The 72,089-nt window shown below is 35.0% G+C and overlaps 1 protein-coding gene across 1 annotated transcript; it reads left to right on the forward strand.

The window, feature by feature from the left end:
* Nucleotides 1–23,640: 23,640 nt before the first annotated feature.
* LOC133327477 (gastrin/cholecystokinin type B receptor-like) lies at nt 23,641–54,546 on the forward strand (the record flags this gene model as incomplete). Its single annotated transcript, XM_061535995.1, has 4 exons — nt 23,641–24,186; nt 50,630–50,830; nt 53,674–54,464; nt 54,538–54,546. Coding segments are annotated over 4 exons (1,547 nt in total), but the record flags the coding sequence as incomplete, so codon positions are not given.
* Nucleotides 54,547–72,089: the final 17,543 nt, after the last annotated feature.

The following is a 72,089-nucleotide window of genomic DNA, read 5'->3' on the forward strand; positions in this document are numbered from 1 at the left end:
CTTATTCATGTTAATTGTTCACCAAGTAAGCAATGGGTGTCTGATTGAGATTATATTTTAAACAGTGCAGCATACCGAATAGCGTGTGTCAAGTTCGCTTTAAATCGATTTACAAAATTTAGCATAGGTTGCAGAATGACATGTGTAGGGATTGATGTTAGTCGGTTTAAATATAGATAAAAATCATATATTTAAGTTCGTTCAATTTCATGTCAAGTTTCCTTCGAAAAGTTTACGTCTTTTAAAATACATATTTAAAATGTACCCAACGTAGTGAAGGGTATCATATAGTCGGCCCAGTCCGACTTTACTACTTTCCTTACTGGTTTTCGAATGAAGTTTTTCTGTTCCAGAACTCTTAAACCCTACACAATTATGTTGTCTGGGTTTTATAGCTTTGTGCAGCCCCAAGAGTTTGTAACGCCGCGAAATATTGGTCCTAGGCCCACCTTTAAGTATACTGATCGTCATATCTTGACTAGCTGAGTCGATCTAGACAGGTTTTATATTATATAGCGTATACATTCACACCTGAACAACATAGACCCGTGAAGTTGATAGTATATCCAATTGATACCAATTATATTGTCGTAAATACTCGAATGTGGGAGTTGCATTTAAATATTTACAGGTGCTTACGTATTGATAAATTATTTAGTAAACCATACCACTCTAGAGGGCGAAAATATAGCGCTGATCGCTTTGAAATTTTCCATGAGGATCCAGGTATGATCAATGACAACGCCTTTAATTTTCGGTGATGATCAGATAATAGTATTGGGATGAGGTGGACCGAAAACTTAATTTTTTGTGTTGTTTTTTCGAGTTGATCTATAGACCAAAATTAAAAGCCGAACATCACAACACAACCCACTGTGAAGGGAATCTGGAAAAGTAATTATAAGGGCTGTACTGAATATTAGTAATATTTATTGAACTCTAGTTGACCAAGAGGGTGCAAATATCGCTAAATATTGCCCAAGCTCATAAAATAGAATTACAGAAAGTTACATTTTCGTGGAAGATGTGTAGGTTATAATATGGTCGGCCCCGTCCGACTATACTGCTCCGCTCACTGGTTTAATAGTAAAGCTGCTAAAGGGGACAAAATGTCAAAATCTCTCTCAGAGTACAAAATAATTGAAAATTTCCGGAAAACTGTTAAAAATTTCAAAATTAAATGACAATACTTCATAAGCAACACAACAGCCAATCAGAAGATGGCATTCCCGGTTACTATTTTTAATCGGCCAAGTTTCTGGAGTAAAAAGTTTACAATGAGAACCCTATTTTGGTTCGAGTTCTCTAAAATTTAGTGGTTGTAGGTTGTAATGTTCCAAATTATAACCTGTACACTCGGGATGGAAAACTGGGTGTACAGGTTGTAATTTGGAACCAATGGAATCTACTGAAGTTGTCGATTATAAACGTGGAGTGAACCTTTAAAATTCGTTGAGTATAAAAACTCAATGTTATTAATTTTATATTCATTAATATATCTATTACAAAGTATAAAGGAAACTATTTTTTCGTTTTTTTTTTCTCTTCGAATAATCTAACAGATATTATTTAATAATAAATATGAATATGGAATATTCCTATAAATCACATGTATATTTGTAGATTTGTTGAATTATTTATTGCTTACACGTTTTCTGTGATTATGTATTCATATGAATGTGCATAAGTACATATATTACATGAAATATGCGCATTTTATTTTTTGCAACCTATTCTTCATGCTCATCGCTTACAGCATTGAATTTGACAAAATAAATGAGTTATTTATTTATTTATTAATTGTTTTTTTTTTTTTGAATTCTTTCTCCACTTTCAGAACAATGGTAACACACATACAAAGGTAGCTGCTGTAATATAAAGCGTAATCAAATATACATTCGTTGTTCAAATCGTTTGGAATTTTATTGAATATGAAAAATAATGTCTTTGAGGCATGCAAAAATGCTTCCCAAATAAATTGTTTTACTACTAGATTTTTTTGTAGATTCTACTGAAGTTACTTTAGACATAAAACGGATTTAATTATACCCTACACAACTATGTTGTCAGGGTATTATAGCTTTGTGCAGCCCCAAAAGTTTGTAACGCCGCGAAATATTGGTCCTAGACCCACCTTTAAGTATACCGATCGTCATATCTCGACTAGCTGAGTCGATCTAGACATGTGTGTCCGTCCGTCCGTCCGTCCGTCCGTCCGTCCGTCCGTCTGTCCATTATAATTTGTAAACACGATACAGGCCACAACTATGGACCAATCTTCACGAAATTTTGCATGTAGGTTGGGTTCTGGCCAATGAAGACCCCTATTGTTTTTGGAAAAGATCGGTTAATATTTAGGGGATGAAATGGACCAAATACTAAATTTTTGTCGGTTTTTCTGGTCGCTCCAGAGGCCGCAATAATGGCCCGAACATCGTGAAATTTTCCATGGAGAAGGGGATCGGGCCAAAGAATAAGCATGCCTATTTTTATAGAGATCGGTCAATATTTAGCGGGTCAAATGGACCCTGACTTTTGTGTGAAAAATGACAAAATTTGTATTCTATAGCGTATATATTTACCCCTGAAGGACATAGACCCGAGAAGTTTATATTATATCCAAGAGGAGTGGTTGACCTTTAAATGAATACCAATTATATTGTTGTATGTGCTCGGATGTGGGAGTTACACCTAAATATTTACAGGTATCTCCGTATTCGTATATTATTTAGTAACCCATTATCACTCTAGAGAGCGGAACTATAGCGCTGATCGCTTTGAAATGTTCCATGAGGTTCCGGTTATGGTCAATGACAACGCCTATAATTTTCGGTGATGATCAGATAATAATTTTGGAATGAAGTGGACCGAAAACTTAATTTTTTGTGTTATTTTCGAGTCGAAAGCCGAACATCACAACACAACTTACTGTGAAGGGAATCTGGACAATAGCTCTACTGAATACTCGTAATATTCGGAAAATATGTCAGTGTGAGGAAGATGTGCCTCTAATCGGGCAAGAGGGTGCAAATATCACGAAATATTGCCCAGGCTCGGAATAAACATCCGCAGAAAATTTGAGTTCCGTGGTAGTTGTGTAGGGTATCGTATGGTCGGCCCCGTCCGACTATACTGCTCCGCTCACTGGTTTTATATAATATTAGGTTGGGGGAAGAAAAGATTTCTCATAAAGTATTGATCAAATAATTTCAGATGTATGCTAGTTGCAATTTGGTGCATTGGTTGAAATTTGGCACTTTGGATTCCAACTAGGAACCACACTTTCCTGAAAAAAAATAATTTTTTGATTAGCTTCCATAAAGATAAAGATACTCCCCATTGTGGGTATTTTTATACCCTACACAACTATGTTGTCAGGGTATTATAGCTTTGTGCAGCCCCAAAAGTTTGTAACCCCGCGAAATATTGGTCCTAGACCCACCTTTAAGTATACCGATCGTCATATCTCGACTAGCTGAGTCGATCTAGACATGTGTGTCCGTCCGTCCGTCTGTCCATTATAATTTGTAAACACGATACAGGCCATAGTTATGGACCAATCTTCACGAAATTTTGCATGTAGGATGGGTTCTGGCCAATGAAGACCCCTATTGTTTTTGGGAAAGATCGGTTAATATTTAGGGGATGAAATGGACCAAATACTAAATTTTTGTCGGTTTTTCTGGTCGCTCCAGAGGCCGCAATAATGGCCCGAACATCGTGAAATTTTGCATGGAGAAGGGGATCGGGCCAAAGAATAAGCATGCCTGTTTTGATAAAGATCGGTCAATGTTTAGCGGGTCAAATGGACCCTGACTTTTGTGTGAAAAATGACAAATTTTGTATTCTATAGCGTATTTATTTACCCCTGAAGGACATAGACACGAGAAGTTGATATTATATCCAAGAGGTGTGGTTGACCTTCAAATTAATACCAATTATGTTGCTGTATATGCACGGATGTGGGAGTTACACCAAAATATGTACAGGTATCTCCGTATTCGTATATTATTTAGTAACCCATTATCATTCTAGAGAGCGGAACTATAGCACTGATCGCTTTAAAATGTTCCATGAGGTTCCAGTTATGGTCAAGGACACCGCCTATAATTTTCCGTGATGATCAGATGATAATTTTGGAATGAAGTGGACGGAAAAATTATTTTTTTGTGTTATTTTCGAGTCGATCTATAGACAACAAACATCACACCACAACCCACTTTGAAGGGAGTCTGGACAGTAGCTGTACTGAATACTCGTAATATTCGGAAAATATGTCAGTGTGAGGAAGAGGTGCTGTGTACCTCTAATCGGGCAAGAGGGTAAAAATATCACGATATATTGCCCAGGCTCGGAATAAGCATCCGCAGAAAATTTGAGTTCCGTGTTAGTTGTGTAGGGTATCTTATGGTCGGCCCCGTCCGACTATACTGCTCCGCTCACTGGTTGATTATTTAGCTAACAGGACCAACATTTGCTTTTCTTTAGGTATTGCCTCATGTAACATTGACATCTAACTTAGGCTATTTTGAGAATTTTACACACGTTCCAAATCACTAAGCGTTATCAATATATCTACACGTTTGGAGGTGTTCATATGTTAATACTTCTTGTACATTTTTGCTTACAATCTTTACAATCTTTTTGCTACAATCTTGTCTCCAATACTTTCAAATTCTCCTATCAAACCTGCACCCTTTTTATGTAAACGGAAACTATATATGAGAGATATATGTAAATCTGAAACATGGGACTATATATAAATCAGACCACCATACGGATTTTTTTTTCCAAATTTACCATTATAACCTGGGACCAGACTTTTGTATAGGGTCTATGTAATTTCTTCATAAATGTAAATAAGACTCAATTCTTATAAATAATAAAAAAGGTGAGTTGGGCATTATAGCCGGACGAGGCCGACCATATGATAAAGTACACAACTCCCACTGAACTCGTACATTTTGCGGATTTATACTCCGAGTCTGGGTAATATCTCCCTTCTAACCCTAAAGTCTTTTCCGAATTATGTCTTCTTGAAGTAAAAATTTTCGCCATAAATTAAAATTTTGTTTTTTTACACACAATCGTCTTGGCAGGTTTTACCCGCTAAATATTGACCGATTAAAACAGTCATTCTAATTAGTTGGACAGATCCCCTTCCCCGTGTAAAAATTGTGATGTTCGACGTATATTTGCGGCCTCTAGAAAAACTAGCAAACCATACCTAAATAATATTTTTGATCCATTTTAAATATTATTTTATCATCAGCGCAATTTATAGGTGTCGTCCTTTGCAATAGCCGGACCTACATTTCAATGCGATCAGCCCTCGAACTCCTCTCTCTAGTGCGATAATGGGAATTCTATATAGTAACAGAATACGGGGACCCCCTGTACATATTTAAGTGTAACTCCACCATCCAAACACGTATATTAATATAAAGAGTTAGATATACATGTCAAATGTTGATATAAAAAACATAAATAAGTAGTATCAATTTAATTTTCAACCACTTCTCTTTTATATATTCTTTATATATTCAAGATCTTCGGTGTATGTCTTTCAGAAGTAAATATATTATCCATATTGGTTTCATTTGACCCGATTACAAACCTCCTCATTGTACAAAGGGTAACATTAAAATTCAACAAACTGTTGATACATTGCATTAGCACTTGCCACATTTTCCACAACGTTTAACTATAATCACCCACTATGAAGTACATAAGTCACCACGCGCCACCGTGAATATTCAACAGTTTCAATTACCACTAAAATCGGAAGTGAATGGAAGTCGGTGCCCACATTAGCCACACTTGACACATGTTGAAGGTTAAAAGTTCACATTACGCTGTAGAATGGTTGTTATTTATTTTCATCGAACCTCACACACACACGCACATGAATTCTCCTATGATTATATACAGCGTTAGTAAAAAACGTAACATCAAATGTTATAGAAAATTGTTTCCTGTTATTGTTATGGATTAATTCTATTAATAATTAATCATGTATCCACTCTATTCAAATCAACCATCTGTTAATATAACTAATTATAAAATAATAGTCAGTTTTAGTTTGTAATTAAAGTATTAATTTTGAAGTTTTCTTTAATAACCCTCAAAGCATCCACGAAAGTTTTACTCATTCTCATAATCAACATTTTGCAACATCTGCTGATGCTACAAACGCAATTTAATTTTTTAGCGAAATTAGTTTCAAAACTTAGTTTTGATTGCAAATTTGTTTGGGTAAATACGTTTTCCAAAACACATGGCTAAAAAAAATCATTTAAAACGAGTGAGCGGAACAGTATAGTCGGACGGGGCCGACCATACCATACCCTACACAACTGCCACGGAACTCTAACTTTCTGCGGATGTTTATTTCGAGCCTGGGCAATATTAAAGATCGACCCTTCTAATTACTTGTGGTTAAGTTCTCTGTCCACTTCGTCCTAAATTTTTTACGTGATCCTCACCGAAAATTATAGGCGTTGTCATTGACCATAAATGGAACTTCTTGGAACATTTTAATGCGTAAGCACCTATAAATATTTAAGTTTAACTTGTCACGAGTACAATTAAAAGGTCAACCACTCCTTTTACAAATTCTAATGGACGGATGGACACACATGTCTAGATCAACTCAAGTAGTCTAGATATGTATACATAAAGGTGGGTCTAGGACATTACAAACTCTGCACAAATCTATAATACTCTGACAACATAGTTGTGTAGGGTATATTCTACACAATAAGGTGAAGAGTAGGGATTTTTTTGCAAATTTTTCCATCAAATTGGCTTATTGGTGTTTGTGTCCTTTTTGGGTGACTCATCTTCCTACCAAAAATTATAAATATTGGCATTTTGAGTTTTCATATGGGTAGCACATCTAACGAAAATTATCACAATTGGTGCAGTTTTTAGGTTACTAATTTAGGCTGCTTGTGACAGAACAGTTGTTCCATAAGCTGAGTTTAAAATAGATTCCCGGCTCGCCGATCCCTCGAACAGATCTTTCAATTCGAAATACCATGTTCCGAAGTGTTGTATTCCACAGCATCATTTTATCGAATTCGTAGCCATCATAAGTCGATACGTTTTTATATGGCTTTTGTGCAAGGGCATCCTCATCCATTCTCACAACATGATCTAGCCAACGTAGTCGCTGCAGCTCAATAAGTCTTACTACATATATATATATATATATATGTCGAAGAAATACCACTCATGGTTCATTCGAAGGCGATTTTAACCGTCGACGCAGATCGGCACATAGATATTTCGAAGAAGTTTTCTCTCAAACACTCCAAGAGCTGCATCATCTGTTTGCGAAAGTAACCCTAGCTTCAGATCCATATAACATCTGTTATAAAACGCTATTATTCTCCGGATTTCAAGTCTGATGTAAATAGTTTTGTTTATGTGTTGTAGTTTTCAAGTTCCACAGTTTGTCCGATTCTACTGGACGTCTTGTGTGTTGATACCATCAGCTTGGTCTTCTCGCCATTTACTGCCAGTCCCACTTTGGCAAATTCCTACTCAATCCTTGCCCATTATGTCAACGTCATCGGCGTATGCGAGTAACAGTGTTCTATTTCTGCTCACATTTGCATCTAATATGACTTTTTCCAGCAGGATGTTAAAAGGATCACACCACAAACTGTCACCTCGTTCCTCGTTCGATATTGAATGGCTCCGAAAGGTCCTTTCCGACTTTAATTGCTGACCATGTGGCAGTTAAGTATGTATTTTTTATGTATTTTTTTCGAGGGTCCTTTACAGGATGTGGCGCAGTGTGAAAATTTGGTGTATAGTGGGTTTGTCAGGTCTGAAGCCGCATTGATAAGATCCAATAATAACATTAACATTGCCTTCAGCCGTTTACACAGCACGCTGGTTAACACTTTATATGCGATGGGAAGAAGACCAATTCTTGTCTTTTGTTTGTGTGCGGGACATAGGATGCTAAGGTCCCTAATTGGGCATGCGTTCCTCTAGCCAAATGTACTAATCACTTGGCTCCTGATCAATATCTGACCACCGGTCTTGAACATTCATCAGCCGACTAATTGCTATTCTTACCTCATCTTGGTTAGGTGTATACAATTTATACCGTCATCTGTAATTGTTTCTATGGTATCATCTTCACGGTTACTATTTGATACAAAAACTTTGAAAAATACTCATTCCAGATCCTCAACACGCTGTCTGTATCTGTCACCAGTTTACCTTCTTCATACTTACAGGAGGATGTGCCCGCACCAAGACCGTCGGTTTGGTGTTTTATTCGTTGGAAAAATTTTCGGACTTCATTCTAACTCTTGTACACCTCGATTTGCTTACGCTCACGTTTCTCTTGTTCTTTCTTTTGAAAATACGTTCCTCTTTTTCTCCCAATAATTCTCTACGATATTGTATGTTGCTACTGTTTGCAGGGTTGTCCTATTTCCAACGATTAGTACATACATGTACAAAGTTCGTTTTAATCGAACAAACCTTGCAACATTGTTACATTATTGTAAAATCTGATGCAATTTTTGAGCCATATTAAATGAACTTGTGTCTAATAACACAAGGACAGACAGATATAAATCGTCTTAGATAATGATTTTATTTATACCTATTCTCGAAAGTCACTATGGATATATATCGTTTCTATTAACATGTTACAAACACATGCAGAAAGAGATAATACACTGTACTGCAGTTTGTTCCCGATGGCGTATACGTTGCGTTGTCACATTGTGTTTTTTATACTTATCATACGCACCATGGATCACTTATATTTAAGAAAATTAAGAGAAACCATTCGTAAACCAGTAAATATATTTGGAAAACGCTCGTTCTATGCGATAATCGGCGTAAAAAATCATACTTACGCTCATTCCCTATATCCCAAATTCATTAAACCGAATAATTGTTATAACGAGCATTGACTGTATTAACGATTTTAACCTGTGGCATTCATTCCATTAAGGGGACCCCCCCCCATTCTCGTGGTCAAATATGTTGTTGATATAATTGGAATCTACACTAATTAAAGAATGTCCCTACAAAATTTCAAATAAAAATCTCAACAACTCTTAAAGATATAGCCGATTTATTGTGTCAGCATCAAGTGACGGCTGAAGGGTTTCTCAAAATTTAAACGAGTTTTTCTCTAAACATTTTTTTGCGAATGGCGGGCACGATAACTCAAAAACTAATAACCCAATCGACTTCAAATTTTTACACGTTTCTCTGTGAGTGTATAGCTATCGTATGAACTAGGATAAAGCTAATCGGTGAAGATCTTCCTTATTTTTTAACTTGGGATTTGGTAAAAAATCGGCGATTTTTCAAAAATATTTTTTCAAAGGTCCACCATTTTGTTAATTTTAGAGCGAAGTCAATAATCCTAGTTCATACGAGAGCCAGATGTGTACTCTTTCTAACACCGTTGGAATTTTCGGATTCCGATGTTCCAGTGAGGAGTTATCATGCCCGCCATCAAAAATAAGGACTTTTCTTTAATTACAAAAAACAACAACAAAACAATAACAAAAATTTTTTGTAAATTATTTTTCTTAATTTTTAAATCTTCAAATATATATGTGTAAAGTTACAAACCTTAACAAGCATTGGTTTTGATTTACCAGCCCATTGAAAATCTTGAAAAATTAATATCGAGAATGGGGGGGGGGGGGGGGGTTCCCTTAATTTAAATAACGTATACACACGCTGAGAAGTGCTTCCTTGCTCCCATAAACATTTGTCCAAACAGATTAACTCAATTTCAAATGGTCGACCAGACATACAACTTTTTATGCTTTACATTTGCATTTAAATTGTCCTTTAATGGTTATTCCTGGTCGTCATTGTAGCCAAGTTTTTCGGTAAACATTTACCAACAGCGGGCACTTTCCTATGCTAATATGTTAAGTGTTTTCTGGGTGACATTTGTAGGCAGACAATTTGCTTTAATCAAAATAATAAAATAAACTGTTGACAAATGTCTAAAAAAATATCTACATGGTTTAATGTTTGGTGTCCAACATAATCTGTTGTTATTGTTACGGCATTATTTTGTGACAATAATCTGGGGCTTAGCGGGTATAATATATTATTTTTATTATAATTGAGTGTTATATTAGAATTTATTGAAATAATCAGTGGGCACATGCAAAAACATTGTCTAAAATTGTATATTTGTATAATTTTTGGTTTATATTTCATCACAGATATTTGAAAGTACAAAAGTCGAATAAATCCAGTATTATAGTAATGTGTAGAATTGAGGTAAGCAGCATGTTTCAGAAGTTCACAATAAAAGTACAAATGTTATGAGCTGAAACTCTGAAAGTTGCAAGTGGTAATAAATTAATGAATTTATGTTAGATGAACCAATAGAATTTAAGTTCAAAAGTTAATGGGGTATGTCAGTCTACATTCGACATTGTGAGAAATTTGGCCGCGTTTTTCAACCGAGGAAAATTGTGAAAAACTACTGAGTTGTATGCAAATAAAGAGCAGGACTTCTAAGAGAAGTCAATATACAACAAAACGGTGTATATTTGACCCCAAATCGGACATTCCGAGGCATGTTAACACTAGAAAGACTGAAAAGACTAAAAGACAGAAACATGCATTCACAGGTTTCATTCTAAACGAAATTTTAAATTAAGCTATACGTGTGCATATGTATACGTCCATTTATGGTTGTGTGTTTTTCGCCAGAAGTGATTTAAAAAAACTCAATTCCTCTCACAACGATAATGGCATATATTGTCGATTAGAAACGAATGTTTTAACAAAAATTTTGTAGTGGCAATTGCTAACTATTTTTGAAGAACAATGCATTTTCTTTTTCCAAAACAAACAAAAACACACACACACATAAACTAAAACCAATAAAATGCAATTTCTAGTACATAATTGACACATAAAAATGCTGACAATGGAAAATGGTTGTCAAAAATATAGTTTTTGGCATATTTTCAGCAATTTGCATTTTAGACTATTTGCATAGTTGCTTTGTCAATAAATTCGTAGAAGACAATTTCTAATACAAATTTAAACTTAATAAGTAGAATGTTCTTGTTATATTTGTTATGTAATCTAAATTGGTTAAATAAAACATTTACTAAAGTTTAATTTTTGAATTTCCAAGTGCTAGTACTAGATCTTTTAGCAAATATTTCTTCTACACCAGTCGAAAATAAAACCAGTGAGCAGAGCACTATAGCCCTTCTAATTACTTGTCCAGATTCCCTTCATCCTTTGTGCTGTGAAAATCGGCTATCTATTGTGGCCTATGGATCGACTCGAAATTACACAAAAAATTAAATTTTCGGTCCACTTCATCCCTTGACCATACCTGGATCCTCATGGAAAATTTCAAAGCTATCAGCTCTATATTTTCGCCCTGTAGTGTGGTAATGGGTAACTAAATAATATATGAAAACTTAAGCACCGGTAAATATTTATGTGTAACTCCCACATCTGAGTACATACGACTATATAACTGGTATCAATTTAAAGGTCAACCACTTCTCTTGGATATGCTGTCAACTTCTCGAGTCTTTGTTCTTCAGGAGTAAATATATACGCTATAGAATACAAATTTTGTCATTTTCCACACAAAAGTCAGGGTCCATTTGACCCGTTAAATATAGACCTATCTTCATCAAAACAGGCATGCTTATTCTCTGGCCCGATCCCCTTCTCCATGCAAAAAATGGGCCATACTTGCGGCCTCTGGAGCGACCTGAAAAACCGACAGAAATTAAGTATTTGGTCCATTTCATCCTTTACCAAAAACAATATGGGTCTTCATTGGGCAGAACCCATCCTACATGCAAAATTTCGTGAAGATTGGTCCATAACTGTGGCCTGTATCGTGTTTACAAAATATAATGGACAGACTGATGGACCGACGGACACACATGTCTAGATCGACTCAGCTAGTCGATATATGACGATCGGTATACTTAAAGGTGGGTCTAGGACCAGTATTTCGCGGCGTTACAAACTCTTGGGGCTGCACAAAGCTATAATACCCTGACAGCATAGTTGTGTAGGGTATAAATACCTATAAAATAAACAAAAACAAAAAATTCGCAGGAATTCATGTTCACACCAATTCAATTAACCCACGTCTTAAGTGGTATTCGCATAAATGAACAGCACAAATATTTTCGAAAATACCTTTCGTGCGTGATATTCGTCGTGGTAATCATTATAACACTCATGTATGTAATTATGCGTGTAATCAAATGCCAACACAACATAACAGACGTTTACGGGTAAAAAAGTAAATGCTGCAAATTTTTGGAAGCAGAATATATGTGAACATGCTATAAAATGGAAGACATTGAACATACATATTAAATCAGGTAGTTTATTCACTTACTCACGGCAGAAGTGAATTTTTATTTTTTGCGGGAAAATATATGTTGGGACAGAAGTGAGGGCTGGCAGAAATTGTATATAGTGCACAGATTGGGTGCATACAGCATTCGCTTTCTATGGGATCTATGATTAAGAAATAATAAAGTTTAAGTAGTTATGCCGGATTATTTCGAGTACTATTTGTATTTTGTTGTTGCAAAATCGTCAGGCGTAATCCCAGTATGTTTTTTTCTTTTTTATAAAAACAACTATTTATTAGAGTGGAAAGTATGACATTGTCCTCTCGCCACTGATCCTCATCAGTTCCCATAGTTTTGTTGGGGATATTTTCCCCAGAAGCTATTAATAACAATCTTTACTTTATGCATGTCTGTCCGCCCGTCAATATATTTTTGTAAACAAATAAATTTGGCACTGGTAACTTATTTGACCAAGGACGAAAATAGGTTCAGTATAAGTATTAGATTATATGTAAATGGTGCACCAAACGCCCAATATTGGTCCGATTGAGACAAAATTTTGCACAGTATACAGAATTAGGTCCATAGTGATGTACTCCATTTTTTTAAATCGGTTCAAATTTAGATATAGCTCCCATATATAGTTTCGTCCCAAGGACAACCCCAATGGAAGTTGGAAAAAAATCGGTACAGATTGAGATAGAGCTCCCATATATAGTTTCGTCCGGTTTTATGTAAATGTTGCACCAAACCCCAATTTTTGTCCGAGAGACATAGTTTCGTCCGATTTTATGTAAATGGACAATGAACACAAAATTGTGCACAGCGTACTGAATTAGGTCCAAATTGATGTATGCAAAGTTTTGTTGAAATCGGTTCATGTAAAACATTATCGGGAGAAGGGGTGCTTTCGTCAAGCAGTTGGGTAAGTTGAGCGGAGTAGGCTTCTGCTATCTGTTGTGTTTGCAGCTTTTCGACGTCAAATTTCCGTGTTACATTAGATCGCTCCTCCGGTCGATCGGACGTCTAAAACACTGGACGAATGCCTTCCGTCTATCACAACATGATCGATTTGATTTCTCGTTGTTCGATCGGGAGAAATCCAAGTGGCCTTGTGTATATCGAGATGCTTGAATCTGGTGCTGCTAACTACCATGTTTTCTGCCGCGAAGTCAATCAACCTCATGCCGTTGTCCGATGTTTTTCATGGAGGCTGAATTTACCGACGGTGGGACCAAAGATATTTTCCCTTCCGATTTTTGCATTAAAATCTCCTAGCAGAATTTTAATCTCATGGCCAGGGCAACGGTCATATGCTGTTTTTAGGCGCTCGTAAAATACGTCGCAAATGGGACTGATGTAGAAGAACTTCGCAATTATACGGATTATAATAATTCGCTCATGTGCTATAGTAAATCTGAAGACGAGGTCTTTTATTCTCCTGTTAACCATAAATCCGTCACAGTGACAAAATAAACTTAGCAGGGTATGTAAGTGTGACAAAACAAGTGTTGTTGAAGTGTATGAGAAAGTTGTGGGAGGATGACACAAGCATAAAAGTTGTTTATCTTTCAGTGCGTGGTTTTAAACTGATAACAACCACATACATATTATTGTCAAATATATGAAAGTTGATATAATATCGTAGACTTAGTGAGTACAAATTTCCAGTACTCTTAACACAGGATAAGGATAACATTTGCCTTTTTAATATTTATCAAATAAACTATTGTTAGCCTTATAAGGGCATACATGTGTATTTTGTCTCTATGGTTATTGTTATCTCTGCTGGAGTCTTATTAGTATAAATTTAGACTTTAAAGTGTATCTGAAAAAAAAACAGTAAAAAAATCATATCGCGTGAAAATTACATTGTGGTTATGCAAATTTACTACAAGTCAACATGTGGTAATATTTGCCTCCAGCTATGCTTGTTTTTAATAAATATTCAACAATATTTATTAATTTGCTAATACTCGTGTAGACACTTGTTAATAAGTGAACGTTTGAACAGAATTTCCTTTGATTTGCATGCAGACAAGGAGCAGTGTGGCAGAACGGAATTCTAGGGCTAAAAAAGTCATTAAATATTTGAAAACCAGTGAGCGGAGCAGTATAGTCTAACTTTCTGTGGTTTTATATTCTGAGATTGGGAAATATTTCGCGATATTTGCACACTTTTGCCAGCCTAGTGGTCAGCAAATGTTACTAATAATGAGTACAGCCCCTCTACATACTTGTCCAGATTCCCTTCACCATGGGTTGTGTTGTGATGTTCGGCTTTCGACTCGAAAAGTACAAATAATTAAGTTTTCGGTCCACTCCATCCGAAACATTATTATCTGATCATCACCTAACATTTTAGGCGTTGTCCTTGACCATAACTGGAACCTCATAGAATATTTCAAAGCGATCCACACTATTTTTCCGCCCTCCAGTGTTGTAATAGGTTATTAAATAATAGCTGAATACGCAAGCACCTGTAAATATTTAAGTGTAATTCCCGCATCCGTGTACCTACGACAATATAATTGGTATCAATTAAAAGATCAACCACTCCTCTTGGATATACTATCATCTTCTCGGGTCTACGTCCTTTATGGGCAAATATATACACCATAGAATACAAATTTTGTCATTTTTCACACAAAAGTCAGGGTCCATTTGACGCGCTAAATATTGACCGATCTTTATCAAAACAGGCATGCTTTTTCTCTGGCCCGATCCGCTTCTCCATGCAAAAATTTCCGGTGTTTGGGTCATAATTGCAGCCTCTGGAGTGACCAGAAAAACCGACAAAAATAAAGTTTTTGGTCCATTTCATCCCCTAAATATTAACCGATCTTTTCCAAAAACAATAGGGGTCTTCATTGGCCAGAACCCATCCTACATGCAAAATTTCGTGAAGATTGGTCCATAACTGTGGCCTGTATCGTGTTTACAAATTATAATGGACAGACGGACGGACGGACACACATGTCTAGATCGACTCATCTAGTCAAGATATGACGATCGGTATACTTAATGGTGGGTCTAGGACCAATATTTCGCGGCGTTTCAAACTCTTGGGGCTGCACAAAGCTATAATACCCTGACAACATAGTTGTGTAGGGTATAAAAAGCTTTAAAAATCAATCAAGATTGATCCATGTTTAGGTATAGGCTACAGTAATTTACCAAAACTCACGAAATATTGCATGTAGAACGGGTTCTGACCACAGAAGACGCGTGTTGCTTCTGATAACGGTCAACTAATATTTAGAGGATGAAATAGACCAAATTTATTTATTCTGTTTTTCTGGTCGCTCTAGAGTCTACAAATTATGACCCGAACACTACGAAAGAACAAGCACGACTGTTTTGATGAAAATCTGTCAATATTTAACAAATGGATTCGAATTTTGTGTGGAAAATTTGAAAAATGGTCTTCTATGGCGTATATATTAAAACGTGAAGAATATAGACCCAAGATAGTATATTAAAGAGGAGTAATTGTCCATTAAATTGATACCAATTTTTAGTATTTGTTGTATTTTCTCGGATGTAGGATTTTATGATATCTAAGTATTCTTATATCGTTAAGTACTATCATTACCACACTAGATGGCGGAAATGTTGTGCTAATTGCTAGGAACTGTGCATCAGTTCCGATAATGGTCATGGACGACGCCTATAATTTTCGATGATGATCGGATGAAATTTGTCGAAAACTTCGGTAACCCGAATTTCAGAAATTTTCCATAGGGAAGGAATGGTGGTCAATATTTCGGGGATCAAGTACATCAAAACAGTTTTATGTAAAATAACAACTCTGGAAAAAATATGATTCGGAAAAGATGCCGCAGAGGAGCTGTTGAAAATGTCGCGAAATATTGCCCAGGCTATAGATCAGCAAAAACTTAGAACTCACTGGTAGTTCATATGATTGGCTTCGTCCGACTATACTCTGGACTTAATTCAATACGCCATTCCAAATTTCTTGCAAATCGAAAGATATATAGGGACTTTGGTGCACCATTTACATAAAATCGGACGAAACTATATATGGGAGATATATAGTTTCAAGGTTCCTATATATCTTTCGATTTGCACGAAATTTGGTATGGCGTACTGAATTAAGTCCAGTGTGATGTGTGCTAAGTTTCGTAAAAATCGGGTCAGATGTAGATATAACTCTCATATATATTTCATGCGATTTTATGTTAATGGTGCACCAACGTCCCTATATAACTTTCGATTTGCACGCAATGTTGCATAGTGTACTGAATTTACACACGCTATTTGGTATGATTCACTGTTTAAAATGCAATATCAATCGGTCGAAATATATATGGGAGCTATATTTAAATCTTAACCGATTTCATCCAACTATTCCCTTCATCCAAATCTTCCCTTATAAAGCTCGTATATTCGACATAGTACGAACATTGGTATATTTTATTCAGAAGATTGATTTAAGTATTTTTTAACTTCTTAGCTCAAATCAAATGCATTTTCTGTTTGTATTGTCGCATTGAAATATTGCAAATCCATTTGCAAATATAATACATGAGTACACTTATCCACATTTTCATTCATTGCATATTTGTATACAGTTTTCGCATCACTACACCCACATACATGTATTTCCTTTGACAATAAATACATATAAATCTGAAATATATAAATCCCATTGGCGAAAAACACATATTCTTGCTTTTGTAGAAATATTTCAAACTTAAATTTTTTATTTCATCCCAGTGTCTTCGAAGGTGTTGTGTGACATATGTATATGCATACAAAGATGTTGGGAATTTTTGGTTCCTATACGAATATGAATTGTCACTGGAGAGGTGATTGGGCGAAAGTGATTTTGGTGTTATACGTGACTATTCAAGTATACTGACAATAGGTTTTAGTTACCACCAATTCCCCAAACAGACTTGTCTCTTTCCTCTTTCAAATGGCGTGAATTTTTAGCAACTCTTGACTTCACTTGACGATGATGCGAAAAGAATGTATTCCCAATACGGTTAAGTGAAATTTTGCTTGCAAGTGACAGAAAAATGTTATGACTTCTATTAATCGTTTATTACTCTTTGGAAAGCAGACTCGATGTTTGCATCCATTTGTACATTTGTTGACAAGGGCATTAAACTTAGAAAGTAAATTTCTTAAAAATGAATCAGTATTGACTGTAATAAAAATAGAAATACCCTGAAGTTTAGTTAAAAATAGCACATTTTGCCGACACTTGCTATTTATAATCGTTGACATGTCAATATTTATTCTCATGGCGAAGCAAATCCTACCTCAGATGTCTGCTTTTGGCTGACACATACATAGTAATTATTGATCACCCGAATGTCCTGTCTAGGATTCTAGATTAATAAAGTATTGCTACATGACAAACACATACTGAGTTCTAGATGAAGCTACTGGAACAGATCATGGTACAAATGGTGTCAACTAAGTTGTTGCCTGGTGTTATTGTTTTTATACCCTTCACCACACTGTGGCACAGGGTATTATGTCTTTGTGCATATGTTTGTAACAGGCAAAAGGAAACGAGATAGACACATGGTTCCTTTTGAGAATATGCATAGAATCACTTTCTGAGTCGATTTACGCTTGTCTGTCTGTCCGTCAGTCCATGTATTTTTGTGAACAAAGTACAGGTCGCATTTATGATCCGATTTTGATGAAATTTGGCACAGGTCACTTATTTGGCCCAAGGAGGAACCCTATTGAAATTGGAAAAAATCGGTTCAGATTTAGATATAGCTCCCTATATATCTTTCGATTTGCACGAAAATTGGCACAGCGTAAAGAATGAAGCATAGAATGATGTGTGTTAAGTTTCATGAAAATCGGTTCAGATTTAGATATAGCTCCCATATATAGTTTCGTCCGATTTTAGGTAAATGGTGCACCAAAGTCCCTATATATCATTCGATTTGCACGAAATTTGGCACAGCGTAATGAATGAAGTATATAATGATGTGTGTTAAGTTTCTTGAAAATCGGTTCAGATTTAGATGAAGCTCCCATATATATTTTCATCCGATTTGATGTAAATGGTCCGCCAAAGTCCCTATATATCTTTCGATTTGCACGAAATTTAGCATATCGTATTCAATTAAGTCTAGAATGATGTGTACTAAGTTTAGAGAAAATCGGTTCAGATTTAGATATAGATCCCATATATAGTGTCGTCCGATTTTACGTAAATGGTGCATCATTCGATTTGCACGAAATTTGTCAGAGCGTTCTGTATAAAGTGCAGAATGATGTGTGCTGAGTTTGGTGAAAATCGGTTCAGATTTAGATATAGCTCCCATATATAGTTCCGTCCGATTTTAGGTAAATGGTGCACCAAAGTCCCTATATATCTTTCGATTTGCACGAAATTTGGCACAGCGTAATGAATGAAGTGTAGAATGATGTGTGTTAAGTTTCCTGAAAATCGGTTCAGATTTAGATATAGCTCCCATATATATTTTTCTCCGATTTATGTAAAGTCCCTATATATCTTTCGATTTGCACGAAATTTGGCACAGCGTAATGAACTAGGTCTTGAATGATGTGTGTTAAATTTCCTGAAATCGTTGAAATCGGTTCTGATTTAGATATAGCTTCTTTATCTGACCAAATGAAAGAAATTAGTAAAGGTTACAGAATGGCATGTTTATGGATCCAATTTCATTTTGCTGGTTCTTTAAAAATGCGACGTCTGTTAGGATTCTTCTGTTGAATATACCCAAAGTGGTGAATGGAAAGTATGAACAAACCCTTTTAAAAATTGGGAATAAAAACAGCAAAAAAATCTAAGTCTAAAGGACCCCATAAATGAACAGAATAAGATTCACTAAAAATCACTTTCTGAGTCGAACTATGCATGTCCGTCCGTCTGTCCATGTTAAATTGTAAACAAAGTGCAGGTCGCATTTATTATCCGAAGAAATAAAATTCGGCGAATCCTATTGAAATTGGTGAAAATAGGTTCAGATTTAGTTATAGCTTTTTATACCCTACACAACTATGTTGTCAGGGCAGCCCCAAAAGTTTGTAATGCCGCGAAATATTGGTCCTAGACCCACCTTTAAGTATACCGATCGTCATATCTCGACTAGCTGAGTCGATCTAGACATGTGTGTCCGTCCGTCTGTCCATTATAATTTGTAAACACGATACAGGCCACAGTTATGGACCAATCTTCACGAAATTTTGCATGTAGGATGGGTTCTGGCCAATGAAGACCCCTATTGTTTTTGGGAAAGATCGGTTAATATTTAGGGGATGAAATGGACCAAATATAAAATTTTTGTCGGTTTTTCTGGTCGCTCCAGAGGCCGCAACACTGGCCCGAACATCGTGAAATTTTGCATGGAGAAGCTGATCGGCCCAAAGAATAAGCCCGCCGGTTTGGATAAAGATCGATCAATATTTAGCGGGTCAAATGGACCCTGACTTTTGTGTGAAAAATGACAAAAATTGTATTCTATGGCGTATATATTTGCCCCTGAAGGACATATGCCCGAAGGACATATGCCCGATCCAAGAGGAGTGGTTGACCTTTAAATTAAGACCAATTATATTGTTGTATGTGCTCTGATGTGGGAGTTACACCTAAAAATTTACAGGTATCTCCGTATTTGTATGTTATTTAGTAACCCATTATCACTCTAGAGAGCCGAACATAGCGCTGATCGTTTCGAAATGTTCCATGAGGTTCCAGTTATGGTCAAGGACTACGCCTATAATTTTCGGTGATGATCACATAATAATTTTGGAATGAAGTGGACCGAAAACCTAATTATTTGTGTTATTTTCGAGTCGATCTATAGACCACAAATGAAAGCCGAACATCACAACACAACCCACGGTGAAGGGAATCTGGACAATAGCTGTACTGAATACTCGTAATATTCGGAAAATATGTCAGTGTGAGGAAGAGGTGTTTACCTCTAATCGGGAAGAGAGTGCAAATATCACGAAATATTGCCCAGTCTCGGAATAAACATCCGCAGAAAATTTGAGTTCCGTGGTAGTTGTGTAGGGTATCGTGTGGTCGGGCCACGTCCGACTATACTGCTCCGCTGGTTTATTGGATGGTTTGTTTGGATGACTAAGTTTTATTGAAATCGGTTAAGATTTCGACATAGCTTCCATATATATTTTCATCCAATTGTTAGCAAATGCTGAAACAAAAAGCAAAAATTTAGGCCGAATCGTACGAAATTTTGCATAACGTACTAAAGTTATGATACCCTAGGTCCTATTGAAATCGGTTCAGATTTAGATATAGCTCTCATATATATTTTCGTCCGATTTATTTCGTAATTTGTACGAAATTTGGCATAGCGTACTGAATTAAGTCTGGAAATATGTGTGCTAAATTTCGTAAAAATCGAAGTGATGTGTGCTAAGTTTCGTGAAAATCGGTTCTGATTTACATATAGCCCTATATATATTTCGTCCGATTTATTGTAAATGCTAATTTTGAACAGTGCGGTATACCGAATAGCGTGTATCAAGTGTGCTATAGGTAGATTTACATAAATTTGTCCCATTGTACGCAAACGACTCTAAATCTGACCGAATGAAATGGTAGATTGCCGAAAGGCATGTGTATGGATTGATGTTAATCGGTTCACATATAGATAAAGATCACATATTCAAGTTCGTTCAATTTCATGTCAATGTTGCTTCAAAAAAGGCGACGTCTATTAGGATATAGGAGAATATAGCAGAATAGAATATACCAAAGGGGTGAAGGGTATCCTATAGTCGGCCCAGTCCGACTTTACTACTTTCCTTACTGGTTTCTTATATTTGTATACCCTTCACAACACTGTGGTACAGGGTATTATGTCTTTGTGCATAAGTTTGTAACAGGCAAAAGGAGACGATATAGACACATGGTTCCTTTTGAGAATAGGCATAGAATCTCTATATATATATATATATATATATATATATTTTCGTCCGATTTAATGTAAATGGGGCACCAAAGTCCCTATATATCCCTATAGATTTCGATATAGTTTTTATACCCTACACAACTATGTTGTCAGGGTATTATAGCTTTGTGCAGCTCCAAAAGTTTGTAACGCGGCGAAATATTGGTCCTAGACCCACCTTTAAGTATACCGATCGTTATATCTCGACTAGCTAAATCGATCTAGATATGTGTGTCCGTCCGTCTGTCCATTATAATTTGTAAACACGCTACAGGCTACAGTTATGGACCAATCTTCACGAAATTTTGCATGTAGGATGGATTCTGGCCAATGAAGACCCCTATTGTTTTTGGAAAAGATCGGTTAATATTTAGGGGATGAAATGGACCAAAAACTTTATTTTTGTCGGTTTTTCTGGTCGCTCCAGAGGCCGCCATTATGGCCCAACCACCTCGAATTTTTGCATGGAGAAGGGGATTGGGCCAAAGAATAAAAAAAATAATAAAGAGTAAGCATGCCTGTTTTGATAAGGATCGGTCAATATTTAGCGGGTCAAATGGACCCTGACTTTTGTGTGAAAAGTGACAAAATTTGTATTCTATAGCATATATATTTACTCCTGAATGACATAGGCGCGAGGAGTTGATAGTATATCCAAGAGGAGTGGTTGGCCTTTAAATTGATAGCAATTATATTGCCGTATGTACTAAGATGTGGGAGTTACACGTAAATATTTACAGGTGCTTACTTATTCAGATATTATTTAGTAACCTATTACCAGTTAGGTTGACCTTGACCAGTTGTCAAGGTCAACGCCTATAATTTTCGGCATTGATCAGATAATAATTTTGGGATGAAGTGGACCGAAAACTTATTTTTTTGCGTGTGTTTTCCAGTCGATCAATTGCCAAAAGCCGAACATCACAACACAATCCACTGTGAAGGGGATCTGGATAAGAAATTAGAAGGGCTTTACTGAATATCGGAAATATTCGGAAAATATGTCAGTGTAAGGAAGAGATGCTGTTGACCTCTAATCGGGCAAGAGAGTGCAACTATCACGAAATATTGCCCAAGCTATGAATAAAACTCCGCAGGAAGTTGAAGTTACGTGGTAGTTGTGTAGGGTGTCGTATGGTCGGCCCCGTCCGACTATATTGCTCCGCTCACTGGTTATATATATTTTCGTCCGATTTTAAGTAAATGGTACACCAAACGCCTCATGTTTATCAGATATTTATTTAAATAATCAAAGGATGTCCGATTGATATTTGCTTCCCATTGTAAGAAGCAACTTATGTCTGACCAAATGAAAAATTTAGTATAGGTTGCAGAATGACATTTTTATGGATCCAATTTCATTTTACTGGTTCCTCAAAGATGCGACGTCTGTTAGGATTCATCTGTTGAATATACCCAAAGTGGTGAAGGGTATCATATAGTCGGCCCCGCCCGACTTTACTACTTTCCTTACTGGTTTCTTATATATTTTAACATGACACATTATTACATTAAATCATGCTAAATCAGTATATATACCTCTGTTACACTTTTAACATATTACATTGCAGATGTTACGAAAATGAAAAACAAAGTAAGAAACATTGTAATGCTAACCAGGATTCTGATTTTATGAATGAAAAACGATTGTGGTTCAAGGTTACATTATTCTGTTACGAAACTCTGGAGCATTGCTATGTTAACAACATGTTGCCAAGAATTCTCTCTCTTTCTCTTTAAAAATGTTGAACAATCATATGGTCTTCGAAATATACCTACCACCCTAACAAAACGCTCAGTAACAGTGGTGAAATTTGTTGCTAGGATAACCAACATATTTCGGAGTTCAGAGCAAAAGGATGTATGTTGCTACTGATGTCGCTGCGGCTGCTGCTGCTATCGTGTCTCATATTTGGGTGTTGATGTGTTTCCAAAATAATATTTGTTAATGTAGTTCATGGGACACATGTCAGTTCGAAACGAAGTGTGAAACAAAACACAACGATTTTAATAACAAACGAAGGACATATGTCTCTTTGAAAAATAAAGAAAATCGACTTAAAGCGAATTAATTATTTTAATACAGTTTAAAATATAGCACAAGAAAAAGGGTGAAGAGAATTTAAGTGATTAAAAAAAATAAGATAAAAAAAAATATTAAAAAAAGATCTTACGCCAACAAAATAAATATTAAGTGAGCTTGACATCATTAAATGAAAAATATAAGAAATTAAACTTAAAGAAATATATTTTAAAATAACATACACAAATAAAACATAATATATATCACATATAAGTGTTTTCACTAAAATCATTCACCACGGATTACCTAACGCTAGACAACGAATTTGCCGCCCTTGCATTGTGGCCCGATACAAATTCGTTATTGGATCTACAATTGTCGGATCCAATACTGGGCTATCAGAATGTCACTCAGCCACTGGATTGGTATGAAGAGGATAGCTCATTCAATGCAAGTGCATATGACTATTTTGTCAACAGCAATAACAACAGTACTGAGGATAACAACACAACAATCATAACACGAAATGGCACAGCTGAGTCAACAGTTTACATTGTTGCAACCAGCACTGTTGGCCCCCATCGGTCGTCGACAACCCGTTCTTCGGCATTTGAAGTACCCATTTGGTTAATATTATGCTACAGCATCATTTTACTTTTTGCCATAGTTGGTAACCTGTTGGTCATTGTGATATTGGCACAGAATCGTCGTATGCGTACCATTACCAATGTGTTTTTGCTGAATTTAGCCATATCGGATATTCTGTTGGGTGTCCTCTGTATGCCGGTAACATTGGTCGGTACTCTACTGCGACACTTTATATTTGGTGAATTCTTTTGTAAGCTGATACAATTTTCACAAGGTAGGTAAAACAATGGTGAATGTTTTTGTTATTGTTTGGAAATTAAAAACACTGCAATAATACATGGAAATATTGTTGTCACACTTATACATTCAGCTACTCATCTGCCATAGCATCATCTAATATTATAAAGTCAAGGACTTATGCATGACCTTGACCATTTTATGGAGTTGGGGGACGGTAAAGAGTGTATAGAATTCACCAGTATATTTGCAAATAAATGTGAATATTTGTCGGAATTTATGGGGATAAATTAACAGAATACAATTCTATATCCATTTAGCCATTTTAACACGTTACCCTTTTAGGTACTGCAAATGGAATATATCGGTCCATAGCCTTCGTGTGAATATAGCGGTCCATGTTTTGACATTTTTAGGTCAATGTACCCATATGAAGGTCTAGCCATATTTTCAGCATTTGAATGGTTTGAGCTGTAAATTGTCAGTAATTTGGCCCTACTAATTCTTGGAGAACGAAAAACATCTTTGCAGAAAATAATCTATGTTATTATACAGATCCTCATTTCTGTGCCCTCCATCGCAATGTGAAATGTTTATTAAATTTGTCATTTCGTGTGTAACACCTCGAAATATTCTCCATACAAATAATACATTCTTCTTAGCCATCTCCGTCTGCTGAAATCGCGATAGATCTCGCATAATTTAAGACCGAGCCGAAATTTAACACATACATTGCTATTACACTTAGGATGATTTGTATTGCAAATGGGATATATCAGTCCATTTTTTAGGGTAACCACCATATAACGTCCCCATATTCGATATTTCGCGTTTACAGCTGAAATGGTTCAAATGTATTATTAGCAAATCTCTCTAGCAAAATATATCAGTATTGGCCCAAATTTCGAAGAAGCCACCTTAAAAATAAGGAATATATTCATCGATTGGATTTATCCTAGTTCATACGACTGTAACACACACACACATACAGGGGGAACGTGTCAAAGTCTGGAACCGATCGGATTATTAGATTTTGAGTTATCGTGATCGACATTCGTAAAAACACTGTTTCGAGAATCTGAAATAATAAATCGGCTATATCTTCAAAAGTTCTTCAGAGTTTCATTTGAAATTTCATAGGGACATTTTTGAATTAGTGTAGGCTCGAATTAAATAAAAACCAGTAAGGAAAGCAGTAAAGTCGGACTAGGCCGACTATATGATACCCTTCACCACTTTGGGTATATTGTACATATGTATCCTCTCCAAGGAACATACGCAAGTCTTTCTGCAACCTATGATAAATTTAATTTTATTCGGGCAGATTTAAAGTCGACTTCGTACCATGGAACAAATTTATGAAAACGACTTATAGCAAAATTAATACACGCTATTCGGTCGCCGCACTGTTAAAATTTTAATTTCATTCAGACATCCATTCGAAATACATATGGAAGCTATGACAGCATCTACATCAATTTCAACAAAACGCAATAACGTTATTCAAGTCTCAACTTAATACGTTGTCCAAAAAATCGTGTTAATCGGACAAACATTAGAAGGTGTGTGCACCATTTATGTAAAATCGGACGAATATATATGTATATGTGGGAGCTATATCGAAACCAGAACCGATTTTCTCGAAACTTGGCACACATCATTCTGGACCTAATTCAGTACTCTATGCCAAATTACATGCAAATCGAATGATATATAGGGACTTTGGTGCACCATTTACCTTAAATCGGACGAAACTATATATGGGAGCTATATCTAAATCTGAACCGATTTTCTCGAAAATAGGCACACATCATTCTGGACCTAATTTATTGCTCTGTGCCAAATTTCGCGCAAATCGGAAGATATAGAGGGGCTTTGGTGCACCATTTATTTTAAATCGGACGAAGCTATATATGGGAGATATATCTAAATCTCAACCGATTTTCTCGAAACTTGACACATCATTCTGGACCTAATTTATTGCTCTGTGCCAAATTTCGTGCAAATCGAAAGATATAGAGGGGCTTTGGTGCACCATTTACCTTAAATCGGACGAAGCTATATATGGGAGCTATATCTAAATCTCAACCGATTTTCTCGAAACTTGGCACTCATCATTCTGGACGTAATTTAGTGCTCTGTGCCACATTTCGTGCAAATCGAAAAATATAGAGGGGATTTGATGCCACATTTACCTTAAATGGGAGCTATATCTAAATCTGAAAATATATATGGGAGCTATATCTAAATCTGAACCGATTTTTCCCAATTTCAATAGGGTTCGTCCTTGGACCAAACAAATGAGCTGTGCCAAATTTCATCCAAATCGGATCAAATTTGGCACTTTGTTTACAATTTAACATCTACAGACGGACAGATGGACGGACGGACATGCATAATTCGACTCAGAAAGTGATTCTATGCTTATTCTCAAAAGGAACCATGTGTCTATCCCGTTTCCTTTTGCCTGTTACAAACATATGCACACTGTGGTACAGGGTATTATGTACCACAGTGTGGTGAAGGGTATAAAAAAAACAATATTTAATGAGAATGGGGTGGGGTCAGCAAAATATAAAAATAAATCGAAGACGGAGCTAATCATGAGTCGACTATTTACCCTACACAACTATGTTGTCAGGGTTGTTATATCTTTGTGCAAGAGTTTATAACGCCGCGAAATATTGGCATATACCACTTTTAGGTATACCGATTGCCATATCTCGACTAGCTGGGTCGAAGTAGACATGTGTGTCCGTCCGTCTGTCAAGTATAATTTGTAAACACGATACAAGCCACAGTTATGAACCAATCTTCACGAATTTTTAAATGCAGGATGAATTCTGGCCAATGAAAACCCCTTATTGTTTTGGTAAAGTTCGGTTAATATTTAGGGGATGAAATGGACCAAAAACTATATTTTTGTCTGATATCTTGGTCGTTCCAGAGACCGCAATTGTGGCCACAAACATGGCGAGAATGGGATCCAGCCAAAAAATAAACAGGTCTGGACCCTGACTTTTGTGTGAAAAATTACAAAATTTGTATTATATAGCGTATATATTTACCACTGAATGGCATAGACCCGAGAAGTTAACAGCATATCCAAGAGGAGTGGTTGGCCTTTAAATTGATACCAATTTTATTGTCGTATGTACTCGGATGTGTGAGTTACACTTAAATATTTTTAGTAACCCATTACCACACTAGAGTGCGGAATTATAGCGCTGTTCGCTTTAAATTTTTCCATTAGGTTCCAGGTATGGTCAAGGACAAACCCTATCAGATGATCACATAATAATATTCTTATGAAGTGGACCGAAAATATAATTTGTTGAGTTTTTCGAGTCGACCTATAGCCCACAATTGAAAGCCGATCATCACAACACAACCCACCGTGAAGGGTATCTGGACAAGTAATTAGAAAAGCTGTACTGAATATTAGTAATATTTGTTGACCTCTAGTCGGTCAAGAGGGTGCAAATATCGCGAAATATTTCCCAAGCTTCGAATATAGGACCACAGAAAGTTAGATTTTCGTGGAAGTTGTGTAGGGTTTCATATGGTCGGCCCCGTCCGACTATATTGCTCTGTTCACTGGTTTTATATTGACATATGTAAAGGTTTCAGTTTGATTTGTTTCAAAAATATTTTTATGAGGTATTAATTTTGTTTATGTTTTTTGCCCTTAAACATGTTACAATATATTTCGTAATATGTTTTGTAAACTTTTCTAGAAAACCAAGATTTGAAACGGAACCTAAAATGGATTTAAAGCACTTTAAATATAAACCATTCTCGTGATATGAAGGCAATTGCTTTGAAGGAAGGTGATTACATTGAAATCTTCTGATAAGTTCTTCGAGAAGTTTTTCAACCAGACATTATCTGCCAAGTACACAACAAAAAACAAAATAGTTTCATTATTTTGGAAATAACGTTCTGACAATAATAGTTCCCCAATCAGTCACCGAAAATTGTTGGCCAAAAAAAAAAATCAGACGAACTAGCTAATGCTGGATTCCATTCTAATGAACTAAAAGAAGGTCGCAGTTGCATCGGATTTGTGCGTCATTATAAGGGAAATTTTAAGCATCATGTATCTAAAAGTTATAAAAAACTTTATGATAGACAAAATGACGATAAGCAAAAGTATTCTAAAAACAATGTGTGTGTTCAGTATGATTAAGGAGTATGAAAGACAGATAGTACTGTAACCTTACATAACTTTTATGGTATTTACCAGAAGGTTTCCTACTAATATTTTCTGCAAGGAATCTTATGGCTATTAAATAGATATTAGCGTTTGGAACAACTTAATTATTTTTAAAATATAAAGGGTATGTGTATAAACAGTCGCAAAAAATTTTGATAATCCATGTCGCCGGTGTTCTAATGGGATTTATAGTGCATTATAGAACTAAAGGAATACAAAATACATTTTTATATTGACATGTGATCATTTATTGCTTCAATTTACCTTAGATCTCATTAGATTCTCTTTTATATAGATGAAATCTTTTGAACGTAGAATTTCTATGTCCAAAATTTATCGAAATGCACTTCTTAATATAAAGGACAGTTACATACCACTGATATAGAACCCAAAATATTACATTACAGTCAATTCTGATCACTTTACAGATTTGATCTATGGTTTATAGTATCATTTCGATGTGGTTTATAGTATCATTTCGACGATTATGGACATTTCTGTCGAGAATTGTTTTATTGTCATGTATCCTATTTATTTTCCTGTACATTGAAGCCAAAGATATTTTATTTGTTAAAAACGTCTTAAATTTGAAACCCCTTGATATATGTTGGAGCATAAAAAATATGTCTTGTGTAGTTCCCAAGGAAAATTATTTGGAGTCGATTATATTTTTTCTTCATTCTTTACTTGATAATAAATCCTTGATAGCATTAATATTTCAGTGTTTCCTTACTCACTCCACGTGTCATTGTATATGGCGTCAGTTGTGAAGTTTCCCTTCCTTAGGTTTTGTGTCCTCGCCACGCAATGAATATCCAGGAAAATCAAATATTAAAACCTGTTGTTTTTATTATATTTCCATGTTTCTCTCATACTGACCATTCTGTTTTGCTTTTTTCGATGTTTTCTTTACTTTTACATTTATGTCCGAGAAGCAAAGGCTCCCAGCAAATAAATTTACAATCAAAATAAGCGTTTTAAACATTCCCTTTGTTTGTTTTTTTTTTTTCTTTAGAGACGATTCTTATGACAAAAAGCTAAAAGCCCGCTGAAAATAATTCATAGGAAATTTTCGTCTTCATTCGATACCCCTCACTGTCGTTCATATTAAATATATTTTCCTGTGAATTTGAAAATATATTTTTGTAAATACAGTTTTTATTGATTTAATTTATTTTGGGAAAATAATATTATATACCACATAAATTCCCAGTAAAAAGCTGGGAAGGAGTATGGATACAATATATGAAAACGTCGTTAAGTTTGTCCGGACCGAACTTTTCTCGTATTATCTTAAAAAGGTCGGGAACTTCATATGAAGTACTGTGTCATTGTAAATTGTCTGGTACCGTTTAATAATCTGAAAAAAAAACCAGTAAGGAAAGTAGTAAAGTCGGACGGGGCCGACTATATGATACCCTTCACCACTTTGGGTATATTTAACAGATGAATCTTAAAAAATGTCGCATTTTTAAAGCACCAGTAAAATGAAATTGGATCCATAAACAGGTCATTCTGCAACCTATACTAAATGTTTCATTTGGTCAGATATAGAAGCTATATCTAAATCTGAACCGATTTCATGAAACTTAACACACATCATTCTAGACCTAATTCATTACGTTACGCTAAATTTGGTGCAAACCGAAAAATATTAAGGGACTTTGGTACACTCCATTACCTTAAATCGGACGAAAATATATATGGGAGTCAACTCAGAAAGTGATTCTGTGCATATTTTCAAAAGGAACTATTTGCCTAAAGGCATAATACCCTGTACAACAGTGTGGTGAAGGGTACAAAAATCGGACGAGAGAACGAAACTATAGGTATATATAAATCTGAACCGATTTCAACAAAACTCGGATCATAAATGCGACATTGTTAACAAAAATACATGGACGGACTACATGGACGATTCTTTTTGCCTGTTACAAACATATGCACAAAGACATAATACCCTGTACCACAGTGTGCTGAAGGGTATAAAAATGAGGTTTTATGGGGACTACCCCATAAAGGGGGCGAATATTATTAATTTTTGGGAGGGATATTATTAATTTTTGGGACTACAAAAAACCAAATTACAAACAGGATTTGGTTCAAGAACCCCAAAATACCGAAGATTGGGGTACCCTTATATGGGGGCTACCCAAAAAATTGACCTATATTTATAATTTATAGTGGAGAGATTTGCTACCTAATAAGAACTCGACGTACGAAATTACAGTCAATTCGGTCAAAAAATACGATCAGAACCCCAAAATACCAAAAATTTGGCTGTACCGTTATATGGGGACTACCAGAAAAACTGGACCTATATTTATAATGTTTAGTGGAGTAATTTGGTACCCAATAAGAACCCAGAAGAACACGGACAGACGGACGGACATGCATAAATCGACTGAAAAAGTGATTCTATTATTCTCAAAAGGAACTATGTGTCTATCTCGTTTCCTTTTGCCTGTTACAAACATATTCACAAAGACATAATACCCTGTACCACAGTGTGGTGAAGGGTATAAAAACAAATCACAGACACTGTGCAAAAGTGAGTTTTACCCTATAAAAACCATGAATGCCAAATTACAGTCAACTTAAGGGTAGACTTTGGCTAAAACCTTCAAAATGTCGAAAAAGGCCGATAATTTTATATGGGCATTATGGCCAAACTTTGACTCCGCAATACAGGTACTTTGTAGGGAAATATTTGACACTGCATATTACATCAATTCGATTGAATACGTCTAAAAACTTTCAAAATACCGAATAAAGAGGTATGAGTATGGCGCTTCCTGAAACATGATTCAATGTTGATATTTTTTGGTAAGATTGGATGCCATTCGGAAATGGAAAATGTATCGAATGCCACCAACTGTTATATGGGACCTATCCTGATGGTCTACCCAATGAGGACCCAAAATATCCTATTGTATCCAATTATATACCGAAAAATAGAAAGTCTTATGAAAAAATGTTCACTTGGTAAAATATTTAAAATACTGCATGTAAATTTAAATTTATATATGTGCACATATATTTTTCTCTTAAATTTTCAAAAATTCTACATGTTGTATTTAAACACTAACAATTTGCCATCATATTAAATTCATACATATAAAATATACGAAGCATGCGATTTAAGCATAAAAATAAAATCTTCAGCATTTTCACATGTTTGCGTATGCATCCCGCATGGGGTTTCATTATTCATGGCATAATGTGTGAATTTATGATTAGGTCAGGCATTAAATTTAAGTATTAACTGTGGGTTGCTAGGGTGTAGAGTAAAAATACACTTGTGAATATACATTATATTTAAAAATCCTTAAACGTCATGCGGGATTAGAATGACAGCAATTTTGTATATGTGTGTGGAAAAAGTAAAAGATATTTTCCAGCTATATTCAAGGATTATGCATATGGACATTGTTACTAAGCCCATGGCATATCAATTTGGTTGCAAAAATCTCAAGAGATACATAAGTGATTCAGAATAATAATTTGTGGGAAACTTGAAAACAGGAGGGGTGTGGGTGCAGATTAAAGAAAATCATACGCTCAAGCAAGTAATCATTTATTTACGTTTTATATAAAAAATTGTGTTTTCTGACCTATGTTATGCGTTGTTAAAGACGGTACGATACTCCTACAATAGGAATATACCGTAAATTCACATTTTAGGAATTTTAAAGGTGTTAGTAAAAATTTTCGCACGAATTTATTAAAATATGACCATGTTACGAGTATCATTTAATGGTACAAAGTCCAAAATCTGCTATATGCAACGAATAGAGCTAGAACTTTAGAGGGGAATTGATGTATAGGGTTGAGAAAAGTAGTTTGTTTTCGAAATTAGTACTATAGGTGTATGGAAAAAATAAATAAAAACGGCGTTGAAGTTGTCGGGTCCAAATTTTTATATCCTCAACTGTGTGGGTGGTATTCAAAATTGCTTAACGATCGGGACCGTATGTATGGGCATTATTTAATGGCATTGTTAGGTGCTCGGTTGTTAAAACTTAGAAAATAATCTTCCATACATATCGAAAATTAAATGGAATATTTTTATGAGGGTTATTAAAACATTAAACCAGTGAGCGGAGCAGTATAGTCGGACGGGGCCGACCATACGATACCCTACACAACTACCACGGAACTCAAATTTTCTGCGGATGTTTATTCCGAGCCTGGGCAATATTTCGTGATATTTGCATCCTCTTGCCCGATTAGGGGTAAACAGCACCCCTTGATCACACTGACATATTTTCCGAATATTACGAGTATTCAGTACCGCTGTTGTCCAGATTCCCTGCACCGTAGGTTGTGTTGTAATGTTCGGCTTTCATTTGTGGTCTATATATCGACTCGAAAATAACACAAAAAAATTAAGTTTTCGGTCCACTTCATTCCAAAATTATTATCTGATCATCACCGAAAATTATAGGCGTTGTCCTTGAACCTTATGGAGCATTTCAAAGCGATCAGCGCTATAGTTCCGCTCTCTAGAGTGATAATAATATACGAATACGGAGATACCTGTAAATATTTAGGTGTAACTCCCACATCCGAGCACATACAACAATATAATTGGTATTAATTTAAAGGTCAAACACTCCTCTTGGATATAATATAAACTTCTCGGGTCTATGTCATTCAGGGGTAAATATATACTCTATAGAATACAAATTTTGTCCATTTGACCCGGTAAATATTGACCAATCTTTATGAAAACAGGTATGCTTATTCTTTGTCCCGATCCCCTTCTCCATGCAAAATTTCACGATGCTCGGCCCATTATTGTGGCCTCTGGAGCGACCAGAAAAACGGACAAAAATGTAGTATTTGGTCCATTTCATCCCCTAAATATTAACCGATCTTTCCCAAAAATAGGGGTCTTCATTGGCCATAACCCATCCTACATGCAAAATTTCGTGAAGATTGGTCCATAACTGTGGCCTGTATCGTGTTTACAAATTATAATGGACAGACGGACGGACGGACACACATGTCTAGATCGACTCAGCTAGTCGAGATATGACGATCGGTATACTTAAAGGTGGGTCTAGGACCAATATTTCGCGGCGTTATAAACTTTTGGGGCTGCACAAAGCTATAATACCCTGACAACACAGTTGTGTAGGGTATAATTATATTGAAGAATTTCCTAACAATTCTTTTTTTCACCAGGAATGAGATATGCTAAATTATAGTTAGTCTTATAATACAGAAAATCGGGCGAGACCCCAGTATTGAGGTATATAACATCGTGGACCTATAGAGAGAATTTTCTGCAAATATGTGTTTACACTCCAATACCCTGGAATGACAAACAAAATCCACTACATAGGGAAAATGTGGCTACGGGGTGCAAAATACTGGCAATTGTGTGCTATCTTATATGGCTGATATTCAAAACAGGGACATATATTGATAATATATGTATGTCAGTCTTCAAAAACACTTTATACAAAAATTACAGCAACATCGATGGGAAAATATGGCTATGTCCTTCAAAATACCAAAAAAATGGATCGGTATGTAACGATATTTAACGCACCATGAGAAGTTGAACATTTACTAATTCGATTGAAAGACGTTTAAAAAGGCATCGCAGTAACATGAACTAAAATTGATTATTATACCCTTCACCACACTGTGGTACAGGGTATTATGTGCATATGTTTGTAACAGGCAAAAGGAATCGAGATAGACCCATGGTTCCTTTTAAGAATATGCATATAATCACTTTCTGAGTCGATTTATGCATGGCCGTCTGTCCGTCTGTCTGTCCATGTTAAATTGTAAACAAAGTACAGGTCGCAATTTTGATCCGAAGTGGATGAATTTTGGCACAGCTCATTTATTTGGCCCAAGGACGAACCCTATTGAAATTGGGAAAAATCGGTTCAGATTTAGATATAGCTCCCATTATATTTTCGTCCGATTTTATATAATTGGTGCACCAAAGTCCCTATTTACCTTCGATTTGCACGAAATTTGGCACAGCGTACTGAATTAAGTCTAGAAAGATGTGTGTTACATTTCGTGAAAATCGGTTCAGATTTAGATATAGCTCCCGTATATAGTAACGCCCGATTTTAGGTAAATGGTGCACCAAAGTCCCTATATATCCTTCGATTTGCACGAAATTTGGCATAGCGTACTGAATTAGGCCTGGAAAGATGTGTGTTGAATTTCGTAAAAATCGTTTCAGATTTAGATATAGCTCCCATATATATTTTTGTCCGAGTTTAGGTAAATGGTTCACCAAAGTCCCAAAATATGCTTCAATTTGCACGAAATTTGGCATAGATTTAGATATAGCTCCCATATATATTTTCGTCCGATTTTAAGTAAATGATGCACCAAATTCCCAAAATATGCTTCAATTTGCACATAGCGTACTGAATTAAGTCTAGAAAGATGTGTGTTACATTTCGTGAAAATCGGTTCAGATTTAGATATAGCTCCCGTATATAGTAACGCCCGATTTTATTTAAATGGTGCACCGAAGTCCCTATATATCTTTCGATTTGCACGAAATTTGGTATAGCCTACTGAATTGGTTCTAGAATGATGTGTGCTAAGTTTCGTGAAAATCGATTCAAATTTAGATATAGCTCCCATATATAGTTTCCGCCGATTTTAGATAAATGGTACACCAAAGTCCCTGCAAATTTGTTGATTGGCAAGAATTTTGGCATAGCGTACTAAATTAAGTCTAGAATGGTGTGTATACCTCCTATATATATATATATATATATATATATTTTCGTCCGGTTTTAAATAAATTGTGCACTAAAGATCCATAGCTAGGCCGATTGACACAACGTACTGAAGTTAATATAAATTAATCTCTGGATTAAATTTTGAACAGTGCAGCGAAGTCTTTTCAGATACATATGTAGAATATACCCAAAGTGGTAAAGGGTATCATATAGTCGGCTCAGTCTGACTTTACTACTTTCCTTACTGCTTTTTCAATGTTTAGGTTGTTTCAACATTTCTTTTGAACTATTGTCCGCCCACATGTTACATTTCCAAATACCGCAATGGAATAACATTTAAATGTGTTACTAAGAGTTTTTTGTACCACATTCACGTTTTCCCACAACATACCCTCACATGTACTCAAAAAAAGCAGTTGTTTCTTATGACATTCCAATTCTATTAATAGAAATGATGGAGGTGGAAAATAAGGAAGACCTATTCTTTTTACACCAACACCATAGGAAGTTTAATGGGTGGGCTAGGCAACTTATAACGCCCTTGTTCAATGTGTGTTCCCGTTTTTACTTTTGCTGCTATTTATTTCTCCCTGAACCCTTCTGCAAAAAAAATCACTTAGTTTCATTTTCCAGATGGCCAAATATTTAGGGATTGCAAAAGACATGTGGTAACATGTACACACAAACACATTTATTAAATCGTATCCCAGCTTTCCCACATACAACAAATAACAAAACGTTACATAGCATAAAGGAATGTGTTGCAGATTTATTGACGTAACCATAATTGCGGTCCTTGAATATTGACAAATGTTTTTTTCATGTTCTTTTTGCAAAAATCTTCATCAAACATGTCTATATTTGATATGTACGTTTTTTGTTCTTTTTGTACAAAAAATGAAGCAAAAAAAGACATTCTTGAAGGAAAGCATTTTCCTACAGAATTTCAACCAGCCATATCTTAATATGTTCTTTTTCATAGCCCTTTGTTCTTGAGGGCTCAGGTTTTTATTAGTGAATGTTTGGTTTTTTAGGTTTTACCAACATCATTGACATATTCCTCCTAGTGGCTCATTGGGGAATTTTTGGTATAATTTGTCAATGTTGGAATGCTTTGAATAAATGCAAAAGCCTTGAAAGTGATTAAGCTGTCTAGAAAATACTAACGGTGAAAACAATGTTTTGATTTTATCTTCAATGAGCTGTGACCTTTAAAATTTATTGTTTGTTGTTTCGTTACGCTATTAGACTTGAGGTATACATAACATTAGGAAATCAGAAAATGAACATGTAAAAAAGGCGTTAAGTTCGGCCGGGCTGAACTTTTGATAACTTCCACCATAGAAGTTATGTGTAATAAAATTCCAATTTTACGTGGAACTATGCTTCAGCGAGTAAGGTATATACGTCGGAAATATTAAAAATATGTGAAATTACAAAGATACTAAATTCCAGTAACTTTTCCTAACAATTACACCATTGGGCACTGATCTAATGATTAATGGGATGGATCATAATATAGAAGACATACCAAACCAGTGAGCGGAGCAGTATAGTCGGACGGGGCCGACCATACGATACCCTACACAACTACCACGAACTCAAACTTTCTGAGGATGTTTATTCCGAGTCTGAGTAATATTTCGAGATATTTGCCCCCTCTTGTCCGATTAGAGGCCAAAAACACATCTTCCTTACTTTTTTTTTCGAATATTCAGTCTAGTCCTTATAATTACTTGTCCAGATTACCTTCACGGTGGGTTGTGTTGTGATTTTCGGATTATACTCTACTCGAAAACATACAAAAATTATGTTTGCGGTCCATTTCATCCCAAAATTTTAATCTGATCATCACTGAAAATTGTAGGCGTTGTTCTTGACCATAACTGGAACTTCATGAAATATTCCAAAGTCATCAGCGCGATATTTCACCCTCTAATGTGGTAATGGGTTACTAAATAATATCTGAATACGTAAGCACCTTTAAATATTTGACAGTAACACCCACATCTGAGTAGATACATCACTATATTTGGTATCAATTTAAAGGCCAACCACTCCTCTTGGATATGCTATCAACTCCTGGGGTCTACATCCTCCAGGAGTAAATATATATGCCATACAATACAAATTTTGTCATTTTTCACACAAAAGTCAGGGTCCATTTGACCCGCTAAATATTGACCGATCTTTATCAAAACATGCATGCTTATTCTCTGGCCCGATCCCCTTCTTCATGCAAAAATTCGCGGTGTTTGGGCCATAATTGCGGCCTCTGGAGCGACCAGAAAAACCGACAAAAATAAAGTTTTTGGTCCATTTCATCCCCTAAATATTAACCGATCTTTTCCAAAAACAATAGGGGTCTTCATTGGCCAGAACCCTTTCTACATGCAAAATTTCGTGAAGATTGGTCCATAACTGCGGCCTGTATCGTGTTTACAAATTATAATGGACAGACGGACGGACGGACGGACGGACACACATGTCTAGATCGACTCAGCTAGTCGAGATATGACGATCGGTATACTTAAAGGTGGGTCTAGGACCAATATTTCGCGGCGTTACAAACATTTGGGGCTGCACAAAGCTATAATACCCTGACAACATAGTTGTGTAGGGTATAAAAAGTGTAACAATACAGACAGGACATTTTTTAAATCTCAAAACCCTTAAACGTGGACTAAACTTTATAAAATAATGCAATTTAGTGGGCAAAGTTATATGAGGCTATATCAATAACTAATAACATAATAAAATGTGCCATTCCGGAAACAAATGGAATATAATTACAAAATTTCAGATATGCGTACATTTTTTTGTGCAACGTTGCATGTTTCAAACATATGCATAAGGACATAACACTCTGTACTACACTATGACTTAGGGACCGTTATTACAAAGGCGTTGTATTGGTCATGAGGTTTGTGTACATGTGTTTACTTCTATTTGGTGATGTGTCACATATCTCTTTAAGAGATTTTTATTGAAGATTTGGTAGGAGTTTTACATTTTTCAGGAGGAGTAGGAGTTCTACATTACTCATCAAACTACAACCTGACATGCAATAATTTCATGGTTATTAATTTTTAACGTCTACCTACCATTTATTTAATGCTATATTCCGTTTTTATACCCTCCACCATATGGTAGGGTGTATATTAAATTTATATTTGTCATTCCGTTTGCAAAGTATATATATTCTTGATCAGAATAAAATTCTATGTCCATTTATTCCTGTCTGTCTGTTCGTATGTTGAAATCCCGATAGAGATCGCAATATTTTAGATAGAGCTCTGATAACGATACCTTCCGTATTCGCATTTTCAGGGTTTTTTACATGTTTTTCAACCGAATTGGCTATATTTATACCCTACACAACTATGTTGTCAGGGTATTATAGCTTTGTGCAGCCCCAAATGTTTGTAACGCCGCGAAATATTGGTCCTAGACCCACCTTTAAGTATACCGATCGTCATATCTCGACTAGCTGAGTCGATCTAGACATGTGTGTCCGTCCGTCCGTCCGTCCGTCTGTCCATTATAATTTGTAAACACGATACAGGCCACAGTTATGGACCAATCTTCACGAAATTTTGCAGGATGGGTTCTGGCCAATGAAGACCCCTATTGTTTTTGGAAAAGATCGGGTAATATTTAGGGGATGAAATGGACCAAATACTAAATTTTTGTCGGTTTTTCTGGTCGCTCCAGAGGCCGCAATTATGGCCCAAACACCGCGAAATTTAGCATGGAGAAGGGGATCGGGCCAGAGAATAAGCATGCATGTTTTGATAAAGATCGGTCAATATTTAGCGGGTCAAATGGACCCTGACTTTTGTGTGAAAAATGACAAAATTTGTATTCTACAGCGTATATATTTACTCCTGTGGGACATAGAGCCGAGAAGTTGATAGTATATCCAAGATGAGTTATTGCCCTTTAAATTGATTCCAATTATAGTGGGATGTGGGAGTTATACGTAAATATTTAGAGGTACTTACGTATTCAGATATTATTTAATAAACCATTACCACACTAGAGGATCGCTTGAAATATTCCATGAGGTTTTAGTTATGGTCAAGGACCACGCCTATAATGTTCGGTGATGATCAGATAATAATTTTGGGATGAAGTGGACCGAAAACTTATTGCTTGTGTTTTTTTTTCGATTCGATCTATAGGCTACAATTATAAGCCGAACATCACAACACAATCCACGGTAAAGGGAATATGAACAAGTAATTAGAAAGGCTGTGCTGAATATGGGTAATATTCGGAAAATATGTCAGTGTAAGGAAGAGGTGCTGTTGACCTCTAATCGGGAAAGAAGGTGCAACTACCACGAAATAATACCCAGGCTCGGAATAAAAATTCGAAAAAGTTCTGTGGTAGTTGTGTATGGTATCGTATGGTCGGCCCCGTCCGACTATACTGCTCCGCTCACTGGTATGAAATTGACCTAAAACTTAATTTTTTCTGTTTTTTTTTCGCGTCGATCTATGAGCCACAATTATAAGCCGAACATCACAACACATCCCAAGATGAAGGGAATCTGGACAAGTAATTTGAAGGACTGTACTAAATTTTAGTAATATTTGGAAAATATATCAGTGTAAGGAAGAGGTGATTTTGACCTCTAATCGGCTCGACCTCCCTGGCTCGAAGTAAACATCCGAAAAAAGTTAGAGTTCCGTGATAGTTGTGTTGGGTATCGTATGATCGGCCCCGCCCGACCATACTCACACGTTTAAATTTTGCATTTTGGGTTCACATTGTATATCCAAATTTTAGTGTATTTCGGTATTTTAGGAATTTTAGACATGTTTTTCAACTGAATTGGCTGTAATTTTTATTCACATTGGTTATCAAATTTTACTGTCCAAAATGACTATTGGTAATGATCTTTTTCTCACGTCCGTTTCGGTATATTCAAGGTTCCACTATAAATTTAACTTTTTCCTAGGAGCCCCTTAATTTTAGATATTTAGAATGCCATCCTCATGGTTGAGAGTATAAAAAGTTCGGCTTGGACGATATTAACATCGTTTCAATTTGTTCTTTATGTATCTTATGGTACATTTAGAAGTCTGAAGTCCAAACCCAGGTCAGCCCGTTTTTCATGAGTCGAAGTCTGAGGACCACATAAATATACATTCAGGATTCATTCAACATAAACCTACAATATACCATAAATTGGTTTTGACATCAAAATTTGACGAATGACGTGTGTATGAATTGTTTGACGTCGATTCACTTATAGATATAGATGACTTACTTAATTTCGTCAAATTGCATGTCAATAGTCCTGCAACGATCTAGTAGTGGAAAATACTGCTTACAAATATGTAGTTATAAGGTATTATAATTTTAATCTAATACTTACAAATTTATATACACATAAATGGTGTAGGGTATAAAATATTCGGCACCGCCTTTGTTCTAATCGTTACGAGTTTCTATAAAAAGTTATTGTCGCTACGTCGACTATACCCTTTTCCTTTTCGCCTTTCTATTCTGCCCCTTTTTTATTACACATTTGACAGGGCTTGCATTAGTTCACATTCACATTCCTATCATATCCTGGTTATCTATGATTTCTCCTCGTTTTTTCATTACACCTATTTATTGCCGTTGAAGTGTGCCAATGGGCTTGACATTTTTATGTAATTTTTTTATGTGATAAGATTTCTTTTTTTGATGAAATGACAAAGGAATCAACGTTGAGGACATCTATTATTTCGTGTATAAGGATTTATAGTCTTGGAATTTGTTTAGGAGTGTGAAGCGTAAAAACAAAAAAAAAAAGTATTTTATTAAGCCAATTTTATTACAGCTTGCATTCCATGGACTAATTTTGATGAAAAACTTTTTTTGCCTCCTCCTAAGGGGACGACTTTAGCAATGATGTCATTGTATATAAATAGCCTAGGGCTATTTGTCATTCCACGGCTTAAATATGCATTAATTTTCAATGGAAACATTTCGTAAAGATTTTGTTGTAATAATATCGGCTACTTTTTTTCGCTGGTCATTTATTTTCATATTCCTAATGAGGTATCGTCATTATGTGAGTGGGCATTTTTATTCTTATTATTTATTCCATTCTTAAAATATTTCGTAAATACCAGATTTATTGGCATTTTTTCCATTCTGTTCTGCATTATGAATTAGATTACGACCAAAACATGTTTAAAATTTCAATAAGTTATATAAACTTATTATTATTCAGAAAAGGATATCTAAAAAGGAATTTATTAAAATAAAAAATATCCAATTGTTTGGTAACCATGAAAATGAGACTTGTTATATTTATATATTTTTTGTGACCCTAACTTAATGTTTCTTTTTTACAAATAATCATATTTCTCAAGTTTCAGATTGGATTTGAATAGAAAATTTAATATCCTTTGTTATCCTTTTACTTTTGTTATGGTATACAAATTGGTAAAAGTTTCGGAGACAATTGGGCGTCAGAGTCAATAACTTAGTAGGTCAGTGACAATATGTCAAAAACAAAAAAAATAACTTTTGAAGAAATCTTATCGCATCACATATGTTTGGAATTTATGAATAATTTAACTTAAGCAAATAAAAAATAGGTTAAATTAGCCTTGACCCAACTATTTTTACAATCAGCCATATGGCTAAAAAGGGTATATGCTTTGCTACGTCAAAATATTGAAATATTGCTTTTAGAGCTCAAATACGTTTCAGACATAATAGTGTCGATTTACGAATTTCTGTCTGGTGCGTACTATATCTCTTGAAGTGAGTAATTTAAATCAAGTTTAAGGGCCTCTATATAGGCGTGGATTTTTTAAAAATGTTTTTAAATGACTCTATATAGGCGGGGATTTTTTAAAAATTTTTAAGGGACTCTATATAGCTCGAATTTCTATACAGGACCCTTAGAAGTCCTCTGAAGGAAATACAGAAATCTTTTATTTTCTATAGAAAACGTTCAACAAGTGTTGAGCTTTTTAAAACCTGTAAGGGACTCTATATAAAAAATATTTTAAGGGAATCTATATAGGCGTGGATTTTTTAAAAATGTTTATGAGGAGCCACAACATGAGGCGATTTTTTTAAAAAAGTTTTTGAGGAGCCACAACATGAGTCGATTTTGGTCCTAGACCCACCTTTAAGTATACCGATCGTCAAATCTCGACTAGCTAAGTCGATCTAGACATGTGTGTCCATCCGTCTGTCCATTTTAATTAAAAAAAAAAAACAACATATAGGCTATTGTTTTTGGTAAAGATCGAATACTATTTAGGGGATGAATGAACCAAATACTTAGTTTTTTTTTTTTTTTGGTTTTTCTGGTCGCTCCAGAGGTCGCAAATCGAAATCGCGAAATTTTACATGGAAAAGGGAATTGGGCCAAAAATTTACAGCACCTACGTATTCATATATTATTTAGTAACCCCTTACCACACTAGAGACCGGAAATATAGCGCTGATCGCTTTGAAATTTTCCATAAGGGTCCAGGTATGGTCAAAGATAATAATATTGGGATGAAGTGGACCGAATACTTTTGTTTTTTAGGTCGATATATATGAAACAATTATAAGCCAAACATCACAACACAACCAACGGTGAACAGAATCTGGACAAGTAATTAGAAGGTTTCGGAAAATTTGTCAGTGTAAGGAAGAGCTGCTGTTGACCTCTAATCGGGCAAAAGGGTGCAAATATCAGAAATATTGCCCAGGCTCGAAAATAAACATCAGCAGAATGTTAGAGTTCCGTGGTAGTTGTGTAGGGTATCGTATGGTCGGCCCGGTTCAACTGGTGTAAGAATATTTTTGGGGTTCCAATACGGAAGACGATATTTTAAAAATATTATATTTGTGGTCCCTATAAAGGAGACGATTTTTTAAAAAATTGTAGTGTCCCGATACAGGTGAATATTTATACCCTACACAACTATGTTGTCAGGGTATTATAGCTTTGTGCAGCCCCAAGAGTTTGTAACGCCGCGAAATATTGGTCCTAGACCCACCTTTAAGTATACCGATCGTCATATCTCGACTAGCTGAGTCGATCTAGACATGTGTGTCCGTCCGTCTGTCCATTATATTTTGTAAACACGATACAGGCCACAGTTATAGACCAATCTTCACGAAATTTTGCATGTAGGATGGGTTCTCCCCAATGAAGACCCCTATTGTTTTTGGTAAAGATCGGTTAATATCTATGGGATGGAATGGACCAAGTACTTAATTTTTATCGTCTTTTCGGGTAGCTCTAGAGGCCGCAATTATGACCCGAACATCGCGAATTTTTACATAGAATAAGCACGCCTGTTTTGATAAGGATCGGTAAATATTTAGCGGGTCAAATGGACCCTGACTTTTGTGTGAAAAATTACAAAATTTGTATTCTATAGCGTATAGATTCACATCTGAAGGACATAGACCCGAAAAGTTTTTGGTATATCCAAGGGCAGTAGTTGGCTTTTAAATTGATACCAATTATATGGTCATATGTACTCAAATGTGGGAGTTGCACTTAAACAGTTGCAGGTGCATATGTATACAGATATTATTTAGTAACCCTTTACCACACTAGAGGGCGGAAATATAGAGCTGATCGCTTTAAAATGTTCCATGAAGTTGCAGTTATGGTCAAGGATAATGCTTATAATTTTCCGTGACGATTATATTGTGATGAAGTGGACCGAAAACTTAATTTTTTTGTGTTTTTTCGAGTCGATCTATAGGCTCCAATGGGAATAAGAAGGTCACAACACAAGGGATGGGAATCTGGACAAGTAATTAGAAAGGCTGTACTGAACATTAGTAATAATTGTCGGCCTCTAGTTGGTCCAGATGGTTCAAATATCGCGAAATATTGCCCAAGCTCAGAATATAAATCAACAGAAAATTAGTGTTTCGTGGAAGTTGTGTAGGGTATCATATGGTCGGCCCGTCCGACTATACTGCTCCGCTTGCTGGTTTTTAAAAATATTTTTAGAGTCTCAATTTTGTGCCGTTGTGAAATATTTGAAGGCTATCATATAGTCGCCCTCGTTTCCTCGTTTGAACATTCCTTACTGGTTTCCAATTGATCCGGATTTACATATAGTTCTCATACATATTTTTTTTCGATTTCATATAGGCGAAATTCCTAGGTCTACCAAATTGGCATGCAATTTTGAATAACATATATTTCCGAATAACATTTCATATATCCATATAAATCACATATGTAATTTTTCCGATTCCATACCAATTGTCTTTCAAGGATTCTATCGACAGGCTATTGTACATGTAGGACCAAAATTATTAGAGAACGACGTTTGTTATGATTGGCTTAAATTACTATACCCTACAATAAGAAACTTATGAACATATTTTGTATATACCCAATATGGAGAAAGGTACCGTCCGAACTTTCCTTACTGGTTTTGCAAAATAAAATTATATCACCGTACAACATAGTACAATAATTTCCTATCATTTCAATATAAACGTGCAAACACCACCGATTTCTCCACCAAAAAAATAATATAAACACTTTACAGCACAATTTGTAACCCAAAATCCAATATGTGCTACATACACATATTCCGTTTTACCCGGAATTCATTAAAACCATTTCAAAGTTTTACACGTTATCTGCGTGATGGTTGGCTGGTTGGTTCTTTGATTTTTCTCTGCTAAATTTGAATGTTGGCAAAAGTTTGCCTTTCTGGCTAAATTGTGTGGGTAAATAATTAAACCGAACATTCTGTGATTTATTATTCAGTTCAATGTGTGGCTTGATTTTACATTTAAATATTTGGATTATATGTATGGTTGTTGAGGTGTGATGTATGGTGTTTTTGTGGTACATTGGTGTGAGGAAAATTCCAACGGAAAGTTTTCAAATTAATAGTGCGTAATACATTTTTATAAATTTGTTTTGTATCCTTGTGATTTTGAGAATAAAAATTATTTCACCCTATGAACGTATGTCTTCGTACATAGTATTTCTGCTTATTTTATTTTTGTAATAATACATTTATGTTAATAAGTATTTGACAGTTTCTATATATATGGTTCATAGCCATATTGTGTTTATAGCTTTCTATGGTAGTTTTCATTGTGTGTGTGTGTGAATTGCATTAAACTTTGTTTGTCTAATTCGATTAGATTTTATGTGACTTTCAAGGTTATGTGTACATAGGCATAAAATGTAGTAAACGTTATATCATCATATACAGTTATTTTCAAGGATAAATATTAATTTTACATATATCTGACCTTTTTGGGTTTACGACGTTTCTGTCGTATGTATTATAAGTCGGAAATATATGCCATTTACGTCACTGTTTATGACGGACCATCTTTGGTTATGTCTTTGTGCATATGTTTGCAACAGGCAAAAGTAATCTGAGTCTATTTATGCATGTCCGTCCTTCCGTCTGTTGATGTTAAATTGTAAACCAGTGAGTGTAGCAGTATAGTCGGACCGGCCGACCATCAGATATCCTACACAACTACCACAGAACTCTATATGTCTGTGGATTTTTATTCCAAGTCTGGGTAATATTTCGTGATAATGGCACCATCTTACCCGATTAGAGCTCAACAGCATATCTTCCTTACAACAGCATATCTTCCGTACAGCGCTTCTAATTACTTCTCCGTATTCCCTTCACTACGGGTTGTGTTGTGATGTTCGACTTATGTGGCATATAGATTGAATAAAAAAAATAATAATAAGTTTTAGGGCGAAAATATATATAACTGGAATCATGGAACAAAAAAATAATAATAAGTTATTTAGTGTAAACATTTAAGTGTAACTCCCACTTCCGAGTACATATGACAATATAATTGATATCAATTTAACGGCCAACCACTCCTCTTGGATATACTATTTATTTCTCGGGTCAACGTCCATCAGGAGCAAAAATATATACGCTATAGAATTTGACCCCCTAAATATTGACCGATCTTTATCAAAACAGGCATGCTTATTCTTTGGTCCAATCCCCTTCTCCATGTAAAAATTCGAGATGTTTGGGCTGTAATTGTGGCCACTGGAGCGACCAGAAAAACCGACAAAAATTAAATATTTGGTCCATTTCATCCCCTAAATATTAACCGATCTTTACCAAAAACAATAGGGATCTTCATTGGGCCGAACCCATCCTACATGAAAAATTTCGTGGAGATTGGGCTATAGAATAAAATGCGGCCTATAATCGTGTTTGCAGAAAAAAACAAAAATAGACTTAGTCCATTTATCCCCTAAATACGACCGATCTTTATAAAAAAAGGTGGGTCTTAGGACCATTCAATATTTCGCGGCGTTACGGCTGTGGCCTGTATCGTATTTACAAATTATAATAGACAGAAGGAGGGACGGACGGGCACACATGTCTAGATCGACTCAGCTAGTCGTGATATGAAGATCGGTATAATTAAAGGTGGGTCTAGGACCAATATTTCGCGGCGTTACACACTCTTGGGGATGTACAAAATTACAATACCCTGATAACATAGTTGTGAAGGGTATAACAAAGTACAGGTCGCATTTGTAATCCGATTTGGATGAAATTTGGCAGAGCTCATTTATTTGGCCCAAGGACGAATTTGGTGAAAATCGGTTCAGGTTTAGATATAGCTTCCATATGTATTTTCGACCGATTTAATATATATGGTGCACCAAAGTCCCTACAGATCATTCGATTTGCACGAAATTTGGTACAGCTTAGTGAATTAAGTCTAGAATGATGTGTGCTAAGTTTCGTGAAAATCGCTTCAGATTTAGATATAGCTCCCATATATAGTTTCGACCGATTTTAGGTAAATGGTGCACCAAAGACCTTATATATCATTCGATTTGCACGAATTTTGACATATCGTACTAAATTAAGTCTAAAATGATGTGTACTAAGTATCGTGAAAATCGGTTCTGTTTTAGATATAGCTCTCATATATATGTTCGTCCGATTTAATATAAATGGTGCACCAAAGCCCTTATATATCATTCGATTTGCACGAATTTTGGTATAGCGTACTGAATTAAGTCTAAAATGATGTTTGCTAAGTGTCGTGAAAATAGGTTCGGATTTAGATATAGCTCCCATATATATTTTTATCCGATTTTATGTAAATGGTGCACCAAAGTCCCTATGTTTTTTTCGATTTGCAGGAAATTAGGTCTAGTGTACTAAATTAAGTCTGGAATGATGTGTGCTAAGTTTCGCGAAAATCGTTTTACAAAATTTATTATATGCTGCAGAATGGCATGTGCAGGGATTGATGTTAATCGGTTTACAATTATATAGAGATCACATATTTAAGTTCGTTTAATATCATGTCTATGGTCTTTCGAAAAGGCGATGTCTGGTAGGATACATATGTAGAATATAGCCAAAGTCGTGAAGGGTATCATATAGTCGGCCCAGTCCGACTTTACTACTTTCCTTATTGGTTATAGTATATTTTGATATATTTTTTTTTAATTGTTTATGTTGTGGGATAGTTAAGCGATCCAGTTCCGTCAATGTCAGATTTTCAAATACAAGAATAAAAATTGGTTAGTTTGATAGAACTGCAGTCCCATACTTTTGAGACCATGACATGGATAACCGTTTACTTCGTTTTGTTTACATAAATATATATGCGCTTGATACCAAGCCAATCAATACAAATTGTAATTCGAACATATAACACACTACATAAATATTAAGTACTATAAAAGTATATGTTATCGTAAAACAACTAAACGAACAATTTCCTATTCACATAAAACTAGAAACTAAAAGTTTCCGTTTATTTCTCTTGTTTTGTTCTGGAGAATAGAAAGGAAAGTGATATTCCTGTAGTTGGCATGTTCCTGTGGCAAGTAAACAGATAAGGACTTTATAAAAACACTATATTTGTTGGTGTGTCTGACATTTGTTGTAAATATGTAAAAACTGAGTGTATTTTTATTTAAACAATGGACCATATTATGACTTATATGACAGCTTTGTTTTAGAAAGGAAACTTTATTCGTCCGAATGTAGAATACTTATGTCATTTAAGGGGACCCCCCCCATTCTCGGTGTCAAAATTTTTGTTGATATAATTCGAATCTACACTGATTAAGGAATGTCTCTACAAAATTTCAAGTGAAAATCTCAAGAACTCTTGAAGATATAGCCGATTTATTGTATCAACATTAAGTGACGGCTAAAGGGCTTCTCAAACTTTAAACGCGTTTTACTCTAAACATTTTTTTGTGAATGGCGGGCACGACAACTCAAAAACCAATAATCCAATCGGTTCCAAATTTTGCAGCGTTTCTCTGAGAGTGTATAGCTCTCGTATGAACTAGGATAAAGCCAATCGGTGAAGATCTTCCTTATTTTTTAACATGGTTTTTGGTAAAAAATCGGCGATTTTCCAAAAAAATTTTTTCAAAGGTCCACCATTTTGTTAATTTTAGAGCGAAGTCAATAATCCTAGTTCATACGAGATCCAGACATGTCCTCTTTCTAACACAGTTGGAATTTTCGGATTCCGATGTTCCAGTGAGGAGTTATCATGCCCGCCATCGAAAATGTGGACTTTTCTTTGCACCCAAAAAACAACAACAAAACAACAACAACAAATTTTTGTAAATTATTTTTCTTCCTTTTTAAATCTTCAAATATATATGTGCCAAGTTACAAACCTTAACAAGCATTGGTATTCATTTACCAGCCCATTTAAAATCTTAAAAATAAAAAATCGAGAATGGGGGGGGTTCCCTTAATATATTATTATGGTGTGTGTCCAACAAGATGTATTATTTTCTATTGCCTTATATTTCGGTAACTGGAACGAACAGTTTTCTCCAACCAAAAAAATAAAAAGTAATTCGGACTTTTATATTGAGGAGTGGTTCATGTGGCGTATGAGCACCATTGGCAAAACTCTCTATTCACACATACGTCAGCATGTCCAATAATGATCGATATATGTTAATATTTTTATACCCTTCACCACACTGTGGTACAGGGTATTATGTCTTTGTGCATATGTTTGTAACAGGCACAAATAATCGAGATAGACCCATGGTTCCTTTTGAGAATATGCATAGAATCACTTTCTGAGTCGATTTATGCATGTCCGTCTGTCCGTCCGTCTATGTATTTTTTTAACAAAGTACAGGTCGCATTTATGATTCGATTTGGATGAAATTTGGCACAGGTCACTTATTGGCCCAAGGACGAACCCTATTGAAATTGGAGAAAATCGGTCCACGTTTAGGCATAGCTCCCATATAAGGGTACCCCCCCCCCCCCAATTTTCGGTATTTTGAGGTTATTTAGCACGTTTTTTAACTTAATTCGCTGAAATTTGGTACTTTGAGTTCTTATTGGGTAGCAAATCTCCCTACTAAAAATTATAAATATAGGTCCATTTTTTCGGATAGTCCCCATATAAGGGTGGCGCCAATTTTCGGTATTTTGGGGGTTTTTATCGCATTTTTGGACCGAATTCGCTGAAATTTGGTACTTTGAGTTCTTATTGGGTAGCAAATTTTCGGTATTTTGGGGGTTTTTATCGCATTTTTGGACCGAATTCGCTGAAATTTGGTACTTTGAGTTCTTATTGGGTAGCAAACCACACTGTGGTACAGGGTATTATGTCTTTGTGCTTATGTTTGTAACAGGCAAAAGGAATCAAGATAGACCCACTTTTTAATTCGATTTATGCATGTCCGTCCGTCTGTCTGTCCATGTTAAATTGTAAACAAAGTACAGGTAGCAATTATTATCCGAATTGGATGAAATTTGGCATACGTCACTTATTTGGCCCAAGGACGAACCCTATTGAAATTGGGAAAGATTTATATATAGCTCCCATATATATTTTCGTCCGATTTAAGGTAAATGGTGCACCAATGTCCCTAAATATCTTTCGAGTTGCACGAAATTTGGCACAGCGTACTGAATTAAGCCTAGAATGATGTGTGCTAAGTTTCGTGAAAATCGGTTCAGATTTAGATATAACTCCCATATATATTTTCCCATATATATAGGCCTATGTTTTAATATAGCACCATATAAATATTCTGCTTAATTTTCTGTATTTTGGAGTTTTAGCCGCAATCTAAATCATTGGAGAGTAATTTGGTATACCGTAATTGTTGACGGTTACGAGCAGAATTATTCAATAAAACTTTTGTTCACAAACGCACTTTTTTAATAAAAAAAATTTTTTTAAGCTTATCCGTTAACAAAAGTGGCATAAAAAATCCTATCAGCAATATAAATATGTATACAATATAATATACGTATAGACCAATAACTACATTTTACCCACAACAATATTTTCATTTTAATTTAAATACACGCATCTATTTGACATTTCTCACAATATGATTATCAGCTTCATTGCAGCCATGACCTCCATCATCCGCATCATCCTTATCATCATCATCATGCGCCATCAACGTTAATCATCCAGTAGTTACATAACAAAATCAACAAGTAATTTTCGTGTCCTCCAATCGCCGTTAATTTTCAACACTTATCACACATTAACTATCTTTACAGCTGCTTCGGTAGCGGTTTCATCCTGGACCCTTGTGGCCATATCCTGTGAACGTTACTATGCCATTTGTCATCCCTTGAGATCGAGACGTTGGCAGACGAGAAGTCATGCGTACAAAATTATTGCCTGCATTTGGTTTGGCAGCATGTTGTGTATGACTCCGATTGCAATTTTCAGTCAATTAATGCCAACAAGTCGACAAGGTGAGTAAATTAAATTTTGAGTTTGGGTACGATGGAAGCTCATTCACTTTTGAGTTATGTGCCTGGAATATCATTCATTCGATCGGGAATAATTTTAATTGAGTTGGGTTTACATTGGTGGTATATAACGAGTATGGAAGGCGTATAGTTTGGTTCATAAATTACCGATGAAAATGTGTACAGCGGGAAATGAGTTTTTTTTCTACCAGATTACACATTTGTGTGAAATGTTATTTTTTTGTATTCAACATATATGCAGATATAACATATTTTAATATTTTTGAGCAGAAGACAACTTTTGGTGGCCGGAAATAGATTTTTAATAACATAAACGAAAATAACCACATTTAAAAAAACTTGGAATATACAATGTTAAAAATGAAATACAATTAAAAATCGTTTAAAATGGTCTCAAATAAAAAGAATTTCTATAAAAATTTTGTGTGCAAAAATTATGCAAAACGTCTTTTATTACATCAGAGAGTTTTGCATATAGAATACCGTTAAGAGGAGCTTGAGAGGTAAAATTCTCCCATTGATCGTTTACGAATGGTGGTCGTTAAGCGTTCATCGATATATGTTTCATACATATATGAACATCAAATGTTCTTCTATCGTAAGGAGACCTACAATCTCAAACTCCAACAATGAATAAATTCCAGAATAATTTAATGGGGTCTTTGAATAACGGAGGACCTTGGAGAGATTTTTCTGAGGTTAATTCGAATATAATATAATCAAGAGAAGAATGAGAGGCAGGAATTGTCCATTGACTGTTTATAATTAAACTGTTTTCTACACGTATACGTATGTAGAATGCCTTTATGAAATCATCATCGACATCGAATTATATCCTGATCAATAGTAAATATACCTTATGGGGTCCCAGGCCAGGTTGCAAATATAATGACAAATTTATTATAGACTCTACCACAAGGTGGAGGGTACAAACATTTTGAGAAATCTTTATATGTAGACTATATCAATATATGGACCTAAATTGAACACTTTCTGCAAAGATATTTTTCAGCCCTACATTCCTTTCCTTGAAAAATTGTGTCAAAATTCTTCCAAGATACCGGAAAGTCACATGGCAGCCACGTCGGTGGGAAATTTCGCCCATATTCTTCATAATACCGAAAATGACTATTATCAAAGGCACTTCCATATCGGAAGCTATTAAAAATTATATTTTTTTAGCATCCACAAATCCGGGATTAACCAGTAAGGAAAGTCGGACGGTGCCGACTATATGATACTCTTCACCACTTTGGGTATATTCAACAGATGAATGCCAACAGACGTCGCATTTTTAAAAGACCAGTAAAATGAAATTGGATCCATAAACATGTCATTCTGCAACCGATACTAAATGTTTCATTTGATCAGATATAGAAGCTATATCTAAATCTGAACCGATTTCAGGAAACCTAACACATCATTCTAGATCTAACTAAGTACCCTATGCCGAATTTCGTGCAAATCGAAATATATATAAAGACTTTGGTGCACCATTTACCTTAAATCGGACGAAAATATATATGGGAGCTATATCCAAATCTGAACCGATTTTTCCCAATAGGGTTCGTCCTTGGGCCAAATAAGTGACATATGCCAAATTGCATCCAAATCATAAATGCGACCTGTATTTTGTTCATAAAAATACATGGACCGACGGACAGACGGACATGCGTAAATCAGAAAGTGATGCTTATCCTCAAAAGGAACCATGTGTCTATCTCGTTTTCTTTTGCCTCATATGCACAAAGACATAATACCATGTACCACAGTGTGGTGAAGGGTATAAAAATTACATCCAATTCGATAAGAAAATTTGCCAAATTTAATATACACTCAACCTCATGGTATAGGAATATTTAAATATTTAAAATATTCGCACCCTCGAAATTCTGAATATTTTTTAAAAATCAACACTTTAGAAAATCCCTCAAGAATACTTCCACATTTCCGATAAATAATTAAATAAATAAATTCCCTTTTTAATCCCTAAACTGTATTCTCAAGAAAGTCCAAGCTCCTGAAATTTTCGGATTGTTCCTCAGAAATATATTAAAAAAAAAAAAATCTAATTAATAAAAAAAAATCTTCCCTTCTGATTATTTCCTTAAAACCTTCTTAAAACTCTAATGCAGCTAGTAATATGTCCAAAAATATTTAACAAAAAAAATAAATCATTCTGTAGCAGTTCTTTAAAAATCCAAGTCTATTAATAGTGCCTGAAAAATAGTTAAAAATCCGTACCTATTGATAGTCCTTCAAATAAAAATTATTTAACAAATCCGCAAAAAAAGACAGTCCCTCAAAAAATACTTAACAAATCCAACCTCAAAAATTTTTCTTTAAAAATCCACACATTTTAATAGTTACTCGAAAAATATTTCAAAACACATCCTCTTTCGAAAAATATTGAAAAAACACGCCTATAAAACACATCCTCCTTCAAAAAAATATTGAAAAAAACACGCCTATAGAAAGTCCCTCAAAAAAAAAAAAAAAAAATTAACAGATTGTTAGTCCCTTTAAAATATTCTTTAAAAAATCCATACGTGTTGATAGTCCGCCAAATAATATAGAAAATAGATTCTTAGAAAATAAAAAAACAACGCTTTTGGTAGATTTCCTTTAGAAAAAATAATATTAATTAGAATATTAGAGGCTTAATTAAATCAATACGAACAAATATTTTAGTTATTAGTATTCTGTCGAAACTTCTCAATTCCATTTCAAATAAACAAAATAATTGACGGAATTATTTTACACAATATTCACATACCTTTAAGCTAAGTTTTTAATTAACACCAACAATTGTCCTCAAATTGCAGGTTATCGTAAGTGTCGAGAAAATTGGCCAACCTATGCTTTGCCGTACGAAAGACCGTACAATATTTTTCTCGATTTGGTGCTGCTGGTATTGCCATTGGTTATATTATCGGTGGCCTACACGTTAATAACGCGTACTTTGTACGTTGGAATGCGCATTGAAAAGGCAATGATATTTGGCGGCGGTAGCGGAAGTGGCCCCAGCACAGGCAACATCAACAATTGTAATGGCAAATTAAATTCCAACGAATTATATTCCACAATCCACACAAAATGTGGCTCATCGTATAGTATGACGAGCTGCGGTGGCAAAGGAGCTTATCTATCAACGACAACAACAACATCGACACCAACATCATCCATGACCACTTTAGCATCAACGTCATCGGCTGTGTCGCGTTTAAGATTTCAATTTTCATTGCGTCGTCATGGTCCAAAGACCATAACAAATGTCACAATGAAACTTAATGGTGATGGCTGTTGTGGTGGAGCAGGAGGTAATGCTACAACAGCTGGAAGCAATATTGGTAGTGGCGGCAGCATCATGCGCAGCCACTTTAGCCTGAACAAAGAAAACCATTTGGATGATACAATACAAGAAACAGATATTTTCCAACAACAGCAGCAGCACCAGAAACCTTCATCAACCAAACATTATCAACAACAGTATGGCAATCAACATCAAAGGTTGTTTCAACAGCAACATCAGCCACAACAACAAAATCATTGCCACAATTATCATCAACACCAAATGCTGTTGCATCATGAAAGTGACCAAGACCAACAGCATCACGTATCCACTAAATTTTGTTGTGGTAAGTTATATTGTTTTTTAGTGTTTCTTTTTTTTCTTATTGTCGGTTTAGTCCTTTTAAAGGACAATTGTTTTGGGCCATGTTGCCACTCGTATTTATTTATTAAATTTCCTTTTGTTGTGGTACGCTACATGTGGTCTGAGAGTTAATACTGTTCGTCTCAAGAATATATTCTATAAAAAAAATTCACGCTTCTGGTAGTACCTCAAGTAAAACATCTCAAATAAAAAATGTTTGAAAAATCCATGCCTATTGAAAGCGCCTCAAAATTTTTTTCAAACTCAATGCTTAATATAGTCTCTCAAATAAAAATAATTTAAAAAATTAACGGCTATATAATCCCTCGGTAAATTTTTAAAAACACCGCGCCTAGATGGTCTCTCAAATAATACTGAAAAATCCGCGCCTATTGATAGTCCCTCAAAGAATATTTTTAAGAAATTCACGCCTATTCATTAAAAACCCACACCTATTAATAGCCCTCAAAATTCATTCATAAAGAAATCCACGCCTATTGATAGTGCCTCAAAAAAAAATTCATTATGTAATATAATTCATAATTTCATTCATTGAGAAATCCACGCCTATTGATAGTGCCTCAAAAAATATTCATTAAGATATCCACGCCTATTCATAGTGCCTCCAAAAAATATTCATAAAGAAATCCATGCTTATTCATAGTCCCTCAAAGAATATTCACTAAGAAATCCACGTCTATAGATAGTGCCTCAAAAAATATTCACTAAGAAATCCACGTCTATTGATAGTGCCTCAAAAAATATTCATAAAGAAATCCACGCCTCAAAATATATTCATTAAGAAATCCGACCGACTCGAAAAAACACAAAAAATTAAGTTTTCGGTCCACTTCATTCCAATATTATTATCTGATCATCGTCGAAATTATAGGCGTTGTCCTTGATCACACCTGGATCCTCACGGAAAATTTCAAAGCAATCAGCGCTATATTTCCGACCTCTAGTGGGGTAATGGGTTACTAAATAATATTTGATTACGTAAGTACCTGTAAACATTTAAGTGTAATTCTCACATCCGAGTACATACGACAAAGCAATTGGTATCAACTTGAAGGCCAACCACTCCTCGTGAATATATTGTCAAATTCTCGGGTCTAGGTTCTTCAGGGGTAAATCTATACGCTATAGAATAAAAATTTTGTAATTTTTCACACAAAAGTCAGTGTCCATTTTACCCGTTAATTATTGACCGATCTTTATGAAAACAGGCATGTTTATTCTCTGGCCCGATCCCCTTCTCCTTGCAAAAATTCGCGGTGTATGGGCCATAATTGCGGCCTCTGGAGCGATCAGGAAACCCGACAAAAATAATGTTTTTAGTCCATTTCATTCCCTAAATATTAACCTATCTTTTAAAAAACAATAGAGATCTTCATTTGCCAGAACCCATTCTACATGCAAAATTTCGTGAAGATTGGTCCATAATTGTGGCCTGTATCGTGTTTACAAATTATAATGGACAGACGGACGGACGGACACACATGTCTAGATCGACTCAGATAGTCGAGATATGACGATTGGTATACTTAAAGGTGGGTCTAGGACCAAGATTTCGCGGCGTTACAAACTTTTGGGGCTGCACAAAGCTATAATACCCTGACATCATAGTTCTGTAGGGTATAAAAATTGATAGTTCTCAAAAAATTCCTCAAGATGTTAAAAAAAATTCACGTCGATTAGTAGTTCCTCAAAATCATGATTTTCGTTACAGTGTAAGGTATCACTTTATTGACATTACCGACCACAGCCCATACGAACTCGGTTGTATTTTGTTTCCATTTGGCCAATTGAATTTATACAATTTTGTCACGTTTTATAGAATACCTTTTTTGTTTGTATTATATTTCATTATATAACATATTTTTTCGAGTTCGTTAAAGGGCCAAGGGGCCATGTTAAATAAGCAACGTGTATCTCACAATGCTGTCGCCTTGTTTTATTTGCCTTTGTGTGGGGTTATAAATAACATAGAATTTTTTTTCAAAAGGTATCGCCTTTTTCCAACACAGCCATAATGACACCGATACCAATCAATTGGCAACCCTTGATTTTTATACCCTTCACCACACTGTGGTACAGGGTATTATGTCTTTGTGCATATGTTTGTAACAGGCAAAAATAATCGAGATAGACCCATGGTTCCTTTTGAGAATATGCATAGAATCACTTTCTAAGTCGATTTATGCATGTCCGTCCCTCCGTCCGTCTGTCCGTCTGTCTGTCCACGTTAAATTGTAAACAAAGTACAGGTCGCATTTATGATCCGAATTGGATGAAATTTGGCACAGGTCACTTATTCGGCCCAAGGACGAACCCTATTGAAATTGGGAAAAATCGGTTCAGATTTAGATATAGCTCCCATATATATATTTAACCGATTTAATGTAAACGGTCCCTATATGTCTTTCGATTTGCACGAAATTTGGTACAGGCTAATCATTTAGGCCTATAATGATGTCTGCCAAGTTTCGTGAAAATCGGCCCAGATTTAGATATAGCTCCCATATATAGTTTCGTCCGATTTCATGTAAATGGTGCCCCAAAGTCCCTGTATATCTTTTGATTTGCACGAAATTTGGCATAACGTACTGAATTAAGCCTAGAGTGACGTCTGCCAAGTTTCGAGAAAATCGGTCCAGATTTAGATATAGCTCCCATATATAGTTTCGTCCGATATCATGTAAATGGTGCCCTAAAGTCCCTTTATATCTTTCGATTTGCACGAAATTTGGTATAACGTACTGAATTGGGCCTAGAATGATGTCTGCCAAGTTTCGAGAAAATCGGTCCAGATTTAGATATAGCTCCCATATATAGTTTCGTCCGATTACATGTAAATGGTGCCCCAAAGTCCCTATATATCTTTTGATTTGCACGAAATTTGGTACAGCCTAATCATTTAGGTCTAGAATAATGTCTGCCAAGTTTCGTGAAAATCGGTCCAGATTTAGATATAGCTCCCATATATAGTTTCGTCCGATATCATGTAAATGGTGCCCTAAAGTCCCTTTATATCTTTCGATTTGCACGAAATTTGGTATAACGTACTGAATTGAGCCTAGAATGATGTCTGCCACGTTTCGTGAAAATCGGTTCTGATTTAGATATAGCTCCCATATATAGTTTTGTTCGATTTTATGTAAATGGTGCACCAAAGTCCCTATGTATCCTTCGATTTGCACGAAATTTGGCATAAAGTACTGAATTGAGCCTAGAGTGATGTCTGCCAAGTTTCGAGAAAATCGGTCCTGATTTAGATATAGCTCCCACATATAGTTTCGTCCGATTTTATGTAGATGGTGCACCTAAGTCCCTATATATCCTTCGATTTGCACGAAATTTGGCATAACATACTGAATTGAGCCTAGAATGATGTCTGCAAGTTTCGTGAAAATCGGTCCTGATTTAGATATAGCTCCCATATATAGTTTTGTTCGATTTTATGTAAATGGTGCACCAAAGTCCCTATGTATCCTTCGATTTGCACGAAATTTGGCATAAAGTACTGAATTGAGCCTAGAGTGATGTCTGCCAAGTTTCGAGAAAATCGGTTCTGATTTAGATATAGCTCCCATATATAGTTTCATCCGATTTTATGTAAATGGTGCACCAAAGTCCCTATATACCTTTCGATTTGCACGAAATTTGGCATAACGTCTGAATTGGGTCTGGAATGATGTCTGGCAAGTTTCGTGAAAATCGGTACAGATTTAGATATAGCTCCCTTTTATTATAGATTGATTTTAAGTAATTGACGCACCAAGGAACCAGTAGGAACAAAACGTTCTGAAATTAGTATAACCTATCCTGTGACAAGTTTGTTTGAAATCGCTTAATATTTGGATAGAGCTTCCATATATATTTTCGCCCGACGTCAAGTAAATTGGGCATCAAACTTCCCATGTTAGTCAGTTTGACATCAAATTTTGCACAACGTACAAAATTGAGCATAGAATTATGTAGTTGCGTTTTCTAGAAGTACAGACATAGCCCAACGGATGAATGATTTATGATTTGTTTGAAGTCGATTTACATACTTTATGGATAGATCTACGTAGATTCACTTTTAGATAAATATCACATATTTTATTTCGTCCAATTTCATGCTAATAGTCCTGTTTAATATACCCATAGTGGTGAAGGGTATCATATAGTCGGCCCCGTCCGACTTTACTACTTTCCTTACTGGTTGTAAATAGTTTATTTCCCAGAAGTGAGTGTGGGAGAGGTTGTCTAGAATTTGATTACTAACTTCTTAAAATGTGTGTGTTGTCTATATGAATGAGAAAATAGCAAACAGTTCTCAGATTATGCTTTGAAATTTAATTTATTAGTAATTTTTCTCAAGTTGGCTGATAAGAAATATAACAATGATTTCAGTTAATAGTGTAGGCCTTTTCCAAAAAACTTTCATTTTACCCATATATTTTATTACACTTATGTTTGATATTCATAGACGTTATGTTGGAAAATTATCGAATTATAAATTAAAAATGAAATATAAATATATTGTAGGAAATAAATGGTACTCTTACCAATTATTATTCTTGGATATTTATATTGCCTCATACATTTTGTATTGCCTTTTATTTGACTTGGGAATATGTTTAAAATTTTAGGCGATTTTTTCTGAAGAAAAATAAATTAAATTATTTCAAATTATATTCTGCCATGTGTCCCTACATTAATCCCCTAATCTGTCTAACGATTAAAATAAAAATTATATTCTAACACATAATAAAAATCATCACCCGATTATTGTCACAAGTAAAAACATTTGTTGACGATAAAAGCAAACAATAAACCAAAAATTATTTTGATACAAAGCATACCAAACATCGAAACGTGCAGAAAAGTATAATTTTTAGGCACATTTTTCACATTTTTTTGGTTTAAAACAAATTGTCGTTTTCGCAGTTATGTGCCAGAATATACATTAAACAGATTAAAATGGAAATGTATCTCTTGATGTTAGATTTTCGCTGAAATTCTTGACACCCGCAATGCTGATGGTAAACATTAAACCACAATTTAAATGTAAATGTACAGACTGTCGCTTTGAATTGAAAAAAAAACAGTATGTCGAGGAGAAAAAAAAATAATTTGCACTGTGACATAAATAATTTACATAATTTATTTTAAAGAAATTGCAATGTGATAATTTGTACAAATTTACAGTAATGAGTTTAGGGCAAGTTTGGAAGGCGGATCACTCTTAAGTCGCTTTATTCAGCATGCTGGTATAATGAATTTGATCTTGACCGAAGTCATCCAGGTTAATTTCTTAAACTAGCATACATTCAATATTGTGCCCATATTTACATTTGGGGCTAGGTACAGACAGGGAAATATAACAGTTTCCAATATTTGAATACTAGATACCGAACAAAAACATAAATCTATATTCTATGCAGATATATTCCAGCCTACAAACCATCGAAATGCGTAATATTGAATGGCACTTTTTTATTGGGACATTCGTATTATTAATTGTGTACATAGATGATTGTCAACCTCCCAATCCCGGTATGCCGATTTACAGCGCTTTCGGTTTGGAAATGTGGCTAAAACCTTCAAAATACCGAAAATTTGGATATACCTTTATTACTCTCATCTAGACCGATAAACCCTATTTACAATTCAAAACATATTAGAAGCGGTTCATAGCCCCTCTCAAATAATGGTGGTTTGAACATACGATATTGAAAATCACATAACAGCCAACTAAGAAAATAGGACACCAATAATAATTATTACATTCGCCTAGGAACTTATAAATAAAATTAAATTACATTTTAATCACTTCGATATCCTGCTTTGCATCATACTGTAGAAACATTTCAAATTCAGCTCCAGTCATTATGAAGAAAATCCCAAAAAATAATTGAAATCGCGAACAAACGTAACTTTAATTCCCTTGTATTACTTTTCCCCCATACAAATTACAATATAACTCAACTTCCAAATGCAGCACAATACATCTATTGCTAGGTTCAAAAAACCCGCATTGTTGCATTACTCAGACTTAAAATTTGGTCTCAGGTGCTTCATATTTCGTAGTTTATTTTTTGGCAATTTATTTTATTTTATTATAGCTCCCATATATAGTTTCGTCCGATTTCATGTAAATGGTGTGCCAAAGTCCCTATATATATTTCGATTTGCACTAAATTAGGCATAACGTACTGACTTGAGCCTAGAATGATGTCTGCCAAGTTTCGAGAAAATCGGTCCAGATTTAGATATAGCTCCCATATATAGTTTCATCCGATTTCATGTAAATCGTGCCCCAATGTCCCTATATATCTTTCGATTTGCACGAAATTTGGTACAGCCAATCATTTAGGTCTAGAATGATGTCTGCCAAGTTTCATGAAAATTGGTCCAGATTTAGATGTAGCTCCCATATATAGTTTCGTCCGATTTCATGTAAATGGTGCCCCAAAGTCCCTATATATCTTTCGATTTGCACGAAATTTGGCATAACGTACTGAATTGAGCCTAGAATGATGTCTGCCAAGTTTCAAGAAAATCGGTCCAGATTTAGATATTCATGATAATTGGTCCAGATTTAGATGTAGCTCCCATATATATTTTCGTCCGATTTCATGTAAATGGTGCCCCAAAGTCCCTATATATCTTTCGATTTGCACGAAATTTGGCATAACGTACTGAATTGAGCCTAGAATGATGTCTGCCAAGTTTCGAGAAAATCGGTCCAGATTTAGATATAGCTCCCATATATAGTTTCGTCCGATTTCATGTAAATGGTGCCCCAAAGTCCCTATATATCTTTCGATTTGCACGAAATTTGCTATAGAGTACTGAATTAGGTGCAGAATGCTGTGTGCCAAGTTTCCCAAAAATTGGTTCAGATTTAGATATAGCTCCCATTTATAATTTCGTCCGATTTAACGTAAATGGTGCACCAAAGTCCCTATATATCATTCGATTTGGATATAGCTCTCATATATAGTTTTGTCCGATTTTATGTAAATGGTGCACCAAAGTCCCTATATACCTTTCGATTTGCATGAAATTTAGGACAGCGTACTGAGTTAAGTCTAGAATGATGTGTGCTAAGTTTCGTGAAAATCGGTGTAGATTGAGATATAGCCCCCATATATATTTTCGTCCGATTGAAGGTAAGTGGGGCACCAAAGCTCCTACGTATGCTTCGATTTGCACGAAATTTGGCATAAAGTACTGAATTAGGTCAAGAATGACGTGTTTTAAGTTTCGAGAAAATCGGTCCAGATTTAGATATAGCTCCCTATAGTTTTGTCCGACTTCATGTAAATGGTGCACCAAAGTCCCTATATATCATTCGAAATTTGGCATAACATTCTGAATTAAGCCTAGAACGACGTGTGTAAAATTTCCTGTAAATCGGTACAGATTTATATATATATATATATTCGTCCGATTTTATGTAAATGGTGCACCAAAGTATATCCTTCGATTTTCACGAAATTTGGATTTATAAGTAAATGAAGATATCGGTTTAGATTTCGATATTTTGCTTTAAATTTATTGACATAATTTCCCATTGTAAGAAGCAACTCTATATCTGACCAAAATTTAGTATAGGTTGCGGAATGAAATGTATATTTTAATGTTAATGGTCCTTCAAAAATGCGACGTCTGTTATGATCCCATCTGTTGAATATACCCATAGTGGTGAAGGGTATCATATAGTCGGCCACGTCCGACTTTACTACTTTCCTTACTGGTTTTTTTTTTTTTTTTTTGCAAGAAAAATGTGGAATGGAAGGATTTCCATCAATTATGTAAAAAAACGTGTTGGAAATATTGAAATGTAAATCGATATAGACATTAAATTGCATTGAAATATTTATTTATATTTTGTGGAACACAAATCGGTAAAAAGATATACGTCATTCAGAAAAAACCCATAAGTTACGTAAATGGTTAGGGATTTTATTTTTTTTTTCTTTGCCAAGGCCATGAATGCTGATAGCATGGAAATATAAATAGGCATATCATGTCGCACGTACTTGCAATTTGTTATCAGAGAAAGGGTGGTCCGAGTTTATTTGTTTGAGAGGCTTTATAAAAAGTTTTTTGTTTTCTGTTTAGTTTGCGTAAAATCATTTTTGAATTTTTAATGAATCTTTGGTGGGGAAAACATATTCCCAGAATGTCACAAAAAATAAACAAGATTTACTTGTACACAAACTTAATTTGAATATTTAAACTTTTTATTGAATCATGAAATAGTCGCAATTTCAAAATGGCTGTATGTTATTGTTGTTGGTCATTTAATGGGAAGAAAAATCATAGGATAATGTAATATAACAAATAAGTAACTTTAATGGATAGAAGCCAAATTTTGATACATGAACCAAATGGAAAACAAGACATTGGAAGGAAAAACTCCACTGAAATGTGATCTAATTAGGGCTGTAGAGTCTCAGCTACTTCTTGCCAAAATTCGATTAGATATAAGTGCTAGGATTGAACCGCAAACTTTCAGATACAATGCCACCCTGAAGGTTTTAGTCAATATTCTTCAATACCTGACTCAAAAAATATTTTTAAAAGCTCCACAATATTTAACCAGTGAACGGAGCAGTATAGTCGGACGGGGCCGACCATACGATACCCTACACAGAACTCTATCTTTCTGCGGATTTTTATTCCAAGCTTGGGTAATATTACGTGATGGTTTCACCCTCTTGCTCGATTAGTTTTCAACAGCACCACTTCCTTACACTGACATATTTTCCGAATATTACCAATATTCAGTAAAGCCCTTCTAATTAATTGTCCATATTCCCTTCACCGTGGGTAGTGTTGTAATGTTCGGCTTATAGAATGAATCTAAAACAAAAAACACAAAAAATAAAATTATTTTCGGATCATCATTTGACCCGCTAAATATTGACCAAAAAAAAAGGCAAAAAAGGCATAGAGTAACTTCGGGTAATGTGGACGTCAATGCCGCCTTGATAAATGTTTTCCTAATTAGTGAAAACAAACATCAAACTTGGTTTTTAATAAATAATTGCAAAGTTGAAAATTTAGTAGTAGAAAATGTAGCTGTGATTGTACAAGTGTGATTTGAAATTTTTTGGGAACAATAGTCGAACGTTTTTGCAAAATAGTCGAACACTTGTTTTTCCCGAATATAAAGAAGTTATGTGGTTTTTTGTTTTCTTTAACAAAAATATATGTTTATCTGTAATTACAATCGGTGATTTTTAAATTTTTAGTCATTTTTGAAGCCGATAATTATTTTTAAATAAAATATTCAATGTCGGGTAATGTGGACCACTATAAAAATTGGGACCTTTTTATGAGGACGAGTTCGAAACATGGACGCATTTAATATGCGAGTAGGTATTCTATCCTCTGAAAACTTGATATGGGAAATTACAGGTACTTCGGTTGGGGCGGTACCCTTAAATGGGGACTATTCCAAAACATAAACCCATATATTTTTGCATTCATTGTTACCCAAGAGTGCAATAAATTGAAATTTACCACAACCAATCCACAACCTACCTTTAACTTACTGATCCTCATCACCCACATATACTGGTCCACATTACCAGCCAAGTTATTTTTATTCGCAGTTTAGAGTTTTTTGAAATATAATACAATAACATTTGACCTGGAATATATTTAGCCAAAAAATCTACTATGTTGTGAAAACAATTTGTTTTTATTTTTCACCGTTGTTACGCCCACAATATCAAAAAAAGAAAATTGTGGTCCACATTACACGAAGTTACTCTACTTGTTCTTTGGCCCAATCCTCTTCTCCATATAAAAATTCGATATGTTTGGGCCATAATTGCGGCCGCTGGAGCGACCAAAAAATCCGACAAAAATTAAGTATTTGGTCCATTTCATCCCCTAAATATTAACCGATCTTTACCAAAAACAATAGGGGTCTTCATTGGGCCAAACCCTTCCCACATCCAAAAGTTCGTGAAGATTGGTCCATAACTGTGGCCTGCATCGTGTTTACAATTTATAATGGACAGGCGGACGGACAGACGGACGGACACATCGACTCAGCTAGTCGAGATATGATGATCGGTATGCTTAAAGGTGGGTCTAGGACCAATATTTCGTGGCGTTACAAACTCTTGAGGCTGCACAAAGCTATAATACCCTGACAACATAGTTGTGTAGGGTATAAAAATCCACTACAATTGATAGTTCTCCAAAAAGTCCTCATATTGATAGTCCTCAAGATATCATATGAATATTCGTAGACAAAATCAAATACAATTCTCTGATATAAATTATCAGATGTTTATTCCTTCATGAAGGTTATATTAGGATTATATACAAAGTAAACAATTAATAATTTTTTTTTTCTAAACTCATTTGACAAAAAGTATTATTAATTACAGAAGCATTATTGAGCAAATAAAATCATTAATCAAATTTAAAGGAGCTCATGTCATAATGTTCTATAAAAATATCCATTAACAATTATTTTTGGAGCGAAACAACAACCCCTTGAAAATTTTTCAATAAATGATGTGAAATCTTCAATCATAACTCATCGCTCGGGGGTTAATTAATATTAATGTGAATTTGCAGGAAAATCATAAAATAAAATTTCCTGCAGAGAGAGATTGTAATTTTTAAGATTCCTGAACATAAAAATTAAACAAAGCACTAAAGAAAATTGGAATAAGGAGCCTTGCCGAGAAGTAGTTAAAGAAAAAATCCCAAATTCCCAAGAAAAAAACTTTAAGAAGATTGTAGACAATTTTTCCATTGTATTTTTCTTTTTTTAATTTCATAACAACAGATTCACATTTAGAATTTCACATAAATTTACATTATAATAACCCGCCATCAGTTAACAGTGAAGGACAAGTTGTTGCCGTTTTTATAAAACCATATAATCAAAAAAATTTCCCCCTTTGTGAACAACAATTCTTAGTATATTTTACAGGCTTTTTTGTATCTTTCATCCCACCTTTACTTTTTTTGAGATGATAGTGATACTTTTTTTGAGATGACAGTGATGAATGTCCATCGTCCTGTCATCACTTGTGGCTTCAATGTATACTCTCCGGCTCTTAATATTATTTATATCACGACCTTAACCAAGTGGGCCATGCTAAATGGTGATTGTGAAACAAAAAAATTATAATTAACTGCCAACTATTTTTATACGCAGGGTTTTTACAAGGCTCTTTTGAAGCTGTTATTAAAAAAGAAAAACACAGCCACAGTTTTTTAAATATACTTACCTTGTTTAAAAAATAAGTCAAAAAAAATAAGATCAATGATTTGTTTTATTTTACACGGTTTTGCTTTTTTTCAAAATGAATACACGAGTGGCTACAATAAACATCAACCACAGAAAATGAATATTAATGAAAATAATATTTAAAGTAATTATCCTACTGAGGATAGACCTTGGACTTCATATAAATGTAGGTGTCTCAGGACAATTCAGGTGGGAATTTTTTGTTTTTTTTAATGTTTTATGCTATGAGGGTTCTTTTAATTTTCTCAATCCATGTCAGACAATTTAGAGTCGATTTTGAAATTTCTGTCCGTCTGTTCTGTTGTCCCTGAATGCCACAGTAGAGAGACTTCGTAATGTTAAATGGCAATCAATTTTGGTTGAAAAATGGTAGGACGATTGACAACTCAAAATGCTATAAGAAATGTTAGAACTAGCTCAGTCGAAAAACATGTGTGAAATCCTCACAATAACAAACCAGTAAGGAAAGTAGTAATGCCGGACTGGGCCGATTATCTGATACCCTTCACCGCTTTGGATATATTCTACATATGTATTCTATCAAACGTCGAACTTAAATAGATGATATTTTCCTATATGTGAACCGACTGCCATTCGGCAAACCAATTCTAAATTTCATTTTATTCGGACAAATTTAGAGTCGTTCGCGTACAATGGGACAAATGTCTGCATCTGCTCCAATTTCAACTAAATACAATAACGTAATTCTAGTCTCAATTTCATGTCAATCGTTTGGAGATTGGTGCACCATGTACCTAAACTCCGGCGAAAATATATATGGCCGCTACATCTAAATCTAAACCGATTTCAACGAAACACATAATTCTAGACTTAATTCAGTACGCTGTGCCAAATTTCGTGCATATCGAAAGATATATAGGGGCTTTGGTACACCATTTATATAACATTGGACGAAAATATATGGGAGCTATATCTAAATCTAAATCAATTTTCACAAAACTAAACACATCATCATTATAACCTTCATTCAGTACGCTGTACTAATTTTCGTGCAAATCGATAGATATATAGTGACTTTGGTGCACCATTTACATTAAATCTTAATTTCTAAATTTCGTGCAAATCAAAAGATATATATGACGCCAGGTTTCAATCTTCATCTCTACAGGAGTATGTGCCTGCGCCAAAGACTGACTCCTGTACATCTCGATTTGCTCACGCTTTTCTTGTTCTTCCTTCTTTATTATAAAACCAGTAAGGAAAGTAGTAAAGTCCGACTGGGCCGACTATATGATATCCTTCACCACTTTGGGTACATATGTATCTGAAAAGACGTCGCCTTTTTGAAGGAATTTTGACATGAAATTGAACGAACTTAAATATGTGATTTTTATATCTTTCTGGAACCTATGTTAAATTTCATTTGGGCAAGTATAGAGTCGTTTGCGCACAGCGGGACAGATTTGTGTAAATCGATTTAAAGCAAACTTGACACACGCTATTCTCTATGCTGCACTGTTTAAAATTTAATCTCAATAAATAAGTCGAAATTATATATGGAATCTACGGGATATCTATATCTGAACCGATTTGAAGCAAACTTGACAGAGATTAATTTATACTAATTTCAAAACGTTGTGTCAATCGGCCTAGCTGTGGATCTTTAGTGCACAATTTACTTAAAATCGGACGAAAATATATATAGGAGGTGTACACATCATTCCAGACTTAATTCAGTACGCTATGCCAAAAATCGTGCAAATGGGACTTTGGTGCACCATTTACCTAAAATAGGGCGAAACTATATAGGATCTATATCTAAATCTGAACTGCTTTTCAGGAAACTTAGCACACATAATTCTAGACCTAATTCAGTAGGCTATACCAAATTTCATGCAAATCGAAATATATATAGGGACTTTGGTAACCCATTTACCTTTAATCGGGCGAAACTATATATGGGAGCTATATCTAAGTCTGCACCGATTTTCACGAAATTCTAGACTTAATTAAGTACGCTATGCCAAATTTCGTGAAAATCTATGGATATATAGGGACAATGGTACACCATTTACCTGAAATCGGACGAAAATATATATGGGAGCTATATCTAAATCTGAACCGATTTTCACGAAACGTAGCACACATCATTCTAGACCTAATTCAGTAGGCTAAACCAAATTTAGTGCAAATCGAAAGATATATAGGGACTTTGGTAACCCATTTACCTTAAGTCGGACGAAAATATATATGGGAGCTATATCCAAATCTGAACCGATTTTCTAGAAACTTAGCACACGCCATTCTAGACTTAATTCAATACGCTATGCCAAAATTCGTGTAAATTAAATGATTTTCAGGGACTTTGATGCACCATTTACCTAAAATCGGGTGAAACTATATATGAGAGCTATATCTAAATCTGAACCGATTTTCACGAAATTTGGCACACATCTTCTAGACATAATTCAGTGGGCTGTACCAAATTTCGTGCAAATCGAAAGATATTTAGGGACTTTGGTACCTCATTTAGCTTAAATCGGACGAAAATATATATGGGAGCTACATCTAAATCTGGGCCGATTTTTCCCAATTTCAATAGGATTCGTCCCTGGGCCAAACAAATGAGCTGTGCCAAATTTCATCCAATTCGGATCATAAATGCGACCGGTACTTTGTTTACAATTTAACATGGACAGACGGACGGACATGCATAAATCGACTCATGAAGTGATTCTATGCATATTTTCAAAATATTCTCGATTGTTTTTGCCTGTTACAAACATATGCACAAAGAGATAATACCCTGTACCACAGTGTGGTGAAGGGTATAAATACGTTTCTCCTCTCTCCTTTTCTACCAATAATATTTGTTCGCTTTACGTGTTGGAGTTCTGTCCTATCGCTTCTGATCGTACATTAAAATGTTCTGTCTGTTATGTCTGGCCACAAGATCTTTTATTTATCTAACCGCAGCCAAATTCATGTCTCGTTTCATGGCAGCTATAATAAAGGGCGTAATCAACTGATTTACTTGTGCCAGTCCCTTTCCATCGCATTTCCTGTAAGTCAATAATATCGGCTTTGTACTGCATGTGTACATCCGCATCCGTAAACCTTTAAATATCTCAATATAAGCAAAATAGACATAAACCACATTCATTCATATGACAGTACCTCCCAAATAAGTGAATTTGCTCCAATCTGATATTTTGAATTTCCATTGGATAGAAAATTCCCTCTACAAAAATACTAGTTCGGGTTTTGGAATAGGTCCTATAAAGGGTTACCCCCTATAATTTGGTATTTTGTTCTAAGTAATCATGTGTGGCAAATCTTTCCCTTAAAAAAATACTAATATCGTTCCAATTTATGGTATAGCTCCGAAATACGAACATAAGTGCAATTTCTCTTGGCGGTGTTTTAGAGCCTGGCATACATATTTCAAGAAAAAAAATTTAATTTAGGTCAATATTTGGATATATATAAAAATATCACACTTTGCAAAATTTCGTCCTCAATGTCCTAAATGTTGTCCCCACTGGTTACATCAAGAGATCGTTTCTGGCGAAATTTGACACCTTTTTTAGTTGTTCTCCTATAAATGGCTTGTGTAGTTCAGTACGATATAGTCGTTTGGCATTCTCAGCCTTTTGGTATTTTTATTACATTCTTTCTCTCATGCAGTTGGCTGCAACATGCTTGATGCTTTAGTCAAACCTATGTCATTTTTCCTAAACGTGCCAACAGTAAAGTACGAACAAGGCCATTGTTTCGACAAAACGAAAATTCTTTTTTCTTTTTTTTTCAAAATAGTCTAAGCAAATAACTTTTAAAAGAAAAATGTCAGCAAAATCTCGTTAGTCATTTTTTGGCTAGCCATGACCTCACAAAGCATTTCAATGCAAGAAAGAAAACGAAGGAGCAACAATAACAACGAAAAGAAAGAAAATGTGTTTGGCATTCAAAAGTTTTGTTTGTAGGGGATCTTTGTGTATTTTTTATTTCTTTTGGTTCTTGTTAAATATTAAATTGTTTTTGGCAGTTATAGAGACCAAATAAGCTGTCCTCTGCTGGCCGGTCGTTGGTCGGTCATTGGGACCAAAAATGACCAACAGTTGTTTAAATAGAGAGAAATGCAAGATACGAACAATAACTGTTGTTGACATATCTTTTAAACCAAATGGACAGAACATACGACATTTTTACTTTTTCCTCATACAGAGGAGCAAGGATAAACAGGAAGTGATAAGTATGGCAAAAAAATGGAATTAAAATCAGTTTTAATTTCCTTTGGGGTTTGTTATTTCGAATTGAATATCAGAATATTCACTTGGCAAATATATTCTTCCTCTCCTCTATCACTCTCCTACTATGTGTCCTTCATATGAATGTCCAACTGTAGTAGGAACATTAAGAAAAAAAATTACAAAACTTTATTTAAAATTGTTGACAGAGCGACCAAGTGACAAAGCCCTCTAAATATATTAAATATTCTTTTTAATTATATTTTTTGTACAGTTTTTTTTTTATTTTCTCAGAATTTTTCAATCTTCTTGTTGACATAGTCTGAATGAAAATGTTCTTTACTTCATTCACAAGAATCATTTGACTTGATTTATTAATGGCAGACACTAAGCTTTGGCTATCCGAATACAAATTAAGAACACTGCAAATTTATATTTGCCAACATAATTTGAAATCTAAACCCTGGCAAGAAGAAATTGCATTAATAATTAAAATCTCAAATGAGTTAAGAATCTGAGATTCAAAACGATGGTCGGTTTGTTGGTTAGTAGGTTGGCCTTTGTAGGCGACTCTGTGGTTCTGCTGAGAGAATGTAAATATGTTTCAACTTAAATAGTGAGGGTGAATATTTGATTATGTTTATTATTTTGTAGGGTGGAATAGGGTTTGAACATAGTTTGAAGAAGCGATGAGCGTGTATTTAAAAAATCAAAGGACCTTAAGATCAATAAGCGTGGATTTTTAAAGAATATTTTTCGAAGAACCTTAAAGCCAATAAGCGTGGACTTTTAGAGAATATTTTTCGAACTATCTTAAGACCAATAAGCGAGGATTTTTTAAAGAATATTTTTCGAACTACCTTAAGACCAATAAGCGTGGATTTTTTAAAGAATATTTTTCGAACTACCTTCAGACCAATAAGCGTGGATTTTTAAAGAATATTTTTCGAACTACCTTAAGACCAATAAGCGTGGATTTTTAAAGAATATTTTTCGAACTACCTTAAGACCAATAAGCGTGAATTTTTAAAGAATATTTTTCGAACTACCTTAAGATCAATACGCGTGGATTAAAAAAATTGCAAAGGACCTTAAGACCAATAAGCGTGGATTTTTAAAGAATATTTTTCGAAATTGCAAAGGACCTTAAGACCAATAAGCGTGGATTAAAAAAAATTGCAAAGGACCTTAAGACCAATAAGCGTGGGTTAAAAAAATTCAAATTACGAAACCAAGTTTTAACTTTTTTGAAATTATAAATATTGCTCGGTCTTAGGGTATGGCTCGTAGGCGCATTTCCAACGGTTCAGATTAATAAATAGGTGCACCAAGGTCTCTATGTTTATTGGATTATCACTAAATGTTCTACAACGTACCTTAATAAAAATAAAACTTAAGTTAAATTTGTTTTATTATTACTTAAACATTCTAAATGTTATGAAATTATATCTGTGTTTTTCCAAACTTTCAATCGCTTAAAGCAACACCTTTTTGGCTTTCTAATTATCTGTGAGTGGTACTGCACGCGTAAAGTCACTATTTCATAATAATAATATTATTAAAAAGTTACGTTTCACTTAGCATATGTTGGTGGCTAACAAAATTACGAAAGTTTTAATTTGGTCGTCATCCTTCTCCTCCCTCTTCTGCGTATCAGCTAAGGATGTGCAGCTCTTTTGGAGGTGCGGTGGTTTTGCAATTTAGAACATTTGAATATTTGCACTTTTCGCGAAAAAGGTGTTTGGCATGTGCATATCGAGTGTTTTGGCAGAATAGTGGAGAGTAGGGAACTGCACTGCCAACACGTACGTTGTGTTAAATATACACGTCCTCAGGGTAATAAACAAGCCGTAGAATATTGTTAGTAGAACAAAAAAATTAAATTGTTTTTTTTATTTTTGTTAATCCTAATATATGTACATAAATTTATAATGTTGAAATATTATTTGACTACGATTTCAGTGAAAACAAAATAAACTGTTTAATTGGCAAAGCCACGATTAAAATTAAAATATTTTTTAATCATCTATGTGGCATAGCAAAAATCGAATAACGTATGTATGTATATAAGTTTTAAGAAATTCAATTCAATAC

This window comes from Musca vetustissima, unplaced genomic scaffold, assembly GCF_032173495.1.
Source record: "Musca vetustissima isolate MV318-11 ecotype Yass unplaced genomic scaffold, APGP_CSIRO_Mvet_v1 utg16866, whole genome shotgun sequence".
Taxonomy (NCBI): Eukaryota; Metazoa; Arthropoda; class Insecta; order Diptera; family Muscidae; genus Musca; species Musca vetustissima.